Source organism: Bos javanicus, chromosome 9 (genome assembly GCF_032452875.1).
Source record: "Bos javanicus breed banteng chromosome 9, ARS-OSU_banteng_1.0, whole genome shotgun sequence".
NCBI classification, from domain to species: Eukaryota; Metazoa; Chordata; class Mammalia; order Artiodactyla; family Bovidae; genus Bos; species Bos javanicus.
Genome location: NC_083876.1, coordinates 2239950 through 2312038, shown reverse-complemented (window position 1 = coordinate 2312038; position 72089 = coordinate 2239950).

Genomic DNA, 72089 nt, shown 5'->3' with positions numbered 1-72089 from the left:
TGGAGATATAACTCAATTAGTTTATGTATTGCTTTCTAATAAGTCATTCTAAATATACCTTGCTGTTGAGCTAAGTGGGATATATGGCATTTCCATATCACTCCCCTTGGAATCCTGCATTTACATTCCATAAAAATAGCTACAGTATCTGCCCCAAATCTAAGTGCTCTTGGTTATCCTTATGGAGTTCCCATTTTCAGAAAAAGTAGAACAAATATCAGAATGGTATTCATTTATAAAAACATATTTTTAAATCTATCACTTGGATAAATGTAAAAGATCACCATCTCAATTCCAAATATGACCTGAGTTTTATATTAAAGTTCACAGTCGATTTCTTATTGAAAATGGCACCAATTAAACTCTCTGATGATTTTGACAAACTTTTAATTTTTCCATTTGACACATAATGTGAATACAACAGTTCCCACATTAGCCTTGTCAGTTTGAGTTTTTATATTAACACTTGATAAAAGTCAGTAAATGTTTGCAAGTGTGCGTGGCAACTAGTGACAGCTCTAGAAAAAAGAATATTGCTTTTCAGGATAAAATGTTAAAAAGCCATCTCATGCTTATATAGGCAATTATCTTTGAAGATGTAATAACTAGACTTGGCCATGGACAATAAGGCTTACCAGATAGATCAGTTGGTAAAGAATCCACCTGTAATGCAGGAGACCCTGGATTCCTGGGTTGGGCAGATCCCCCAGTGAAGGGAAAGGCTACCCACTCCAGTATTCTTGCCTGGAGAATTATATGAACTGTATAGTCCATGGGGTCGTGAAGAGTTGGACAGGATTGAGACTCTCACTTTCACATGGAAGATAAAGGCACTTTATATATAAGGGCAAGGACTGCAATATGAGTTCCGGGTGATACCTAGCCTTTGGTCTTGCTATGCATTGGGAAGGTAACTGTTGTTACAGATACTGCTGTTGCAAGGGTCAGTGTTACTCTCCAAGGGACTACAACAGAAGATGATTTGTATGTAGACTGTGAGGACAGAGACCCTAGAGGGGTGGAGTGTGGAAAGAGAGCAAATTAGCCAGATGGTGTGCTCAGGTTCTCTGGAGCCACATTTTGTAAATAATGACTATGTAACAATGGAGATTATTTATAGCACTGTGCATGCACATCATGGAGTACCACTTGCTCATGAGCTACTTTGTTCTGTAGGGATATGTGAGCTCCACCTAGAAAGCGGTGACATTACTGTGGCATCATGACTGTGTCTGCTGAGTTAGTGAGGACACAGAGGAGAGGAGAGGAGAGAATATAGCGGGTCTGCTGGTACGGCTGCCCTGACAGCCAACAGAGAATAATCCTGTCTGCAGTTCCTACAGCTCCTGGAGTCTCCTTGCAGCCTCTTAGTTTACGCCTTGCCTACCCTGCGTTCAGCAAACAGTTTGCACAACAAGCAATTGGCACTGTTAACAGGATCAGTGACACAGTAGGAATCTTTTTAAAATGTATATCAAATCATCCATTTACACTGTAAATATATTATAGGTATTTTGTCAAGTATACCTCAGTAAAGCTGAAAAAATATATATGCACATTCATTCTGATAAAAAAGACTGAGTGGAATAAAAACTCAAATATGTCAATAGATGCTTTTTAGAAGAAAATAAAGCAATTGCCTATTCTATGTGTGTGATCAAACCCAAGAGTCCTTTGAGACTTAATAAAACACAGCTAATCATTACCCTAAAACAGCAGAGTTAAACTGAGACTGTTCAGGCAAGTGGAGATACATGGTTGATACTAAGGGTCAGTGAATTCCTGATATTGTATACATAGTACATAATTTAATAAAATCTAATAAAGTTTCTTTTTTCTGAACAATCAACAATGAAACATTTGACAAGTATTTCTAGTGATAAAAGTTAAAAATCATTTATTACTAGAAATTTGTATTTTAGAGCAAGTGAATATCAGATAAGCTTGAATATTTGATTCTTAAGCATGTTTAACTAAAATGTAATTTTAATACAATTTCTAGTCTTAACACTAATAATCAAATTTGATTCTCTGTTTTGTGATTTAGGACTGCATATCCAACCTTTGTATGAATGAAGGTTTCTGCAGGAAGGCAGTACATGGCTTTACTTTCATCCTCCTAAATGGTACATCAGTTCAGTTCAGTCGCTCAGTCGTGTCCAACTCTTTGCAACCCCATGAATCGCAGCACACCAGGCCTCCCTGTCCATCACCAACTCCTGGAATTGTGAAGTAAACATTAGCAGTTGTGCTGAGCCTGAACTGAGTGTGGCCCTCTGCCTTAATGGAACTATTCGTGCTGAAGGACCTGGACACACTCTTTGCTGCAGGTCAGAATATATTTATCCACAAATAATTACATATGAAATTATGAAACTTTATAAAACATCTCACTAGTTATACACTCTGAAATGCAGAAACTAAGATTTTAAGTAAGTTTTCATATTTAGAAATATAATTCCAAGTTTGAAATCAACAATTCTATAAAAAGCATTGCTTATATGTTTTACCGTGAATTCATATCAACCCCAGTTGGACTCCCAAAATTAGTCCTCCTTCATTTTATAACTGTTTCATATATCTGTGCTTTCCCAGAATTTTGTTCTTATTCTTTTTCTTAAATATTTCACCACATGAATGATTTAAAATACTTCAATTTTTTTGTAACCTTCTTAATGGAGTTTCATTTAACTGCTAGTATCTTAACAATGATAAAAAAAAGTTTTATTTAATATTTATAAAAAAAAATTGGAAAATCACTTGGCCTCCAGTTTAACCGATCAGGGTAATAATAAGTATGGCAGTCAATACTCACAGAACATACGCTGTATTTTTAAACTAATTATTAATTAAGGTATCTTTTTAAAATTTTAGGAGATTAATTCTCATTATCTTTTGTTATTTATGATGATATAATATATACATAATTTGTTGGTCATATATATAAAGGAATTGGTAATCCACTCCAATATTCTTGCCTGGGAAATTCTATGGACAGAGGAAAGTAATGGGTTTTAGTCCATGGAGTTGCAAAAGAGTTGGATATGACTCAGTTACTAAACAATAACATATAGGCATATGAAAGTGAAACCACAGAGTCTTAACTACTGGACCACCAGTGAGGTCCTGGGCCATATTTCTAATAAGGCATACATATATGTTAATTTCCAAATTTGTGGGCATATCGAGTGCAGCACTTTAACAGTATCATCTTTTAGGATTTGAAATAGCTCAGGTGGAATTCCATCACCTCCACAAGCTTTGTTTGTAGTGATACTTTCCAAGGCCTGCTTAACATCACAGTCCAAGATGTCTGGCTCTAGGTGACTGATCACACTATTTTGGTTAACAAGATGTTTAGGTGAAATCACATAAACCTAAGACATATGTCAAATCTTTCATTTGACATATGCAGGTAGTATTTATTTCTATGATACAGATTGTTTTTGTTACATATTTCCTAATGGGTGATTTTCATTAGTAATTGTATTTGTGTGTGTGTTGCCTCACATTTTGTATTTTTGAACATGGATTTTGCTTATTTCACTCTAGATGTTTATAAATGTAGACAGTAAACATATTTCTAACATCAACACTAATTTTATATAATAAAATTATAGAAATGATCACTTGGCCACAGGAGAACACTGTAGGTTATAATCTAATATGTAGCTGGAATAAGTTAGTAACAATTGGTTGAACACTTATTTTCAATGGATATGCTGTTACAAATCAAAGTTCCTTTCATGGAAACCCTTTATGTTAAATCAAAAAACTGGAAATACCTGAACCTAAAACTAAAACGTATGTTTGTACAATCTACATTTGTATATTATTTGTTAAATCAAGCTCTATAAATGCTGTGCTATCATTGTTCCTTTGGGGGGATGTTATATGTGGCTGGTTAGGCTGGCCTTTCTTAAAGTGTAAAGTTGACAGAATTCAGAATGAAGACACTTGCTTCTTCTCCTGTGTATCTCCCAAGGGCAAGTGTTCAGTTCAGTTCAGTTCATTCGTGCAGTTGTGTCTGACTCTTTGTGACCCCATGGACACTAGACCTCCCTGTCAATAATCAACTCCTGGAGTTTACTCAAACTCATGTCCATCAAGTCGGTGATGCCATTCAAACATCTCATTCTCTGCCATCCCCTTTTCCTCCTGCCTTCAATCTTTCCCAGCATCAGGGTCTTTTCCAATGAGTCAACTCTTCTCATCAGGTGGCCAAAGTACTGAAGTTTCAGCTTTAGCATCAGTCCTTCCAATGAATATTCAGGACAAATTTCCTTAAAGATTGACTGGTTTGATCTCTTTGTAGTCCAAGGGACTCTCAAGAGTCTTCTTCAACACCACAGTTCAAAAGCATCAATTCTTCGGTGCTCAGCTTTCTTTAGAGTCCAACTCTCACATCCCTGCATGACTACTGGAAAAAAAACCATAGCTTTGACTAGACTGACCTTTGTTGAGAAAATAATGTCTCTGCTTTTTAATATGCTGTCTAGGTTTGGACATAGCTTTTCTTCCCAGGAGCAAGTGTGTGTGTGTGTGTTTTTTTTTTTTAATTTCATAGCTACAGTCACAAGCTGCAGTGATTTTGGAGCACCCCCCCCCCATAAATAAATAAATAAATTCTCTCACTGTTTCCATTGTTTCTGCATCTATTTGCCATCAAGTGATGGGAACAGATGCCGTGATCTTAGTTTTCTGAATGTTGAGCTTTAAGCCAACTTTTTCATTGTCCTCTTTCACTTTTATATCTTTAGTTCTTCTTTACTTTCTACCACAAAGGTGGTGTCATCTGCATAACTGAAGTCATTAATATTTCTACCAGCAATCTTTATTCCAGCTTTTTCTTCACTTCACACGATGTAAGTTAAATAAACAGGATGACAATATACAGCCTTAACTTAATCCTTTACTGACTTGGAACCAGTCTGTTGTTCCATGTCCAGTTCTAACTGTTGTTTCTTGACCTGAACACAGACTTCCCAGGAGGCAGATCAGGTGCTATGGTATTCCCAACTCTTAAAGAATTTTCTACAGTTTGCTCTTATCTACACACCCAAAGACTTGGCATAGTTAATAAAGCAAGTGTCAGATCAGTTCAGTCGCTCAGTCGTGTCTGACTCTTTGCCACCCCATGAATCAAAGCACGCCAGGCCTCCCTGTCCATCACCAACTCCTGGAGTTCACTGAGACTCACGTCCATCGAGTCAGCGATGCCATCCAGCCATCTCATCCTCTGTCATCCCCTTCTCCTCTTGCCCCCAATCCCTACCAGCATCAGAGTCTTTTCCAATGAGTCAACTCTTCGCATGAGGTGGCCAAAGTACCCGAGTTTCAGCTTTAGCGTCATTCCTTCCAAAGAAATGCCAGGGCTGATCTCCTTCAGAATGGACTGGATGGATCTCCTTGCAGTCCAAGGGATTCTCAAGAGTCTTCTCCAACACCACAGTTCAAAAGCATCAATTCTTCGGCGCTCAGGCTTCTTCACAGTCCAACCCTCACATCCATACACGACCACAGGAAAAACCATAGCCTTGACTAGATGAACCTTTGTTGGCTAAGTAATGTCTCTGCTTTTGAATATGCTGTCTAGGTTTGTCATAACTTTCCTTCCAAGGAGTAAGCGTCTTTTAATTTCATGGCTGCACTCACCATCTGCAGTGATTTTGGAGCCCAGAAAAATAAAGTCTGACACTATTCCCACTGTTTCCCCATCTATTTCCCATGAAGTGGTGGGAACTGGTGCATGGTTATTCAAATATATTTAAATGGGAGTCATTGTTTTCAAAATTTTCATTGCTGATTCATGCTCCCCCAAAGCCCCTGAAAGTCTAAATGATAAAATCTGTGCAGGTGCAGATTCTGAGGGACTTGCTCAATTTCTCAGAGAAACAACCAGAATTGTTTCCAGATTAGCATAGTCCTCACAGTCTATTGAAATTCATATGGGAAGGAAAGTTTTGCGTGTTAACTCATCAGATTTGTATGTTGGTTACAGATTAGCCTATTACATAATCATAATAATTAAATATGTTATATATCACTCATTATTGAAGAAAAACAAATCACACTGGTCAGAATGGCCATTATCAAAATGTCTACAAGCAATAAATGATGGAGAGGGTGTGTAAAAAAGGGAACTCTCTCATACTGATCACGGGAATGAAAGCTGGTACTGCCACTATGGAGAGCAATGTAGATATTTCTTTTAAAAAACTGGGAATAAAACTGCCATATGACCAAGAAATCCCACTCCTGGGCATACATCAGAAGAAACCAGTATTGAAAGAGACACATGTACCCCAATATTCATTGCAGCACTATTTAAAATAGCTAGAACATGGATGCAACCAGATGTCCACTGACAGATGAATGGATAAGGAAGTTGTGACTTATAAACACAGTAGAAAAATACTCAACTATAAAAAGGAACAGGTTTGAGTCAGCTAATGAGGTGGATGAACCTGCAGCTTATTATACATAGCACAGTAAGTCAGAAAGAGAAAGATAAATATTGTGTATTAACACATACATGGAATTTAGAAAGACAGTACTGATAATCCTACATGAAGGCAGCAAGAAGATCCATATATAAAGAACAGACTTTCGGACTTAGTGGGAAAAGGCAAGGATAGGCTGATTTGAAAGAATAGCATTGAAATATGTACATTACCACATGTAAAATAGATGGCCAGTGCAAATTCAATGCAGAAGCAGGGCACAGAAAGCCGGGGCTCTGGGACAACCCAGAGGAATAGGGGGGGAAGAAGGTGAAATAGGGTTTCAGAATTGGGGAGGACACATGTATACTTGTGGCCGATTCATGTTGATGTATGGCAAAACCATCACAATATTGTAAAGTAAGTATCCTGCAATTAAAACAAATTTACAAAAGTTATATGCCAATTAAAAAAAAACTTGAAAAAGATAATAAAATAATGACTTTAATTAAAAATAAATAAAGCTTATTTTTGATCCTTATTTGGTATTCTTCAAATTTAATTTGAAAATCTTATTCTTAAAAGAATGAACAACTTTTTTTCTTGTCTTCTTTATGCTCATTTTCCTTCAACATTTATATAAATCAGTTAATGTCTTTGTTCTCATTGCTGGTTTGTTAATCAGCTTCAAAATTGCATTTGACTTTAACTGGGAAAATAATTATCCAAACCTATAAATTTCTGCCTTAAGAATATTTGTCCTCAAGTCTTACTTTGAATGTAAACTTCCATATTAAAATATTTTAACCCTCAATGATTTGTAGAATATTCTATACTATTGGTTCCCTAATGATTTTAGAGAAGTAATTTTCTTCCAATTGAAAACTTATGCTGCAATCACATTTGCAAAAAAGAAATAGAGATAGAGTACATTACTGTTTCAAATTTCCTGGAAAAACTGGAATTGTCAACCTAAAATATTTTGTTGTTTTTTGACTTCACATATGAATCAGAACTTATCAAAGTTCATAGTTCTTAGATCTTATGTTCATTGAGGATTACACACTTGATACTATAATTTGGCTTTCATCTCCATCATTGCAGAAAATACAGCAGAGAATGCCCTGCTTTTATGAACACTATTTTTCATGAATTCGGTTGATTCACTTCCTTCATGGAAGTTGACATAATTTTTAATTTCTTTAATTAAAAAAGGTGTATGCAATATTTATTGCAATGACTGGTATGTTGAGAACTTAGTTTCTTTCCCTTTTATCTTCAAAGTTCAAGCATTCAATCAGGGTACATGATGTTATATATTTCTCTTATTTATTTCTTCATGCCTTGAAAGTTTTCTTGTATTATTCTTTTACATTCTTTTGTGAATAAATATCGGTTCATTAATGCTTCTTTGGGTCCTAATATTGCTTACATATTTTATATCACAAATTGAACTGTGGTGTTGGAGAAGACTCTTGAGAGTCCCTTGGACTGCAAGGAGATCCAACCAGTCCATTCTAAAGGAGATCAGCCCTAGGTGTTCTTTGGAAGGAATTGATGCACGTGAGTTTGAGTGAACTCCAGGAGATGGTGATGGTCAGGGAGTCATGGCGTGCTGCGATTCATGGGGTCGCAAACAGTCGGACATGACTGAGTGACTGAACTGAACTGAACTGATGAACAAATAACATAGTTGATAGTGCTTTGAATACATTATAAGCTAACCATTTGATTCAAAATAAGTTAATACCAGATTGAGATAAATAGTTACCAGGCTGTTAAGTGCACAGTAACATAAAACATTCAAAATATTTTCTATAATTATACTTCAGATCATGTCTGGGGAAGTGAAAGGGCTTCAAACATCTAAACTTATTTTTACTAATCTACATGTTAGGCATTTCAGACTCTTATTTTTAATTTTTAAAATTTTTAATTTGTTTTTATTGAAGTAGAGTTGCTTTACAATGTCATGTTAGTTTCTGCTGTACAAGGAAGTAAGTCAGCTATATCTTTACACATATCCACTAGCACTTTGTCCTGTCTCCAACAGTACCCCCAATTCTACCCTTTCGGTCACTACAGAGCACTGAGTTCAACTCCTTATACTATAAAACAGGTTCCTGTTATTTCTTTTTTTTACACATGTCAGTGTATATATGTCAATCACAATCCCCCAGTTCATCTCACTCCCCTTTCTCCCCCACCCCATGTCCACATCCCTCTTCTTTACGTTTTTTTTTTTTTTTTATGTTCCTGCCCTGCAAATAGACTCCTAAGTAAGAAAAATTTACATTGTCAAAAGAAGAAATCAAATTAACATGAATGTTTAAAATACAGGGAAAAAAAAAAAAAACGTGATTAACAACTGATAAGAGTTTTCAAAATTTTTGCCATTCACACACTATATTTATTATCTAAAATAAATAAAATATATTTTGCTCAGAAAATATAATATTTCATTATTACATTTCAAGCCTTAAATGTAAATGGATGTTTCTTATTGGTTCAATGATTTTTAGGGCTGAAGAAAATTATAATTACTTCTGGTAATCTAGTTATTGCATAGATAAATATGCAAAGTCCTGAGGAGGTTTATATTTTGTCCACTGCCTACAAATTCAGGATCACTCAGCAAATCAATACTAGAATCCAATGTATTGTTCCTTTCTTTTTATTCAGTTCATTTCAGTCGCTCAGTCGTGTCTGACTCTTTGCGACCCCATGAATTGCAGCACGCCAGGCCTCCCTGTCCATCACCAACTCCCGGAGTTCACTCAAACTCATGTCCATCGAGTCGATGATGCCATCCAGCCATCTCATCCTCTGCCGTCCCCTTCTCCTCCTGCCTCCAATCCCTCCCAGCATCAGAGTATTTTCCAATGAGTCAACTCTTCGCATGAGGTGGCCAAAGTATCATAGTTTCAGCTTTAGTATCAGTCGTTCTGAAGAACACCCAGGACTGATCTTTAAAATGGACTCGTTGGATCTCCTTGCAGGCCAAGGGACTCTCAAGAGTATTTTTATTAGAGTATGTTTTATTTAAATTGCAAAATATAAAATACATAGTAAAAATACATGGTTAAAAAAGGAAAAAATATATATATAGTTGCATATTAAGACTATTATCTAGATGCAGTAAACATCTGTTTTATATTCTATATCTTGGTGCAAAATTTAAAACATTAATGACTTTGTTCAGTTTAATAATAGCAGCTTTCAGAAGTCCATAAGTATTATTAACCATGTGTAACAGTTTAATAGCAGTTTATTATGTTTAAACGTATGTTGAAATTGCACTAAAATCCAAATTAGAATCACTTAACATAGGACTAGAGAAAGAAGTGAAAACATCACACATAACTTTTTTCCATGTGTGTTGTAAACAGCACTGCAAATAATTTATAAAACAAAAGCACTGAGACACAAAAATACTTGGTTTTATTTTTAATATCTGAAATCCTATTGCAGACAGTTTTCTCCTTTGAGTTCTCTGCCTCTGGTTTTTCAGGTTTCCCTCCATCCCCCAAATTCAGGAAGGAGTTCATCAAGCTGTATATTGTCACCCTTCTTAATTACCTTATATGCAGAATGCATCATGTAAAATGCCAGACTGAATGAAGCACAAGCTGGAATCAAGATTTCTGGGAGAAATAGCAATAACCTCAGATATGCAGATGACACCAACCTTATGGCAGAAAATGAAGAACTGAAGAGCCTCTGATGAAAGTGAAAGAGGGGAGTGAAAATGGTGGCTTAAAACTGAACATTCAAAAAACGAAGATCATGGCATCCAGTCCCATCACTTCATGGCAAACAGATGGGGAATCAATGGAAACTGTGACAGACTTTATTTTCTTTGTCTGCAAAGTCACTGCAGATGGTGCAGCCATGAAATTAAAAGATGCTTGCTGCTTTGAAGAAAAGATATGACCCAACCTAGATAGCATATTAAAAAGCAGAGACATTACTTTGCCGATTAATGTCCATCTTGTCAAAACTGGTTTTCAGTAGTCATGTATGGATATGGGAGTTGAACCATAAAAAAAGCTGAGCACTGAAAAACTAATGCTTTTGAACTGTGGTGTTAAAGACTCTTGAGTGTCCCTTGGACTGCAAAGAGATCAAACCAGTCAATCTTTAAGTAAATTTGTCCTGAATATTCACAGGATGGACTGATGCTAAAGCTGAAACTCCAATACTTTGGCCATTTGATGTGAAGAGTTGACTCATTGGAAAAGATCCTGAGGCTGGGAAAGATTGAAGACAGGAGGAGAAGGGTATGACAAAGGATGAAATGGTTGGATGGCATCATTGGTTCGATCGATATGAGTTTGAGTAAGCTCCAATAGTTGGTGATGGGCTGGGAAGCCTGGCGTGCTGAAGTCCATGGGGTCACAAACAGTCAGACATGTCTGAGCAAGTGAAGTGAACTGAACTACTTCCTCCTTGACTTCCTACACTCCAGCTGCAAGTGTTCCTAACTCTGATGCTTTCTTCCAAATCCAGCTCTCCCTGATCACTACCTCCACATTCTTGAAGTGTTTCACATTCTGGCCCTTCTCATTCACCTAAACTTCATTTCATTTTCTGCCACGAACTGAGCATATTCAGTTCATACTACTGACTGTAGTAACGTTAAAGGCAAGCATTGTTATGTTTCATTTCTCACATTAGAATCTCTCCTTTAACCAAAATAAAATGAAATAAAATCACTAAAAGCTAATGAAATGTTTGTTATAAGATTTCAGCAACCATAACATACTGTTAAATGAAACATCTGAAATAAGCAGGCCCTCCTGAATGATTTTGTATCATTCTTAAGGAAGAATGGATGCAATGTCTTTATATGCTGGGATAGAAAATTCAGAAATGCAGGCTCAGAGATGGTAGACAACTTATGAAAGTTATTGGGTAAGTGTATTGATGGGTATATAGATATATACCTGGTATAATGGACATATAATAACCCATTTTTAATAATCATCAATCACTTTTTTGTTGCAAGTTAATGGAACTTATAACTTAGAATAAAATATCTGTATTTTAACAGTTAAAGTTGGTGACTTTCCATTATATAGCTCTTATGTTTTCAAAAATATTAAATGGGGCATGAAAGTGAAAAAATGAAAGTGCTAATCACTTAGTTGTATGTGACTCTTTGTGACCCCATGGACAGATGATCACCAGGTTCCTTGTCCCTGGAATTCTCCAGGCAAGAATACTGGCGTGGTTAGCCACTCCCTTCTTCAATGAATCTTTCCAATCCAGTGATTGAACCCAGGTCTCTTGCATTGCCAGCAATATTTTTACCATCTGAGCCATGTAATACTTAAAATTTAAACTTATTTTAGTCTCAAAAAAAAAAAATTTACTCAAGAATCAAAAACTGAATTAATAACAGGAAAAATCCATTTATGAGAAAAATAAACTGCATTTTTGCATTTTTCAAAATGTCCCAAGGGATAGCATAATAAGCTGAACCCACATTTATTAATATTAATAGAACTTTATATTCTATAATAGGACCTACATTCCTTAATGGACATTATATTTCCTATTTTAGCACACAACTTCAGAATATGAAGAAACAATTTTTAAAATATAATTCATTTGATTGTTATAGATAAGGTGTTTTAATAATTACAATTTTACTTTAAAATATATATTTTATTTATAAAATTAGTAAATCCTTTGTTGTATTGAAATGTAAGCTATAGTTTTTCAACATTTATATTCAATTTTATTTAATGAAATAAATTTGATTCCTTTTGATGACCCTATGAACCATCACACAACACTTATAGCAATCACGAAATATTTTTCTATGAACGTGCTTTGATGACAGTCACTGGCTTTTCGAATTTCTTTGGAGTGATTGGTAAATTATACATTCACAATTTTTCTCCAAATGAAACGAGCCACTGTTCTTTAACAACTGATTATAGATTTTTCAAAACAGTATAAATAAATAGCTCTAAAATAAATATTTACTAAAAAAAATTACAAAACATTAAAGCAAAATTATATTAAAATATGCACAACCTCTGTAATTGAAATTAAACATAATGTGTTGCATTTTCTTCTCAGTTTAGTGTTGTTATAATATATATTTTTCTTTGTCATTCCACAACCAAATAAGTAAATAGGTAAATAATTAAAAATCTGTTATGAACAGCGAGCATTTTTATTGTAGTTTACCTTTCAAAATTCTTGACAGTAATTCATGACCAAATCATTACTTTTTTAATAATAAACATAGATTATTTTAAACACAAAGCAATGTCAAATTAACCAAATGTGGTAAAAATCCAAAGAAAAATGAAATGTATTTGTTAAACAGAAAATTTAAATTAGTGATGGAGAAAGCCTATTTATTCAATATGATATATATGATTCTAAAAAACACATGAAGAGTTTGTCCTGTTTCACCAACTTAAAATTTAAATACATGAATTTTTATTTCACTTGGGGACACAATTATTGCCACTTTACTAACACATGTAGAAAATGAAATAAGGTCACTCTTATTTAATCTACTAAGTATTAAAGAACACTTATATGCTATTCTCAGAATTATGAAATTTAGTGATTGCTACAATTTTCAGGAAAATATTCAGTCAATTAAAATAGAATTATCTAAAGCATGAATTTCATTATAAAATCTAATTATTATATAATTTAATTCAATATTTCCTTGAAAATCATTGTGTATAAAAAAAAATTCAAGTTAGAATGTTCAAGTTTAAAAGTCAAAGTCTTATTTATATTTCCTTACAGAAATTAGTGTAAACTATAAAGATTTTAGCAGAAGCTAATATCAATGTGATACATTTTTGGAGGATTACTGAGCCATTTCAAAATGGAAAATTAGTTTTAATATAGAATCAAATATGTTTGATTTCTTTGCTTATTTTGATATATCTTTGAGGATGTACAACAGAATTAATAAACACAGAATATAAGCAAATCTCCTTAAGTTGAAGTATAGATAGTCCTAAATTGGTTAATACATGTAGGTATACATATATATGAAGAAGGAAATGGCAACCCACTCCAGTGTCCTTGCCGGGAGAATCCCATGGACAGAGGATCCTGGTGGCCCATGGGGTTGCAAAGTGTTGGAAATGACTGAGTGATGAAGTACATACATACAAACACAAATATATATTTGGCATGACTATCAAGTTCAAAAGAATTGGAGAGTATATTTGATCAGAACAGATGTGAGACCCCATCCCATGTCCAAGGAGCAGTGGCTGCATGGGTGCAGGAGGGCAGAGAGGAGCTAATTCAAGTTCAAGGTCAGGAGGGGCGGCCAGTGAGGAGATACCCCTTGATCAAGGTAAGGAGCAGCAGCTGCATTATGCTGGAGCAGCCATGAAGAGATACTCCACATCCAAGTTGAGAGAAACCCAAGTAAGGTGGTAGGTGCTGTGGGAGGGAATCAGAGGGCAGACACAATGAAACCATAATCACAGAAAACTAGTCAATCTAATCACACTAGGACCACAGCCTTCTCTAACTCAATGAAACTAAGACATGCCATGTGGGGCCACCCAAGATGTGCAGGTCATGGTGGAGAGTTCAGACCAAATGTGGTCCACTGGAGAAGGGAATGGCAAACCACTTCAGTATTCTTGCTTTGAGAACCCCATGAATAGTATGAAAAGGCAAAATGATAGGATACTGGAAGAGGAACTCCCCAGGTCAGTAGGTGCTCAATATGCTACTGCAGATCAGTGGAGAAATAACTCCAGAAAGAATGAAGGGATGGAGCCAAAGCAAAAAGAATACCCAGCTGTGGATGTGACTGGTGATAGAAGCAAGGTCTGATGCTGTAAAGAGCAATATTGAATAGGAACCTGAAATGTTAGGTCCATGAATCAAGGCAAATTGGAAGTGGTCAAATAGGAGATGGCAAGGGTGAATGTCAACATTCTAGCAATCAGTGAACTAAAATGGACTGGAATGGGTGAATTTAACTCAGATGACCATTATATACTACTGTGGGCAGGAATCGCTTAGAAGAAATGGAGTAGCCATCATGGTCAACAAAAGAGTTCGAAATGCAGTACTTGGATGCAATCTCAAAAATGACAGAATGATCTCTGTTTGCTTCCAAGGCAAACCATTCAATATCACAGTAATCCAAGTCTATGCCCCAACCAGTAACGCTGAAGAAGCTGAAGTTGAACGGTTCTATGAAGACATACAAGACCATTTAGAACTAACATCCCCCAAAATATGTCCTTTTCAGTATAGGAGACTGAAATGCAAAAATAGGAAGTCAAGAAACACCTGGGGTAACAGGCAAATTTAGCCTTGGAATACAGAATGAAGCAGGGCAAAGGCTAATAGAGTTTTGCCAAGAGAACGCACTGGTCATAGCAAACACTCTCTTCCAACAACACAAGCAAAGACTACACATGGACATCACCAGATGGTCAACACCGAAATCAGATTGATTCTATTCTTCGCAGCCACAGATGGAGAAGGTCTATGCTGTCAGCAAAAGCAAGACAGGGAGCTGAATATGACTCAGATCATGAGCTCCTTATTGTCAAATTCAGACTTAAATTGAAGAAAGTAGGGAAAACCACTAGACCATTCAGTTACGACGTAAATCAAATTCCTTATGATTATACAGTAGAAGTGAGAAATAGATATGAGACTAAATCTGATAGAGTGCCTGATGAACTATGGACGGAGGTTCATGAAATTGTACAGGAGACAGGGATTAAGAACATCCCAGTGGAAAATAAATGCAAAAAACAAAATGGCTGTCTGGAGAGGCCTTACAAATAACTATGAAAGGAAAAGAAGTGAAAAGCAAAGGAGAAAAGAAAAGATATTAGCATCTGAATGCAGAGTTCCAAAAAATAGCAAGGAGAAATAAGAAAGCCTTCCTCAGGGATCAATGCAAAGAAATAGAGGAAAACAACAGAATGGGAAAGACTAGAGATCTCTTCAAAAAAATTAGAGATACCAAGGGAACATATCATGCAAAGATGGGCTCAATAAAGGGCATAAATGGGATGGACCTAGCAGGAGCAGAAGATATTAAGAAGAGGTGTCAAGAATACACAGAAAAACTGTACAAAAAAGATCTTCACGACCAAGACAATCACAACGGTGTGATCACTCACCTAGAGCCAGACATCCTGGAATGTGAAGTCAAGTGGACCTTAGAAAGCATCACTACGAACAAAGCTAGTGGAGGTGATGACATTCCAGTGGAGCTATTTCAAATCCTGAAAGATGATGCTATGAAAGTGCTGCACTCAATATGCCAGCAAATTTGGAAAACTCAGCAGTGGCCACAGGACTGGAAAAGGCCAGCTTTCATTTCAATCCCAAAGAAAAGGCAATGCCAGAAGAATGTTCAAACTACCACACAATTGCACTCATCTCACACACTAGTAAAGTAATGCTCAAAATTCTCCAAGCCAGGCTTCAGCAATACATGAACCGTGAACTTCCAGGTGTTCAAGCTGGTTTTAGAAAAGGCAGAGAAACCAGAGATCAAATTGCCAACCTCTGCTAGATCATCAAAAAAGCAAGAGAGTTCCAGAAAAACATCTATTTCTGCTTTATTGACTATGCTAAAGCCTTTGACTGTGTGGAGCACAAAAAACTGTGGAAAATTCTAAAACAGATGGGAATATCAGACCACTTGACCTGCCTCTTGAGAAACTTATATGCAGGTCAGGAAACAATAGTCGGAACTGAACATGGAACAACAGACTGGTTCCAAAGAGGAAAAGGAGTATGTTAAGGTTGCATATTGTCACCCTTCTTATTTAACTTATTTGCAGAGTACTTCATGAGGAATGCTGGGCTGGAAGAAGCACAAGCTGGAATCAAGATTGCCGGGAGAAATATCAATAATCTCAGATATGCAGATGACACCACCCTTATGGCACAAAGTGAAGAGGAACTAAAAAAACTCTTGATGAAAATGAAAGAGGAGAGTGAAAAAGTTGGCTTAAAGCTCAACATTCAGAAAACAAAGATCATGGCATCTGGTCCCATCTATTTCATGGGAAATAGATAGGGAAACAGTGGAAACAGTGTCAGGCTTTATTTTGGGGGGCTCCAAAATCATCACTGTAGATGGTGACCGCAGCCATGAAATTAAAAGATGCTCACTGCTTCGAAGGAAGTTTATGACCAACCTAGACAGCATATTAAAAAGCAGAGACATTATTTTGCCAACAAAGATCTGTCTAGGCAAGGCTATGGTTTTTTCACTGGTCATGGATGGATGTGATAGTTGCACTGTGAAGAAAGCTGAGCACTGAAAAATTGGTGCTTTTGAACTTTGGTGTTGGAGAAGACTCTTGAGAATCCCCTATACTGCCAGGAGATCTAACCTGTCCATTCTAAGCCAAATCAGTCCTAGGTGTTCTTTGGAAGGACTGATGCTAAAGCTGAAACTCCAGTACTTTGGCCACCTCATGTGAAGAGTTGACTCTTTGGAAAAGACTCTGATGCTTGGAGGGATTGGGGACAGAAGAAAGGGACAACAGAGGATGAGATGGCTGGATGGCATCACCGACTTGATGGACATGAGTTTGAGTGAATTCCGGGAATTGGTGATGTACAGGTTGGCCTGGCATGCTGCAATTCATGTTGTCGCAAAGAGTCGGACATGACTGAGCAACTGAACTAAACTGAAGATGTGAGAAATAGTGAAAAGAAAAGTTCACTATGAAAAATTTGACACAAGGGGCGTGGTCCTAAGATGGCGTAGGAATAGGATGGGGAGACCACTTTCTCCTCTACTAATTCATCAAAAAAACATTTAAAGGCTGAGTAAATTCCACGAAACAACTTCTGAATTCTGGTGGAGGACATCAAACACCCAGAAAAGCAGCCCATTGTCTTTGAAAGGAGGTAGGAAAAAATATAAAAGACAAAAAAAGAGGCAAAAGAGGTAGGAATGGAGCTCCGTCCCAGGAAGGCAGTCTTAAAAAAAGAGAAGTTTCCAAACACCAGGAAACACTTCCACTGCTGAGTCTGTGGTGAGCCTTGGAAGCACAGAGGGCAACATAAAATGGAGGAATAGTAAATAAATAATTAAAACCCACAGATTATGAGCCCAATGGTAACTCCCCTAGCACAGAAGCAGCACAGACTCCTGCATCCACCACTAGCAAGCGGGGGCTGGGCAGGGAGGCACGGGCTGCATTACCTAGAGTAAGGACTGAGCCTGAATGCCCAGAGGATAATCTGAGCGAATTAACTTGGGCTAGGAAACCAGACTGTGGGATAGCTACCATGAGAAAAGCCCTAACCTAAGACACCTCTGGTGACAGGCAGCCAGAGCCAGAAAGGGGCAATTGCAGCCCCAGAGAGACTTTATCTACCAAACTGCAAGCAGGCTTCTTTGCTAACTAAGATTTCTTGGGGTTCTGGACAGTCAATATCCGCCTGAGAAGGTTCGCTGGTTGTAAACCCAGAAAACTGAGTGGCAGGGATGGGAGAGGTGATAAGTTGCAGCGACCACGCTCACCAAACACCTCATCACATGAGCTGCTCGGACCTGGGAAGGGCACAACATATAGGCCCAACGGAGTCTGCACCTCTGAGGACTACCTGAGTGCCTGAACCTGAGTGGCTTAGACCTGGGGGGTGCATGCAGCCCAGGGCCGGCCTCGGACGGTTCCCAGTGGAGCATCCTAGAGCCTGAGCTTGTGTGGGTAGGGAGGGCACATGCACCGTGAGCAGGGGGCAGGCCCAGTGTGGCTGAGACACTGCAAGCACACACCAGTGTTATTTGTTTGCAGCGTCCCTCACTCCCCACAGCGTGACTGAACAAGTGAGCCTAAAAAAAGTGTCCACCACTGCCCACCTTGTGTCAGGGCAGAAATCTCTCCACTGAAGAGACCAGAAAACAGAAGAAGCTAAAACAGAGGGAACTGCCTTGGAAGTGACAGGTGCAATAGATTAAAACCCTGTAGTTAGTACCGACTACATAGGAAGGGTCCTATAGACCTTGAGAAATATAAACCGGACCAAGGAACTATCCGAAAATGAATTGACCCCACACCACCAGAGAAAATCCTAGATATATTTTTACTCTTTTTACGATCATTCTTTTTTTTTTTTTTAACTTTTTATAAGTTTTAAGTCCTCTATTACTCCTTTAATTTTCATTTTTATAACCTACTATTACTTTTCACAAAAAAAAGACCCTATTTTTAAAGCAAACTTCATATATATATACATATATATATATATCTTTTAATAATTTTTGTGACTTTTTTTTCGTCTTCTTTTTTTTTTTTTCTTTAACATTGTATTTTTGAAAATTCAACCTTTACTCTAGATTTCTAATCTTTGCTTTTTGGTATTTGTTAACAATTTTGTACATTTAAGAACCCAATCTTCAGTACCCATTTTTACTTGTGAGCGAGATTACTGGCTTGACTGCTCTCTCCCCCTTTGGACTCTCCTTTTTCTCCACCAAGTCACCTCTGTCTCCTCCCTTCCCCTTTTCTTCTCTACCCAACTCTGTAAATCTCTGTGTGTTCCAGATGGTGGAGAACACTTAAGGAACAGATTTCTGGCTGGATCTGTCTCTCTCCTTTTCATTCCCCCTTTTATCCTCCTGGCCATGTCTGTCTCCTTCCTCCCTCTTCTCTTCTCTGTATAACTCCGTAAACATCTCTGAACGGTCCAGACTGTGGAGTGCACGTAAGAATGTGATTACTGGCTAGCTTGCCCTCTCCTCTTTTGATTCCACGTCACCTCATTTGGGTCACCTCTAACTCCCTCCTCCCTCTGCTCCTCTCCATGTAACTCTGTGAACCTCTCTGGGTGTCCCTCACTGTGGAGAAACTTTTCATCTTTAACCTAGGTGTTTTATCAACGGTGCTGTATAGAAGGGGAAGTCTTGAGACTACTGTAAAAACAAGACTGAAAACCAGAAGCAGGAGGCTTAAGTCCAAATCCTGAGAACACCAGAGAATTCCTGACTCCAGGGAACATTAATCAATAGGAGCTCATCAAACGCCTCCATACCTACACTGAAACCAAGCACCAGCCAAGGGTCAACAAGTTCCAGAGAAAGACATACCACACAAATTCTCCAGCAACACAGGAACACAACCCTGAGCTTCAATATACAGGCTGCCCAAAGTTACTCCAAAACCATTGACATCTCATAACTTGTTACTGGACACTTCATTGCACTTCAAAGAGAAGAAATCCAGCTCCACCCACCAGAACACCAACACAAGCTTAGCTAACCAAGAAACCTTGACAAGCCAACGATACAACCCCACCCACAGTGGGGAAACTTCACAATAAAGAGAACTCCACAAACTGACAGAATACAGAAAGGCTACCCCAAACTCAGCAATATAAACAAGATGAAGAGACAGAGGAATACCCAGCAGGTAAAGGAACAGGATAAATACACACCAAACCAAACAAAAGAGGAAGAGATAGGGAATCTACCTGATAAAGTATTCCAAATAATGATAGTGAAAATGATCCAAAATCTTGAAATAAAAATGGAATCAAAGATAAATAGCCAGGAGACAAGGATTGAGACGATGCAAGAAAGGTTTAACAAAGACCTGCTGCTGCTGCTAAGTCACTTCAGTTGTGTCCAACTCTGTGTGACCCCATAGACAGCAGCCCACCAGGTTCCCATGTCCCTGGGATTCTCCAGGCAAGAACACTGGAGTGGGTTGTCATTTCCTTCTCCAATGCATGAAAGTGAAAAGTGAAAGTGAAGTAGCTCAGTCGTGTCCAACTCTTCACGACCCCATGGACTGCAGCCAAGAGGCTCCTCCACCCATGCGATTTTCCAGGCAAGAGTACTGGAGTGGGGTGTCAATGCCTATTACTAACAAGGACATAGAAGAAATAAAAAAAAAAAAGAGTCAATCTATAATGAATAATGCAATAAATGACATCAAAAACACTCTAGAGGCAACAAATAGTAGAATAACAGAGGCAGAAGATAGGATTAATGAAGTAGAAGATAGAATGGTAGAAATAAATAAAACAGAGAAGATAAAAGAAAAATGGATTAAAAGAAATGAGGACAATCTCAGAGACCTCCAGGACAATATTAAATGCTCCAACATTAGAATCATAGAAGTCCCAGAAGAATAAGACAAAAAGAAAGACCATGAGAAAATACTTGAGGAGATAATAGTTGAAAACTTCCCTAAAATGGCGAAGGAAATAATCACCCAAGTCCAAGAAACCCAGAGAGTCTCAAACAGGATAAACCCAAAGTGAAACACCCCAAGACACATATTAATCAAATTAACAAAGATCAACCACAAAAAAACAAATATTAAAAGCAGCAAGGGAAAAACAACAAATATCACACAAGGGGATTCCCATAAGGATAACAGCTGATCTATCAACAGAAACTCTTCAGGCCAGGAGGGAATGGCAAGACATACTTAAAATGATGAAAGAAAACAACCTACAGCCCAGATTACTGTACCCAACAAGGATCTCATTCAAATATGAAGGAGAAATCAAAAAGCTTTACAGACAAGCAAAATTTGAGAGAATTCAGCACCACCAAACCAGCTCTCCAACAAATGCTAAAGGATCTTCTCTAGACAAGAGACAAAAAGATGGTGTATAAACTAGAACCCAAAACAATAAAGTAAATTGCAATAGGATCATAGTTATCAATAATTAGCTTAAACATAAATGCGTTGAATGCCCCAACCAAAAGACAAAGACTAGCTGAATGGATACAAAAACAGACCCCTATATATGTTGTCTACAAGAGACCCACCTCAAAACAAGGGACACATACAGACTGAAAGTGAAGGGCTGGAAAAATATATTCCATGCTAATAGAGACAAAAAGGAAGCAGGAGTAGCAAAACTCATATCAGATGAAATAGGCTTTAAAACAGAGGCTGTGAAAAGAGACAAAAAAGGTCACTACATAATGATCAAAGGATCAATCCAAGAAGAAGATATAACAATTATAAATATATATGCATGCAATATAGGAGCACTGCAATATGTAAGACAAATACTAACAAGTATGAAAGGGGAAATTAACAATAACAATAGTGGGAGACTTTAATACCCCACTCACACCAATGGATAGATCAGCTAAACAGAAAATTAACAAAGAAACACAAACTTTAAATGATACAATAGACCAGTTAGACCGAATTGATATCTATAGGACATTTCACCCCAAAACAATGAGTTTTACCTTTTTCTCAAGCGCCCACAGAACGTTCTCCAGGATAGATCATATCCTGGGCCATAAATCTAGCCTTGGTAAATTAAAAAAAAAAATTGAAATCATTCAAAGCATTTTTTCTGACCATAATGCAAAAAGATTATATCTAAATTACAGGAGAAAAAACTATTAAAAATTCCACCATAAGGAGGCTGAACAACACGCTGCTGAATAACCAACAAATCATGGAAGAAATTAAAAAAAAGAAATCCAAATATGCATAGAAATGAATGAAAATGAAAACACAACAACTCAAAACCTGTGGGACACTGTAAAAGCAGTGCTAAGGGGAAAGTTCATAGCAATACAGGCATACCTCAAGAAACAAGTCAAATAAATAACCTAATCTACACCTAAAGCAACTAGAAAAGGAAGAACCTTCTACTACCAGGGTTAGTAGAAGGAAAGAAATCTTAAAAATTAGGGCAGAAATAAATGCAAAAGAATCAAAAGAGACTATAACAAAAGTCAACAAAGCCAAAAGCTGGTTCTTTGATAGGATGAATATAATTGACAAACCATTAGCCAGACTCATCATGAAACAAAGGGAGAAAAATTAAATCAATAAAATCAGACATGAAAATGGAGAGATCATAACAGAAAACACAGAAATACAAAGGATCATAAGAGACAACTATCAGCAATTATATGCCAATAAAATGGACAACGGGGAAGAAATGGACAAGTTTTTAGAAAAGTACAACTATCCAAAACTGGACCAGGAAGAAATAAAAAATCTAACAGACCCATTACAAACATGGAAATTGAAACTGTAATCAGAAATTTTCCAGCAAACAAAAGGCCAGGTCCAGACGGCTTCACACCTGAATTCTACCAAAAATTTAGAGAAGAGCTAACACCTATGCTACTCAAACTCTTCCAAAAAAATTGCAGAGGAAGGTAAACTTCCAAACTCATTCTATAAGGCCACCATCACCCTAATACCAAAATCTGACAAAGATGCCACAAAAAAAGAAAAATACAGGCCAATTGCATGGATGAACATAGATGCAAAAATCCTTAACAAAATTCTAGCAATCAGAATCCAACAACACATTAAAAGGGTCACACACCATGACCAAGTGGGCTTTATCCCAGGGATGCAAGAATTCTTCAATATCCACAAATCAATCAATGTAATACACCATATTGACAAATAGAAAATTAAAGGCCATATGATTATTTCAATAGATGCAGAGAAAGCCTTTGACAAAATTCCACATCTATTTTTCATAAAAACTCTCCAGAATGCAGGAATATAAGGAGCATACTTCAACATAATAAAAGCTATATATGACAAACTCACAGCAAACATTATCCTCAATGGTGAAAAATTGAAAGCATATCCACTAAAGTCAGGAGGAAGAGAAGGGTGTCCATCACTACTATTCAACATAGTTTTGAAAGTTTTGGCCATAGCAATCAGAGCAGTAAAAGAAATAAAGTAATTTAAATTGGAAAAGAAGTAAAATTCTCACTGTTTGCAGATGATATGATTCTCTACATAAAAAAACCTAAAGACTCCACCAGAAAATTACTAGAGCTAATCAATGAATATAGTAAAGTGCAGGATATAAAATCATTACACAGAAATCCCTTGCATTCCTATACAATATTAATGAGAAAATAGAAAGATAAATTAAGGAAACAATCCCATTCACCATTGCAACGAAAAGAACAAAATACTTAGGAATATATCTACCTAAAGAAACTAAAGACCTATATATAGAAAACTATGAAACACTGGTGAGAGAAATCAAAGAGAACATTAATAGATGGAGAAATACACCATGTTCTTGCATTGGAAGAATCAATATAGTGGAAATGAGTATACTACTCAAAGCAATCTATCAGATCAGATCAGTCACTCAGTCATGTCCGACTCTTTGTGACCCCATGAATAGCAGCATGCCAGGCCTCCCTGTCCAATACCAACTCCCAGAGTTCACTGAGACTCACATCCATCGAGTCAGTGATACCATCCAGCCATCTCATCCTCTGTCGTCCCATTCTCCTCTTGCCCCCAATCCCTCCCAGCATCAGAGTATTTTCCAAAGAGTCAAATATTTGCATGAGGTGGCCAAAGTACTGGAGTTTCAGCTTTAGCATCATTCCTTCCAAAAAATCCCAGGGGTGATCTCCTTCAGAATGGACTGGTTGTATCTCCTTGCAGTCCAAGGGACTCTCAAGAGTCTTCTCCAACACCACAGTTCAAAAGCATCAATACTTCGGCGCTCAGCTTTTCTTCACAGTCCAACTCTCACATCCATACATGACCACAGGAAAAACCATAGTCTTGACTAGACGAACCTTTGTTGGCTAAGTAATGTCTCTGCTTTTGAATATGCTGTCTAGGTTTGTCATAACTTTCCTTCCAAGGAGTAAGCGTCTCTTAATTTCATGGCTGCAGTCAACACCTGTAGTGATATTGGAGCCCAGAAAAATAAAGTCTGGCACTGTTTCCACTGTTTCCCCATCTATTTCCCATGAAGTGATGGGACCAGATGCCATGATCTTCGTTTTCTGAATGTTGAACTTTAAGTCAACTTTTTCACTCTCCACAGTCACTTTAATCAAGAGGCTTTTTAGTTCCTCTTCACTTTCTGCCATAAGGGTGGTGTCATCTGCTTATCTGAGGTTATCGATATTTCTCCTGGCAATCTTGATTGCAGCTTGTGTTTCTTCCAGTCAACCATTTCTCATGATGTACTCTGCATATAAGTTAAATAAACAGGGTGACAATATACAGCCTTGACGTACTCCTGTTCCTATTTGGAACCTGTCTGTTGTTCCATGTCCAGTTCTAACTGTTTCTTCCTGTCCTGCATACAGATTTTTCAAGAGGCAGGTCAGGTGGTCTGGTTTTCCCATCTCTTGAAGAATTTTCCACAGTTTATTGTGATCCACACAGTCAAAGTCTTTGGCATAGTCAATAAAGCAGCAATAGATGGTTTTCTGGAACTCTCTTGCTTTTTCCATGATCCAGCAGATGCTGGCAATTTGATCTCTGGTTCCTCTGTCTTTTCTAAAACCAGCTTGAACATCAGGGAGTTCACAGTTCACATATTGCTGAAGCCTGGCTTGGAGAATTTTGAGCATTACTTTGCTAGCGTGTGAGATGAGTGCAATTGTGGGGTAGTTTGAGCATTCTTTGACATTGCCTTTCTTTGGGATTGGAATGAAAACTGACCTTCTCGATTCAATGAAATCCCTATCAAGCGTACCAATAGTACTTTTCACAGAGCAAGAACAAATAATTTCACAATTTATATGGAAATACAAAAAACCTCGAATACCCAAAGCAATCTTGAGAAAGAAGAATGAAACTGGAGGAATTAACCTGCCTTATTTCAGGCTCTACTGCAAAGCCACAGTCATCAAGACAGTATGGTACTGGCACAAAGACAGAAATATAGTTCAACGGAACAAAATAGAAAGCCCAGAGATATACCCAGGCACCCATGGACACCTTATCTTTGGCAAAGGCAGCAAGAATATACAATGGGTTAAAGACAATCTCTTTAACAAGTGGTGCTGGGAAACTGGTCAACCACTTGTAAAAGAATGAAACTAGAACACTTTCTAACACCACACACAAAAATAAACTCAAAATGGATTAAAGACCTAAACGTAAGACCAGAAACTTTAAAACTCTTAGAGAAGTGCATCGGCAAAACACTCTCTGACATACATCACAGCAGGATCCTCTATGACTCACCTTGCAGAATATTGAAAATAAAAGCAATAATAAATAAATGGGACCTAATTAAAATTAAAAGCTTCTGCACAACAAAGGAAACTATAAGCAAGATGAAAAGACAGCCTTCAGAATGGGAGAAAATAATAGCAAGTGAAGCAACTGACAAACAACTAATCTCAAAAATATACAAGCAACTCTTGTATCTCAATTCCAGAAAAATAAATGACCCAATCAAAATAGGCCAAAGAAATAAATAGACATTTCTCCAAAGAAGACATACAGGTGGCTAACAAAGATATGAAAAGTTGCTCAATGTCATTCAATATCAGAGAAATGCACATCAAAACCACAGTAAGGTATCATTTCACGCCAGTCAGAATGGCAGAAATCCAAAAGTCTACAAGCAATAAATGCTGGAGAGGGTGTGGAGAAAAGGGAACCCTCTTACACGGTTGGTGGGAATACAAACTAGTACAGCCACTATGGAGAACAGTGTGCAGATTCCTTAAAAGACTGGAAATAGAACTTCCATACGACCCAGCAATCCCACTGCTGGCAATACACACTGAGGAAACCAGAAGGGAAAGAGACACCTTTACCCCAATGTTCATCTCAGCATTATTTATAATAGCCAGGACATGGAAGCAACCTAGATGTCCGTCAGCAGATGAATGGATAAGAAAGCTTTGGTACATATACACAATGGAGTATTACTCAGCCATTAAAAAGAATACATTTGAATCAGTTCTAATGAGGTGGATGAAACTGGAGTCTATTATACAGAGTGAAGTAAGCCAGAAAGAAAAACACCAATACAATATACTAACGCATATATATGTAATTTAGAAAGATGCTAATGATAACCCTTCGTGTGAGACAGCAAAAGAGACACAGATGTTATAGAACAGTCTTTTGGACTCTGTGGGAAAGGGAGAGGTTGGGATGATTAGGGAGAATGGTATTGAAGCATGTATAATATCATGTAAGAAATGAATAGCCAGTCCAGGTTTGATGCAGGATACAGGATGCTTGGGTCTCTTGCACTGGGATGACTCAGAGGGATGGTATGGGGAAGGAGGTGGGAGGGGGTTCAGGATTTGGAACATGTGTACACCCGTGTTGGATTCATGTTGATATATGACAAAACCAGTACAATATTGTAAAGTAATTAGCCTTCAATTAAAATAAATAAATTTAAATTAAAAATAAATCAATAAAAATTTGCCACAAGTAAAAAGGAATCGTCATAACTCAATTTACTTAACAAATAAAGAATGAAAGTAAGTAAATGTTGACAATCGCCTCTACTAGCTTTGAGTTTATTCTGTAGTTTTTGAGTGTGATCGTCCAGACTTACTCTTTTTTTCTGAAGATTGCTTTTGCAATTTGTGGTTATTTAAATCACGATGGTTGATCACTCATATAGAGACAGACATCCTGGAATGTGAAGTCAAGTGGGCCTTAGAAACCATCACTACAAAAAAAACCAGTGGAGATGATGGAATTCCAGTTGAGTTATTTCAAATCCTGAAAGATGATGCTGTGAAATTGCTGCACTCAATATACCAGCAAATTTGGAAAACTCAGCAGTGGCCACAGGACTGGAAAAGGTCAGTTTTCATTCCAATCCCAAAGAAAGTCAATTCCAAAGAATGCTCAAACTACCACACAATTGCACTTATCTCACATGTTAGTAAAGAATGCTCAAAATTCTCCAAGCCAGGCTTCAGCAATTCATGAATCGTGAACTTCCTGGTGTTCAAGCTGGTTTTAGAAAAGGCAGAGGAACCAGAGATCAAATTGCCAACATCTGTTAGATCATGGAAAAAGAAAGAGAGTTCCAGAAAAATATCTATTTCTGCTTTATTGACTATGCCAAAGCCTTTGACTGTGTAGACCACAAGAAACTGTGGAAAATTCTGAAAGAGATGGGAATACCAGGCCCTTGACCTTCCTCTTGAGAAATCTGTTTGCAGGTCAGGAAACAACAATTAGAACTGGACATGGAACAACAGACTGGTTCCAAATAGGAAAAGGAGGACATCAAGGCTGTATATTGTCACCCTGCTTATTTAACTTATATGCAGAGTACATCATGAGAAACGCTGGACTGGAAGAAGCACAAGCTGGAATCAAGATTGCTGGGAGAAATATCAATAACCTCAGATATGGAGATGGCACCACCCTTATGGCAGAAAGTGAAGAGGAACTAAAAAGCCCCCTTGATGAAAGTGAAAATGTAGAGTGAAAAAGTTGGCTTAAAGCTCAACATTCAGAAAACGAAGATCATGGCTTCCGGCCCCATCACTTCATGGGAAATAGATGGGGAAACAGTGGAAAAAGTGTCAGACTTTATTTTTTGGGCTCCAAAATCACTGCAGATGGTGACTGCAATCATAAAATTAAAAGACGCTTACTCCTTGGAAGAAACGTTTTGATCAATCTAGATAGCATATTCAAAAGCAGAGACATTACGTTGCCAACAAAGGTCCACCTCGTCAAGGCTATGGTTTTTCCTGTGTATGGATGTTAGAGTTGGACTGTGAAGACAGCTGAGCACCAAAGAATTGATGCTTTTAAACTGTGGTGTTGGAGAAGACTCTTGAGAGTCCCTTGGACTGCAAGGAGATCCAACCATTCCATTCTGAAGGAGATCAGCCCTGGGATTTCTTTGGAAGGAATGATGCTAAAGCTGAAACTCCAGTACTTTTGCCACCTCATGCGAAGAGTTGACTCATTGGAAAAGACTTTGATGCTGCGAGGAATTGGGGGCAGGCAGAGAAGGGGATGATAGAGGATGAGATGGCCGAATGGCATCACTGACTCGATGGACATAAGTCTGAGTGAACTCCAAGTGCTGGTGACGGACTGGAAGGCCTTGCGTGCTGCGATTCAAGGGGCCGCAAAGAGTCGGACATGACTGAGCCACTGAACTGAACTGAACTGAAGGTTGTTTATTGTAGTTCTGTGAAAAATGTCATAGATATTTTGATAAGCATTGCATTAAATTTGTGCACTGCTTGGGATAGAAAGGCCTTTTAACAATTTTAATCCTCCAAATCTTAGAGCATGGGATATCTTTTCATTTCTTTTGTGTCATCTTCAGTTTCCTTCATCAATGAAGAACTATTTTTTTTTTTTAACTGAACTGCAAGCGAGACATTTTCTTTTTGTTGTTGCTTTGTTTTCATTTAAAAAGCATGTCTTTATAAGGAGCAACCCTATACAACCTGCACATTCCCAACTGGTTTGTTGAGAGAGCTAAATTTGACATGAGCAAAAGCCATATCTTTCTCCAAACTGTGCTGGCTGATATCAGCTAGATAGGGTGTAGGACTGGAGTCTGAGCAGCTAGAGCCAGAGACAAGGTGAACAAGGGTTCTCCAAAATTCAGAGGCCTTCACTACTCTATCATTTAGTCATGGAGTTGGGTCCCATGGTGCTGGAGCAGACACTGGAGATTTGGGTTCCAGTTTGCTCAGTTCCCTTTAACTGAAGGCCCAGCAACTTCGGCCTCAGAGAGAAGTGCTGGAGCAATTCAGGCTGGCATGGGTATTCTGTGAGGGTCAGGGCACAGGTTGTGGCCATCTGGCTACCGTGAGACATCCAGTCTGGTCTGCATCTGAAGTTCCACCTGTGGAAACTGCCAGCAATGCTGCCCCAGCCTGCTCAGACAGTACTTAAGGTTTGGGCCACCACAGCACCTCACACACAGGAATTTTCCTCTGTCATGGCTGCCCTCACTCTGATATCGAGCTGTGACTAGAGGCAAATGGTGCCAGGGTACTGGAACATTTATTTGGCTCAGGATGGGGCTCATAAGGTGGTCACTGAAATGAGTCAGCCAGCATCTGCTTTCTATCTCCTTCAGAAGCAAGTGTTTGTGCTCCTTATGAAAGGAGTCTGGGCTTTCCACAGGCCTCTTATTAGTCTCAGGGGTTCTTCAATCAGTTAAGGGAGCTTGTCTTCCTTGAGTCAGACCTCAGGGCTGGGACACCGAATATGTGGCTTGAATCACTCCCTCCCCAGGGAGGGTCTCTACCCGTGTAATTTTCTTACTCCTCTGAGTCTGTCCCAGGGATATAGATTCCAACCTGGTTCCTAGGCTTCCCTTACTAGCAGATTTATGTGTGTTTTTTTTTTTTTTTTTGAACCTTGATTGTATAGGAGTTCTCCCAGTTTCCAATGAGAATTGTTCCACATGTAGAAGTATTCTGATATGTTTGTAGAGGGGGATGAGTTCACCATCCTCTTGTACCACCATCTTGATCAAGTGGAACTAATTCTTATAAAGTTAATCTTTAATAATGTGTGTGCATGGTAAGTCTCTTCAATCCTATCCAACTCTTTGTGACCCTATGGACTGTAGCCTGCCAGGCACCTCTGCCCATGGGATTCTCCAAGCAAGAATACTGGAGTGGGTTGCCATGCTCTCCTCCAGGGGATCTTCCTGACCCATAATACTGAACAAGTTATTCCAAGTAGATTTTTTTTTTCTAGAGGAAGAATTTAAAATAGTTTAGTTGAAAAAAAATTAGTTTAGTTGACAGATATCAAATGGCTGTTTCTATGAAAAATACCACAATTACACAATGATTTTCATAAATAACAAATGATGTATACCTCAGAAATTCAGCCAAATAATCTTGGTGAGTCTGTCTAGTCTCAGCATTTTTTTCATAGCTAACTAGATATACACATACAGAAATGTAGAAAACTGGCACATAAGCGATGTTAAAAAGTAATTTAGCTGCATGTTTCAATAGTTAAGATCACACAGTAATTGAAAATGATAAAGTGTGAATGAATAAGTAGGAATTAATATGAATTTTATAAATTGGGATAATATAAAATCAAGTTTCTTGTCTTGTTTTTCTCATCATGGCAAGTAGTGAGCCATCTTCCAGGACTTAGAAGGACCTGCTTCATCTGATAAGAAAGCATTACCTAAGGCAAGAGCAAGGCCTATGAGGTCAAAGTATTACTCTAGGAGCCTGTAGTCAATGAATGCTTACATAACTTAGAACAAGTCAGTAAACCTCATTGAAGCTTAGCTTCTTCATTTATTAAATATTTAGAAAATTAAACCTAATCAGACTGTGGCAAGGACTTCATGGGATAAAAATAATTTATACTGAAAACTTCTATTCAATGATTAGTTAAAGGAAGTAGGATATGTTTCTTTCTACTCCTACTATTTCATAAAACTCCCTTTTCCAATGTGTGCTGTAAAATAATTAGAAAATGTGTAGTAAAATAATTAGAATAAAAAAATAATGCATCACACTCACTCTTACATATAGCCATTTCAAACTTTGGTGTTAGATATTAGTCATGACATTTTAAACAAAAATAATTTGTGTGTATATATATATAATTAAAACAAAGAATGACTATGGCTAAATTGCTAAAAAATATTTAATTAATCCACAAAGGAAGAAATTTGAAGTCAGTTGTAACCCAAACATACAGCCATTTCAGCAGCTCTTTCTTTTTAAAGTTTAATACATACAAAAAATATTAAAATGCATGAAAGCCACATAGACTTGAGGCAGTTCACTCCTCCCATGATTGGGAAAGAATATCCTTGAATAAGAAATGCATTTTTAGTGCATGTAATTTAGCAGTTCCTCATGGTTTTAATTTGTTTGGGTTATCAGCAGAGAGAATAACTGTTTAATGAATCTTTTTCTTCAAAAGTATAATTTTGCTAAATTGCTTGTAATTCTCAATGCTTTGCTTGTGTAAAATATAACTCTGTGAAATATGCAATTATTCAATCCTTTCTATTAATTACTGGTCCTAAAATCATTATGTTTATATATATTTTAATGTTTTCTGAAAGTAATACCCTTCTAAAAGTATGGATTCATTTTCCAGAGCTTTAAAGTTATAACAATCACATTAAATGTGTTTAATAGTTCAGTCAGTTTGACAGAGAATCACAGAAATAGTTATTTTGAACAGTGCTAACCTCGCTGCTCCTCCATGTTAAAACAGACTAACCTGACTTTTGCAGTTGCTGAAATTAAGTGTTTTAATTCTATATATTTTCTTTTTTGTTTGTAAAAATATAACACATTTTGCAGTTAGGTTTTCAAATTTGATCTCTACTTCATTGTTGGATTCTGCTGAATTTAAAGGAAAAAACATTCTATGAACATTATTTAAGTGAAAAAGATAAAACTTTTAAAATTCTAATGTTCTAATACCAATTATTTGATATTAATTTTTTTCCCAATTAATACACCAGTTTTTAACCCAGTTATATAACAGTGAAGTGAAAGTTGCTCAGTTGTCTGGCTCTTTGTGACCTCATGTACTGTACAGCCATGGAATTCTCCAGACCAGAATACTGGAGTGGTTAGCCTTTCCCTTCTCCAGAGGATTTTCCCAATCCAGGGACTGAACCCAGGTCTCCTGCATTGCAGGCAGATTCTTTACCAGTTGAACCACCAAGGGAAGCCCAAGGACACTGGAATGGGTAGCCTATCCCTTCTCCAGCGGATCTTCCCAACCCAGGAATATAACCGGGGTCTCCTGCTTTACAGGCAGATTCTTTACCAACTGAGCTATCAGGGACTATATAACAGTACTAATGCAAAAAAATGATAACTGGCCAGGAACCTAAAGGATTAAAAAGGGGGAAAGGTTAAACTTCAAAATAAATAAAACGCTTGCTCTGAAAATGCAGAATAAACTGTTCAATTACACTTAATAGTATACTTATACATATACTTGATTAATGAAATAAAATTAAAGCTGGGAATGTTTCTTTTTGGCTCTGATAACATTTTCACGTCCTACAGTGGTTTATAAGAATTTTCAGAAAGTTCCAATTCTTTTACCAAAAAACAAACAAACAGAAAATTAAAGGTCATAATTTTGATCTCTGCCCACCTGGTTGGATAGTTAATGCTATACTCTGCAGTCCAGGTCGATAGTACTTTTCCATCACAGACACTGGGCAGTGAGAAGAGAAGGAAGAGATCATACTTCTTATTGTCAGTGGAATTACTATATCTGCACAGGTCAGGGAACCAGCACCTTATTGCTTACTTTAGTTCCTTAATACCTTTTGTACATCAGTTTATACAGCTGAACACTCTTCTTGCCTTCCAATTTTAAAAACATGATTTTGATTTTTCTTTATACTTAAATTTTTCCAAAATTCTTCCAAATGTGTTGTCTTTGTAAATATAAATTTGAAATCGAAAATTTTAAGATAATCTTGAAAATAGTTTAAACTGAAGTATCAGTGTGTGTATGTTTTTGTGTGTGTATGTGTGTGTTTGAGACGAATAGGATGACAATGAGAAGGTTATTAGTATCTTCCAGTTCTTCAAAAATAAAAGACATTAATGTTGTTTATATGTATGTGTGTGTGTGTGTGTACACACATACTTAAGAGAATATATATATATATATATATATATATATATAATGCAACAGATATGTATTGCATTATACATGACCTACTCACGCTACATAAACATGTTTTTAAAATTGATTAACTTGTCTATACTGCAAGCATTCATTGACTATCTGGCATATAGTAAAGTCAGACAAAGTAGATACATATCTTAAACAAATGAACTTGCAATTTATTAAGGAAAGCTGTAGGATATTGATGAAATGCAATTGATATTTCATACTTAAATTATTCTTTTCCCATTTGGACCTCTTTTCTTCCCTTAATGTGTGTCGTGCATCTATGTAAAACCAGACCTCCTTCAGAGATAACATTCATTTTAATCATATCAAGAGTCAAAACTCCTTAGGAGATAAATTCCCTTGTTAATTTTGTAAGGGACTATGATGACCTGTGACCCAGTTATTACTCATTTTCTATGTGTAGAATTGAAATGTGTAAACTATCAATATGTCACTTAATGTATAGCCTTTCATTTAAAAAACAAAAAAACAAAACAAAAAAAAACTTGCATAACTGTGCTTTGACCTCTAATGGGCTGAACAGGCCTCAGAACTTTCTAAGAAGCTGTGCCTGGGTTATAAAGTTCAGTTTAACTGGAATAACATTTTCTATTTCTTTCTTCAATGGACTGATTAATATTATCATCAACAAATGTAACAACAAAATGTAACAGTGTGTAACAGCTACATGCTGCAAATATACAAAGCTTCAGTGGAGGAAGAATATAGAAAGTAACCTACTCTGTTGTGAGGGTTCCTATGATGCTTCAAAAAGAAATGTCCTTTGATTTCAGTCTTAAAGAATGAGTTCATGACCCTGATATATTTGATAGCAAAGGCAGAAGAAAAATGTGAAGGCAGGAAAGGTGAGACTAAGGAACCAGTCCTTCAAGAGACTTGTAAAAAATGTTTCCTGGATTTTCTACTTAATCCTGTAAATTATGAGAGCAGGTTTCTTAGGGCTTGTAAGAAGAAGAGTCAAATAAATGAATTTACATTGAATAATAATTACTGGGGCAATTTTTCTGGTAAAGGAAGCATTATATGAAATACTGAGATGAATTTCATGGGGAGATGGAAGGTGAATCCAGCAGAAACAGTAAAAATGGAGATGATGGGTAGAGTTTAGGAAGATTTGGAAGGTAAACATTGCAAATTTCAACAGTGACTGAATGTGGGAGCAGAGTGAGAGCCAGAATGGTGCTCCATTTAGGCTTTGGTGAGGATGGACTCAAATGTAAAAAATATCCTGACTGTGTATTCAATGATCACTGTATCCAATCCAAGGAATAACCAGTTGCAGGTCTCCAAACTTTATGTAGTTCTATGATTCAGTCAGAATGAACTGTTAAGCCCAAAGTCTTTTAACTTAAAAGGTGCTGAAGAGCCAGTCAGAGTGAATCTTCCCTCCAGTCCTAATGACCCAGGGACATAATAAATTTTAGAGTTAGGATGCACTGAATTATATAGATAAGATAGCTTCACTCACACACACATTCTTCTTCTATTTAATTAGAATAATCTAATCACTATTCAAGAAAAATGAAAAATAATGTAACAAAAACAGGTGGTAAATTTTTTCTTTGGTTTTTCAAGACGTTATTAAATCTCTATGGATTGAAAGTTCTCATTGTGCCCTTAATTATGTCTTAACATCTCTGTGAACAAAAACATAAGGATGCTTACAAATCCTTAGAGATATCTAAAGTTCATAAATTCAGAATTCTTAAAATTGATGAAGCAATGGATGAGTTAAAGTATTTTGTCCTCAGTTCAGTTCAGTTCAGTCACTCAGTTGTGTCCGACTCTTTGTGACCACATATCCTACTCAATATGCCAGCAAATTTGGAAAACTCGACAGTGGCCACAGAACTGGAAAAGGTGAGTTTTCATTCCAATCCCAAAGAAAGGCAATGCCAAAGAATGCTCAAACTACAGCACAATTGCACTCATCTCACACGCTAATAAAGTAATGCTCAAAATTCTCCAAGTTTAGGCTATGCATTAATTGAGGCTTTCTTTTCACCATACTTTGTAATGTCTAGTATACAGTATTCCTACTTCCCGCATCTTTGCTCTGCACAGTCAGCTTGCCCTTCCTCCCACCGCCTCAGAAGATAAGATGATCAGACTAACAGGTGAAGTCTACAAGGTGTCTGTGTGTTTTGTGTAGCTTCAGAGTTAGATCGAAATTGCCAGGCACAGATTTAGTCTTGTCATTTTGTTTACACATTGGGGAAAAAGAATTCAGTTTATTAAACGTTTCATGTAACTGCACCCAAGTTTTGCCAAGCTGGGAACTTGGACCTTTTCTGTGTAGTGACTTTTTAATTCTAGTTTTCATAACCTGGAGATCAGACTGTTGCTTTCACATGATGTATGTAGTGTCTCATGACTGGAGTTTGCTTTGTGTTATAGTATCTGTGCTCCTTGTATTTTTCAAGAGCTATTTTGTAAACAGATGATGTATTTCTCCATTGAAAACACAATAAAAAAAAAAAAAAACAGCACATACACACAAAAATTCTCCAAGTCAGGCATCAACAATATGCAAACCGTGAAATTCCAGATGTTCAAGCTGGTTTTAGAAAAGACAGAGGAACCAGAGACCAAATTGCCAACATCGGTTAGATCATGGAAAAAGCAAGAGAGTTCCAGGAAAACATCTATTTCTGCTTTATTGACTATGCCAAAGACTTTGACTGTGTGGATCACAATCAACTGTGGAAAATTCTGAAAGAGATGGAAATACCAGACCACCTGACCTGCCTCTTGAGAAACCTATATGCAGGTCAGGCAGAAAGTTAGAACTGGACATGGAACAACAGACTCGTTCCAAATAGGAAAAGGAGTACATCAAGGCTGTATACTGTCACCCTGCTTATTTAATTTATATGCAGAGTACATCATGAGACACGGTGGGCTGGAAGAAACACAAGCTGGAATTAAGATTTCTGGGAGAAATATCAATAACCTCATATATGCAGATGATACCACCCTTATGACAGAAAGTGAAGAGGAACTAAAAAGCCTCTTGATGAAAGTGAAAGAGGCGAGTGAAAAGGTTGGCTTAAAGCTCAACATTCAGAAAATGAAGATCATGACATCTGTCCCATCACTTCACGGAAAATAGATGGGGAAACAGTGGAAACAGTGTCAGACTTTATTTTTCTGGGCTCCAATCTCTGCAGATGGTGACTGCAGCCATCAAATTAAAAGATGCTTACTCCTTGGAGAAGGAAATGGCAGCCGACTCCAGTATTCTTGCCTGGAAAATTCCATGGACGGCAAAGCCTGGTAGGCTACCATCCATGTGGTCGTGAAGAGTCGGACACAACTGAGTGACTTCACTTCACTTCACTCCATGGAAGGAAACTATGACTAACCTAGATAGCATGTTGAAAAGCAGAGACATTACTTTGCCAACAAAGGTTCATCTAGTCAAGGCTGTGGTTTTTCCTGTGGTCATGTATGGATGTGAGAGTTAGACTGTGAAGAAAGCTGAATGCCGAAGAATTGATGCATTTGAACTGTGTTGTTGGAGAAGACTCTTGAGAATCCCTTGGACTGCAAGGAGATCTAACCAGTCCATTCTGAAGGAGATTAGCCCTGGGATTTCTTTGGAAGGAATGATGCTAAAGCTGAAACTCGGGTACTTTGGCCACCTCATGCGAAGAGTTGACTCATTGGAAAAGTCTCTGATGCTGGGAGGGATTGGGGGGCAGAGGAGAAGGGGATGACAGAGGATGAGATGGCTGGATGACATCACTGACTCGATGGACATAAGTTTGAGTGAACTCTGGGAGTTGGTGATGGACAGGGGGGCCTGTCGTGCTGCAATTCATGGGGTCACAAAGAGTCAGACACGACTGAGCGACTGAACTAAACTGAACTGAACTGATCCTACTTCAAGTTAAAGACTCATTGTACATCATCAAGCAGGCATATGTTCTGTGGCAAGATTGTTTTGTCCCTTTTAGGAAATTAATATAAAGAAATGATCTACTTCTTAATTTGGGAATTTTGGAATGTTTATTGCATATTACAACATATTAGAATTACAAAGAATGAAATAAAAATCTCAATTACATGAATATGTGTATCATTTATTTTTTTAAATAATTTTTATAAAAGATATTAAGCCCACTCTTTATTTAGTCTTTCTTTTGGGTGTCTACTAATCTAGATAGGCAGATGTTTTATGAGTACTGGAAAAGTTCTGTCTTTCTTTTTATTTGAGCCCCATCTGGCTTGTTGGCAACATTAATAAACAGTTTGTGTAAGTTTAGAGATCTCATGGGTCTGTTGCTTGTTTAAGTTTTACAGGAAGATTTAAGAAGTACAAGCACTTAAATCCAGTCACCGTACTCAAAACTCATTCAAAATAATGTTTTCAGAATAGTTGGTAGAAAGTAAATACATATTTCATAATTTATATTTTGTGATTTGTAAGATTCACATTACTTTTTAACATAAGTCTATGATCAGAAACAATGCAAGTGATTATGTCTTACAACTGATCAACCAGGTAAGATGTTAATATTAATATATAATATGTTAAATATACCATTTTCAACACTTTTTTTTTTTTACTTACTATTAGAGGTGTAATATTAGTGTACTTTGGTAAAACAGCAATACCAATAGATGTCACTGACAATTGTATTTTCTTTTCCTTTTCCAGTCATATTTTTTTCTGAAAAATCACCCATTTAATCTCAAACTTTTAAGATCATGAACATATATTTAGATAAACTGTGGGAGCATGAAGCATCTTTCAACATTAAGATCTTTGAACTAGAAGCCATCAACATAATTTATTTGGTCCATTCCGATTATAACTTCAGTGTTCCACCCCTTAATGTAATTAGTCCTACTATCCTGAACCTTTAAAGAATAAAGCTGTTCTTACCATCATGTTCACTTTGCATTCTATTCTTGCATCTGATCCTTGTGTTCTGTTTTTTAACCAATTATTTGCTTCCAGAACTTTCACACTATGTATTACAACATTTGGTATTTGGATGCTACAACTGGTTGATATTGACTGACCTAATAATAATTTGCTAGGTAGGAAAGGAAATCCATAAGATTTGTCTCCTTCTTTGAAATTCTACAATGCTTTGGAGAAGCAGTTATGTTTGTGACTCTCATGAAAAGCATTGACAATACAATTGTGAATGGTATGAAATTTCCTTCACTGTACCCCAGGACAAGAAATGCTATTTAATCTCTATATCAAAACCAATGACCACCAAGCTCCGAGTTACAAGAATGGTGTAAGATTGAATTTCATTTATACATTTTGGCATCTCTAGAATAACCATGGGTCACACACACACACACAAAAAATATGTCTTGGAATTAAATGGTATCTAGGATATGCAGGTAATGGAATCTTCTTTTTAGTACAAATACTCAAAGTCAAGTCTATATCATTAAGTTGAAAAGAGGCAATTCTCTTTCTGACTCAGCTGGATTGTGCAGAACTTCGCCAGACCTGGAAGCTTGGGTAGTTTGGAACACAGCCTCTCTCTGTGGCAGGATATTTGTCTCCACAGTATGTCATTTCTCGAGGGAACTTGGAGGAGGTATGAGTTGGTCCTTATTATTTTCAGAACCTAAACTCAATTTTGTATCCAATTACTAGAGTGTGCTCAGTCACTTCAGTCATTTTCGATTCTTTGCAGCTCCGTGGACACCAGGATCCTCTGTCCATCAGATTCTCCAGGCAAGAATACTGGAGTGGGTTGCCATTTCATCCTCCAGGGGATCTTCCTGACTCAGTGATAGAATGTGATCGCCCTGCATCTCCCTCATTGTAAGCAGATTCGTTACCCACTGAGGTACCTGGGAAGCCCCAATAACTTGAGGGTCAAACTAAATCTCTTTTTAAGTGGTTGATCGTCCTATCATATCTCTAAATTCTACCTCTACTGGACCGTTTCAGTCTATCTGCCTTCAATGGTGTTTTAGAAACAGGCTGCTTGTCTGTCCTTCCTGAGAGTAATGGAGGGCAAGTAACCAGTCAGATGATTCTTTCCTCACTATTTATTCTATAATCCCTTCCACAAGTAAGCCTATGTGTCCTTAATGAAAGTTCCATCCCAGTACCCTTGCATACATTTGAGGCATTAAATGAATTCCTGGGATAATTGCTTCAACATAAAAAGCACTATCTTCCATTATGGAGTCAAATATTAATAACCAATTATATGACTTGAATACAGAATGGATTTTCAGAAGCATATTTTAGTCTTCTTTATTTAGTACTGATTGTCTACCATCTAGATGTGTGTATGTGTTTGCTTTTTGTTTATTATGTAATCAGTTTTCAAACCAACCTTCAGCATAAACTAGTGTGCTGAAACTGTACATGAGTGCTAAACTGCTTCAGTGGTGTCCAACCGTTTGCCACCCCATAGACTTGCCCACCAGACTCCTCTGTCCATGGAATTTTCCAAGTAAGAATACTGGAGTGGGTAGTCACTCCCTTCTCAAGGATATCTTCCTGACCCAGGGATCAAACCCAGGTATCCTGCATTGCAGGCAGATTCTTTATTGTCTGAGCCACCAGAAATCCATTTACTAGGGATATATTCAAAATTAGCAGTTATTCCTAAGAGTGAAGGATCAACCCCATGTCCCAGTTCTGCACCTGGGTCTAACTCTTGTCTGAAAATAATTTGCTTCATTTCTATAGATTGCTATCATTTTGTAGTACACAGATTGAAGTTTCTTCCAGCACTCCTGGAAGAAATGTTCACATATAGCACATCTAGATGTGTGTGTCTTTGTGAGAAATGACACAGCCTCTATTTCTCTTTGAATCAAATCAACTGTACTCCAGGGACTTTGCTGGTGCTCCAGTGGTTAAGACTGCCTTCCAAAGCAGGTAGTATGGGTTTGAACCTTGATCATGGAGATAAGAGCTTCCCTTGTGGCTCTGCTGGTAAAGAATCTGCCTCCAATGTGGGAGACCTGGGTTTGATCCCTGTGTTGGGAAGATCCCTGGAGAAAGGAAAGGCTACCCCCTCCAGTATTCCAGTCTGGAGAATCCCATTGTCTGTATTGTCCATGAGGCCACAAAGAGACAGACAAGACTGAGCAACTTTCACTTTCAGGGAGATAAGGTATCATATGCCTCACTGCCAAAACAAACAAACAATAAAAGCATAAAGCAGAACCAATAATAAATTCAGTGCAAAGTAAAATGATCCACAACAAGAGAAAGATTCTTTAAAAAAAAAAAAAATCTCAACTCTGCTCTAAAACTCTAGCACAGTAGGACAAGGTATCCATGAAAGAACATTTACAGATGTGTTCCCCTACCAAGAGTCATGCTGTTCATAGGGTTGACATTTTCAAACTGTAATGCTGAAGAAGGCTCATGAGAGTCCTTTGGGCAGCAAGAGATCAAACCAGAAATTCCTAAAGGAAATGAACCCTGGATATATTCATTGGAAGAACTGATGCTGAAGCTGTAGCTCCAATACTTTGGCCACCTGATGAGAAGAACTGACTCAAGGGAAAACACTCAGATGCTGGGAAACACTGAGGGCAGGAGAAAGGGATGACAGAGGGTCAGATGGTTGGATGGCATCAGTGACTCGATGGACATGTGTTGGAGTTATCCCCGGGAGTTGATGATAGACAGGGAAGCATGGCATGCTGCAGTCCATGGGATCGAAAAGAGTTGAACACCACTGAGCGGCTGAACTGAACTGAACTATTACTTGTGTGATCTTGTGAGTACTGTATTATTTTTTTCTCTGGTTATATAGTTCTATACAAACTATAAAACACTATGTAAGCATAGTTTTTTATTTGTTTTGTGTAAGCTTATGTTTTATGTTTGTTTCTTTTTTAAATGATGTACTAAAAGCAATTTAGTGCAACGTGGGGGAATGGAATCATAGCATTTTCTTTCTTTCTTTCTTTCTTTTTTTGTCATCTTTAATTTGTTTTTTTTTCTTTCTTTTTTTTTAAATTTTATTTTATTTTTAAACTTTACATAATTGTATTAGTTTTGCCAAATATCAAAATGAATCCACCACAGGTATACATGTGTTCCCCATCCTGAACCCTCCTCCCTCCTCCCTCCCCATAACATCCCTCTGGGTCGTCCCAGTGCACTAGCCCCAAGCATCCAGTATCGTGCATCGAACCTGGACTGGCATCTCGTTTCATACATGATATTTTACATGTTTCAATGCCATTCTCCCAAATCTTCCCACCCTCTCCCTCTCCCACAGAGTCCATAAGACTGTTCTATACATCAGTGTCTCTTTTGCTGTCTCGTACACAGGGTTATTGTTACCATCTTTCTAAATTCCATATATATGCGTTAGTATACTGTATTGGTGTTTTTCCTTCTGACTTACTTCACTCTGTATAATAGGCTCCAGTTTCATCCACCTCATTAGAACTGATTCAAATGTATTCTTTTTAATGGCTGAGTAATACTCCATTGTGTATATGTACCACAGCTTTCTTTATCCATTCATCTGCTAATGGACATCTAGGTTGCTTCCATATCCTGGCTATTATAAACAGTGCTGCGATGAACATTGGGGTACACGTGTCTCTTTCCCTTCTGGTTTCCTCAGTGTGTATGCCCAGCAGTGGGGTTGCTGGATCATAAGGCAGTTCTATTTCCAGTTTTTTAAGGAATCTCCACACTGTTCTCCATAGTGGCTGTACTAGTTTGCATTCCCACCAACCGTGTAAGAGGGTTCCCTTTTCTCCACACCCTCTCCAGCATTTATTATTTGTAGATTTTGGATCGCACCCATTCTGACTGGGGTGAAATGGTACCTATAGTGGTTTTGATTTGCATTTCTCTGATAATGAGTGATGTTGAGCATCTTTTCATGTGTTTTTTAGCCATCTGTATGTCTTCTTTGGAGAAATGTCTATTTAGTTCTTTGGCCCATTTTTTGATTGGGTCATTTATTTTTCTGGAGTTGAGCTGTAGGAGTTGCTTGTATATTTTTGAGATTAGTTGTTTGTCCGTTGCTTCATTTGCTATTATTTTCTCCCATTCTGAAGGCTGTCTTTTCACCTTGCTAATAGTTTCCTTTGATGTGCAGAAGCTTTTAAGGTTAATTAGGTCCCATTTGTTTATTTTTGCTTTTATTTCCAATATTCTGGGAGGTGGGTCATAGAGGATCCTGCCGTGATGTATGTCATGGAGTGTTTTACCTATGTTCTCCTCTAGGAGTCTTATAGTTTCTGGTCTTATGTTTAGATCTTTAATCCATTTTGCATTTATTTTTGTGTATGGTGTTAGAAAGTGTTCTACTTTCATTCTTTTACAAGTGGTTGACCAGATTTCCCAGCACCACTTGTTAAAGAGATTGTCTTTTCTCCCTTGTATGTTCTTGCCTCCTTTGTCAAAGATAAGGTATCCATATGTGCGTGGATTTATCTCTGGGCTTTCTATTTTGTTCCATTGATCTATATTTCTGTCTTTGTGCCAGTACCATACTGTCTTGATGACTGTGGCTTTGTAGTAGAGCCTGAACTCAGGCAGGTTGATTCCTCCAGTTCCATTCTTCTTTCTCAAGGTCGCTTTGGCTATTCGGGGTTTTTTGTATTTGCATACAAACTGTGAAATTATTTGTTCTAGCTCGGTGAAGAATACTATTGGTAGCTTGATAGGGATTGCATTGAATCTATAAATTGCTTTGGGTAGTATACTCATTTTCACTATATTGATTCTTCCAATCCATGAACATGGTATATTTCTCCATCTATTAGTGTCCTCTTTGATTTCTTTCACCAGTGTTTTATAGTTTTCTATATATAGGTCTTTAGTTTCTTTAGGTAGGTATATTCCTAAGTATTTTATTCTTTCCGTTGCAATGGTGAATGGAATTGTTTCCTTAATTTCTCTCTCTGTTTTCTCATTATTAGTGTATAGGAATGCAAGGGATTTCTGTGTGTTGATTTTATATCCTGCAAATTTACTATAGTCATTGATTAGTTCTAGGAATTTTCTGGTGGAGTCTTTAGGGTTTTCTATTTAGAGGATCATGTCATCTGCAAATAGTGAGAGTTTTACTTCTTCTTTTCCAATTTGGATTCCTTTTATTTCTTTTTCTGCTCTGATTGCTGTGGCCAAAACTATCTTGAATAGTAATGGTGAAAGTGGGCACCCTTGTCTTATTCCTGACTTTAGAGGAAATGCTTTCAATTTTTCACCATTGAGGATAATGTTTGCTGTGGGTTTGTCATATATAGCTTTTATTATGTTGAGGTATGTTCCTTCTATTCCTGCTTTCTGGAGAGTTTTTATCATACATGGGTGTTGAATTTTGTCAAAGGCTTTCTCTGCATCTATTGAGATAATCATATGGTTTTTATTTCTCAATTTGTTAATGTGGTGTATTACATTGATTGATTTGCGGATATTGAAGAATCCTTGCATCCCTGGGATAAAGCCCACTTGGTCATGGTGTATGATCTTTTTAATGTGTTGTTGGATTCTGATTGCTAGAATTTTGTTAAGGATTTTTGCATCTATGTTCATCAGTGATATTGGCCTGTAGTTTTCTTTTTTTGTGGGATCTTTGACAGGTTTTGGTATTAGGATGATGTTGGCCTCATAGAATGAGTTTGGAAGTTTACCTTCCTCTGCAATTTTCTGGAAGAGTTTGAGCAGGATAGGTGTTAGCTCTTCTCTAAATTTTTGGTAGAATTCAGCTGTGAAGCCGTCTGGACCGGGGCTTTTGTTTGCTGGAAGATTTTTGATTACAGTTTCAATTTCCGTGCTTGTGATGGGTCTGTTAAGATTTTCTATTTCTTCCTGGTCGAGTTTTGGAAAGTTGTACTTTTCTAAGAATTTGTCCATTTCTTCCTCGTCCATTTTATTGGCATATAATTGTTGATAGTAGTCTCTTATGATCCTTTGTATTTCTGTGTTGTCTGTTGTGGTCTCTCCATTTTCGTTTCTAATTTTATTGATTTGATTTTTCTCCCCTTGTTTCTTGATGAGTCTGGCTAATGGTTTATCAATTTTATTTATCCTTTCAAAGAACCAGCTTTTGGCTTTGTTGATTTTTGCTATGGTCTCTTTTGTTTCTTTTGCATTTATTTCTGCTCTAATTTTTAAGTTTTCTTTCCTTCTACTAACCCTGGGGTTCTTCATTTCTTCCTTTTCTAGTTGCTTTAGGTGTAGAGTTAGGTTATTTATTTGACTTTTTTCTTATTTCTTGAGGTGTGCCTCTATTGCTATGAACTTTCCCCTTAGGACTGCTTTTACCGTGTCCCATAGGTTTTGGGTTGTTGTGTTTTCATTTTCATACGTTTCTATGCAAATTTTGATTTCTTTTTTGATTTCTTCTGTGATTTGTTGGTTATTCAGCAGCGTGTTGTTCAGCCTCCATATGTTGGAATTTTTAATAGTTTTTCTCCTGTAATTGAGATCTAATCTTACTGCATTGTGGTCAGAAAAGATGCTTGGAATGATTTCTATTTTTTTGAATTTACCAAGACTAGCTTTATGGCCCAGGATATGATCTATCCTGGAGAAGGTTCCATGTGTGCTTGAGAAAAAGGTGAAATTCATTGTTTTGGGATGAAATGTCCTATAGATATCAGTTAGGCCTAACTGGTCTATTGTATCATTTAAAGTTTGTGTTTCCTTGTTAATTTTCTGTTTAGTTGATCTATCCATAGGTGTGAGTGGGGTATTAAACTCTTCCACTATTATTGTGTTATTGTTAATTTCTCCTTTCATACTTGTTAGCATTTGTCTTACATACTGCGGTTGTCCCGTGTTGAGTGCATATATATTTATAACTGTTATATATTCTTGGATTGATCCTTTGATCATTATGTAGTGACCTTCTTTGTCTCTTTTCACAGCCTTTGTTTTAAAGTCTATTTTATCTGATATGAGTATTGCTACTCTTGCTTTCTTTTGGTCCCTATTTGCATGGAAAATCTTTTTCCAGCCCTTCACTTTCAGTCTGTATGTGTCCCCTGTTTTGAGGTGGGTCTCTTGTAGACAACATATGTAGGGGTCTTGTTTTTGTATCCATTCAGCCAGTCTTTGTCTTTTGGTTGGGGCATTCAACCCATTTACGTTTAAGGTAATTAGTGATAAGTATGATCCCGTTGCCATTTACTTTATTGTTTTGGGTTCGAATTTATACACCGTTTTTGTGTTTCCTGTCTAGAGAATATCCTTTAGTATTTGTTGGAGAGCTGGTTTGGTGGTGCAGAATTCTCTCAGCTTTTGCTTGTCTGAAAAGCTTTTGATTTCTCCTTCATACTTGAATGAAATCCTTGCTGGGTACAATAATCTTGGCTGTAGGTTATTTTCTTTCATCACTTTAAGTATGTCTTGCCTTTCCCTCCTGGCTTGAAGACTTTCTATTGAAAGATCAGCTGTTATCCTTATGGGAATTCCCTTGTGTGTTATTTGTTGTTTTTCCCTTGCTGCTTTTCATATTTGTTCTTTGTGTTTGATCTTTGTTAATTTGATTAATATGTGTCTTGGGGTGTTACGCCTTGGGTTTACCCTGTTTGGGACTCTCTGGGTTTCTTAGACTTGGGTGATTATTTCCTTCCCCATTTTAGGAAAGTTTTCAACTATTATCTCCTCAAGTATTTTCTCATGGTCTTTCTTTTTGTCTTCTTCTTCTGGAACCCCTATGATTCGAATGTTGTAGCATTTAATATTGTCCTGGAGGTCTCTGAGATTGTCCTCATTTCTTTTAATTCGTTTTTCTTTTATCCTCTCTAATTCATTTATTTCTACCATTCTGTCTTCTAATTCACTAATCCTATCTTCTGCCTCTGTTATTCTACTATTTGTTGCCTCCAGAGTGTTTTTAATTTCATTTATTGCATTATTCATTATATATTGACTCTTTTTTATTTCTTCTAGGTCCTTGTTAAACCTTTCTTGCATCTTCTCAATCCTTGTCTCCAGGCTATGTATCTGTGATTTCATTTTAATTTTAAGATTTTGGATCAATTTCACTATCATTATTCGGAATTCTTTATCAGGTAGATCCCCTATCTCTTCCTCTTTTGTTTGGTTTGGTGGGCATTTATCCTGTTCCTTTATCTGCTGGGTATTCCTCTGTCTCTTCATCTTGTTTAAATTGCTGAGTTTGGGGTATCCTTTCTGTATTCTGGCAGTTTGTGGAGCTCTCTTTATTGTGGCTTTTCCTCGCTGTGTGTGAGTTTGTACAGGTGGCTTGTCAAGGTTTCCTGGTTAGGGAAGCTTGTGTCGGTGTTCTGGTGGGTGGAGCTGGATTTCTTCTCTCTGGAGTGCAATGAAATGTCCAGTAATGAGTTATGAGATGTCTATGCTTTTGGGGTGACTTTGGGCAGCTTGTATCTTGAAGCTCAGGGCTGTGTTCCTTTGTTGCTGGAGAATTTGCTTGGTATGTCTTGCCCTGGAACTCGTTGGCCCTTGTGTGGTGCTTGGTTTCAGTGTCAGTATGGAGGCGTTTGATGAGCTCCTGTCAATTAATGTTCCTTGGAGTCAGGAGTTCCCTGGAGTCAGGGTTTGGACTTAAGCCTCCTGCTTCCAGTTATCAGTCTTATTTTTACAGTGGTTTCAAAACTTCTCCTTCTATACAGCACCATTGATAAAACATCTGTGTTAAAGATGAAAAGTTCCTCTACTGTGAGGGTCACTCAGAGAGGTTCACAGCGTTACATGGAGAAGGAGGAAGGAGACAGAGGTGGCCAGAAGGATAAAAGGGGGAATGAAAAGGAGGGAGACAGATCCAGCCAGTAATCAGTTACCTAAATGTTCTCCACCGTCTGGAACACACAAAAATTCACAGAGTTGGGTAGAGTAGAGAGGGGTTAGGGAGGAGACACAGGCGACCTGGTGGGGAAAAAGGAGAGTCCAAAGGGAGAGAAAGCAGTCAAGCCAGTAATCTCGCTCCCTAGTGAAAAATGGGTCCTGAAGATTGGGTTCTTAAAGGTACAAAATTGGTAACAAATACATAAAAGCAAAAATTAAAAATCTAGAGTAGAGTTTGGAATTTCAAAAATATGATGTTAAAGAAAAGAAGAAGGAAAAGAAAGAGAGAAAAAATGAACAAAGAAAAACAAACAAGGTTGCGAAAATTATAAAGAAAATACAGGTACAAAATTGATATCAAATACCAAAAAGCATAAATTAAAAATCTAGAGTAGAGTTTGGAATTTCAGATATACAATGTTATATAAAAGAAAAAGAGAAAGAAACAGAAAAAAAAAAAGTCACAGAAATTATAAAAAAAAACTATAGGTACAAAATTGATAACATATACCAAAAAGTTAAAATTAAAAAACTAGAGTAGAGTTTGGAATTTCAAAAATACAATGTTAAAGAAAAGAAAAAAAAAAAAAACAAGGTCAAAAAATTATACAATATATATATATGAAGATTGCTGAAGAAAAAAAAATAGGGTCTTTTTTTTTTTTTTGCAAAGTAATAGGTTATAAAAGTGAAAATTAAAGGAACAATAGAGGACTTAAAAATTAAAAAAAAAAAAGAAAGAAAGAAAGAATGATTGTAAAAATAGTAAAAATATATCTAGGACTTTTTCTGGTTTTGTTGTGAGTATTGTGGGTTCAGTTCATTTTTGGCTAGTTCCTTGGTCTGACTTATATTTCTCAAGATCTATAGGCCCCTTCCTATGTAGTCCGTAGTAACCACAGGGTTTTCGTCTATTGCCTGTAGCTTCCAAGGCGTTTCCCTCTGTTATAGCTTCTTCTGTTTGCTGGTCTCTTCAGTGTCTGGTTTCCGCCCTGACACAAAGGGGACAGTGGAGGAAACTTTTTTTTTTTTTTAGGCTCACTTGTTCAGTCGCACTGTGGGGAGGGAGGGAGGGATGCTGCAAACAAATAACACTGGCGTGTGCTCGCAGTACCTCAGCCACACTGGGTCTGCCCCCGCTCATGGCGCGTGTAGCCTCCCTGCCCACACTGCTCGGGCTCTAGGTTGTTCCGCTGAGACCAATCAGAGGCTGGCCCTGGGCTGCATGTACCTCCCAGGTCCAAGCCGCTCAGATTCAGGCTCTTGGGTAGTCCCCAAAGGCGCAGACTCAGTTGGGCCTGCATTTTGTGCTCTTCCCAGGTCTGAGCAGCTCAGGTGATGAGGTGTTTGGCGAGCACCAATGCTGCAACTTATCGCTTCCCTGCCACTGGGTTATCTGGGTGTAAAACCAGTGCACCTTCTCAGGGAGATGTTGACCGTCCAGACTCCCAAGAAGTTTTAGTTAGCAAAGAAGCCTGCTTACAGTTTTATAGATAATGTCTCTCTGGAGCTGCGATTGCCCCCTCCCGGCTCTGGCTGCCTGTCACCAGAGGGGGAAGGTCTGCAGCCGGCTATCTCTGTTCAGTCCTTTGCTCTGTGCACGGGCCTGGCGGTGTCTTAGGTTGGGGCTGGCTTTTCGCGTGGCAGATATCCCACAGTCTGGTTTGCTAGCCCAAATTATTTCACTCAGATAGCGCTCAGTGTCTTCAGGCCAGATTCTTACTCTGAGCGATGCAGCCCGCGCCGTGCCTCCCTGCCCAGCCCCTGCTTGCTAATGGCATGTGCAGGCGTCTGCGCTGCTTCTCTGCTGGGGGAGTTACCATAGGGCTTGCAATCTGCGAGTTTTAATTATTTATTTTTTCTCCCTGTTATGTTGCCCTCTCTGCTTCCAAAGCTCGGCACAGATTTGGCAGTGAGAAGGTTTCCTGGTGTTTGGAAACTTCTCTCTTTTTAAGACTCCCTTCCCGGGACGGAACTCCATCCCTCTCTCTTTTGTCTCTTTTTTTGTCTTTTATATTTTTTCCTACCTCCTTTCAAAGAGTTGGGTTGCTTTTCTGGGTGCCTGATGTTCTCTGCCGGCATTCAGAAGTTGTTTTGTGGAATTTACTCGACGTTTAAATGCTCTTTTGATGAATTTGTGGGGGAGAAAATGTTCTCCCCATCCTACTCCTCTGCCATCTTGGGCATTTTCTTTAAAATAGGCCCTAAGCTTGACAACCTTTCACTTTAGTGTTTTCATCAACTAATGTAGTTGCTAATTTACACTACTATACAGATTTAAGACAATTAACACAAAAGAAGATGAAATGGTGTTACAGTTATGGGTAACAATGGATCCATCACTATTTCAAAGTTGCAGATTTTCTTTTTTGAAGATTTTTCTTTGCTTACACATCCAACTAACCGCTAATTTTAAATCATTCATTGAAATATTGCTTCATTTCTACCATTCCTTTTCTGTCATAAAGTTTTTAAATTTACTTTCTACAATTAACAAGAAGTAGGAAAACTTTATATCTCTCTGTCTGATTCTTTGTGACCCTGTGGACTGAAACACTCCCAGGCTTCCCTGTCCTTAACCATCTTCTAGAGTTTGTTCAAACTCATGTGCATTGTGTAGATGATGCCATCCAACCAACTCATCCTCTGTCTCCCCCTTATCCTCTTGCCCTCAATCATTCCCAGCATCAAGTTCTTTTAAAAGTCGGTGCTTTGCATCAGATGGCCAGAGTATTGGAACTTCAATATCAGTCCTTCCAGTGAATATTCAGAGCTGATTTCCTTTAGGATTGTCTGATTTGATCTCCTTGCTGCCCAAGAGATTCTCAAGAGTTTTCTTTAGCATCGTGATTTCAAAATTGTCAATTCTTTGCAATCAGCCTTCTTTATGCACCAACACTCACATTCCATACATGACTACTGGAAAAAACATAGCTTTGAGTATATAGACCTTTCTTGGCACAGTGATGTCTCTGCTTTCTAATACACTGTCTAGATTTGTCATAGCTTTCCTTCCAAGGAGCAAGCATCTTTTAATTCCATGGCTGCAATCACTATTTGTAGTGGTTTTGGACTCCAAGGAAATACACTTTGTCACTGTTTCCACATTTTCCCTATTTCCTATGAAGTTATGGGATTGGATACCGTGATCTTTGTTTTTTGAATGTTGAGTTTTAAGCCAGCCTTTTCACTTTCAGCTTTTATATGTTATATAGTGCTTGGCATTCATTCTGTAGGAGTCACAAAGTACATGGACAGGGAAATTTAGGTCCTAATGAATGCATGCCTAATGTGGGGATTTTATTATTTCAATAACATTTATTTAACAACTTAAAAACCATCGAACAGGTTACTTTTCTCCCAGAGAGACCTTTCAGGTGGTTTTTACAGGGCATGTATAGTTTATATACTTCTTATAGTTTGAAGTGGATTTCTCTAGTCTGACATGAATAGGCTATAAATTATGTTCCTTCTGTGCACCTTAAGCAGAAACAAACTATAATGAAGGGTGACTTTGATCATAGCAATTCCCTTGCATTTCACAAAGACACCAGCAGTCGTATCTTTGAAATGATGCCTTTTTATTTTAAGTACTTACACTGTGGTAAGAAGCAGTTGAGAAAGAATGGAATCATGTTCTTTTACCTACATTTTGCTGTAGTGATACTGAAGTAGGAAAAAATTACTTTGTTATTAAAAATCTTCAATGAAGGATATATTGCAATTTTTCTTGATTTCAGTTCCATAAACCTTTATTAAAAAATTTCTCTAAATATATTCCTTTTGGGCACTCTTATTTGACATGAAAAATAGTCATGAGAAATACGTATTATCGGCTTTCTAGTAACTTATCAGGATATTGTTAATTAGGTGTACCCATATATTTCCTCTTCATGTCTTTTGATCAAACTTACTGTGAATTTATAATTCACATTTAATTGAGGTCACCTTTTAGATGATAAGGGATTCCCTGGTGGCTCAGACTGTAAGGAGTCTGCCTGCAATGTGGGAGACCCATATATGATTGGGAAGATCCCCTGGAGAAAGAAATGACAACTCACTTCAGTATTCTTGCCTGGAAAATCCCAAGGACAGTGAAGTCTGGCAGTCTACAGTCCATAGGGTCACAAAAAGTCAAACATGACTATGCGACTTCACTTTCAATTTCACTTTTTTAGATGATGTAAATAGTTACTATACTTTCATATTCTTGCAGTTGAAATATGTTTAAAGGTCTTATTCTACTATCGTCTATATTTTTTAGTCATTTTTGTGGCTATAAACATAAACCTTGTTCTTTTCTTTATTTGCTTTTACGTGCAAAATGCTTACAATGAAAATACCCCTTTTATTCTCATTCAGAAGATAAAATTTTTCTTAAAAAAAATCTGATGAGAAAATCAGTGTAATGGTAAATGATTCATTGATTGTTTTGTATCAAGATTTAGCTGTAGCTCTTAAAAACAAACAAACAAACAAAAAAAACACAAATAACAAATCAAATAACAAACTGCTTATCCAAAAACATACAAAGATTATTCATATTCTCCTAGTTTTTTGGCCTTTAGAGTAGTCTCTAAGTATTTGTTTATCGAAGTACTCAGTGAACATGTGCCAAGTGGTGTGGCAGGAATTAAAATTGAATCCCAGAAAATATACAAGTGACCTTAAAGAGCTTATTCTCTTGGGAGTAAAGTTTAGCCAGTGGTAGGAAGGGAAATCAGAAAATAGAGAAATCATTGCAATGTGGTAAATGACACTGTTCTAATTAAGGACATATGTCTTCTCATGAGGGCATATCTGTAATACAGAATCAGGAAAAATATCTAAGCCACAATATAAATAAAATGAAAAAGATGCAATTTTGATAGAGGAATTGGAAGTAATTAGTCCAGTGTGAAATAAATTTTGGGAGTACGTGTACACCCATGGCGGATTCATGTTGATGTATGGCAAAACCAATAGAATATTGTAAAGTAAAGAAATAATAATAAAATAAATGACACATTGCATATAAAAAAAAGAGAGATTAAAAAAAGAAATTTAGGAACACTTAGAGAACTGAAAATAGCTCATTATTTATGGATGGTGTGTGTGTGGGGGGGGGTGGTTGGGTGTGTGTGTGTTGTGTGCACCCCTATGTTTATAATCTTCAAGATGGGAAAGAGATAGAGGTAGTTTTTGAGTGGAATCCAAGTGCAGAGCACGGCTGACTCAGTTGTTACATGTTTTGTATAAATAACTAAGAACTTTAGGGGTTATTCTTAGGAATTAAACTGTTGAAAAGCTTTTCAGAAGCAGTATGATGTAGTCATGCTTGTATTTTAGAGAGAAAAGTATATCTGTTGCAGTTGAAAAATGGCATTGTTTAGGGCAAGACTAGAAATGTACCTCTCATCAATTATTATGTTTTTAAATTATATAGTAACACAGGGACTGGAAATGAGTGGGAGATACATTCCTGTGCTTTAATTGAAGCTGCTAAATAACTGATTGAGAATTGAATGTGAGATTGACACCTGCTGTCATTTTTTGAGATGATTTATGGACTTTACCACAGCAAATTTCAAAAACACTACTAAAATACCTATATAAATGATTTTTTAAAAGATATGATCTCATAAAGCTGAGACATAACGACAGGACATCACAAGAGAAAATATATTAATTGATTAATGAAAACTTCCAATTCATTGTTAACTTTGCAGAAAAGACTATAGAGGGAAAAACTAAGAAGCAGTGAAATGCTTAAAAAGACGAAGAGTTGGAGGCTTTGCTTCCTGTGAAAGTCATGTTTGAAGATGGCTGAAGAATGAAGGTTCTAAAACATCACCATTGAAAGCATTCAGTCCCTTGGATACACTCCCCTTTCCAATCCTCTGTCATTCTTAGGAACCCTGTCTACACTACATGTAGACATACATATGAACACCAAGAAAAATATTGAAAATGTACTCTCTAGAGAGTATAAAATTGAAGGAATTTGGAATTATGAACAATAAACTCTATTAAAGCTCAGAGCATCATGTTTAAACTGGTTGTGGAATTCAACACACTGAATGCTAAGAGTCTGAACCCCACTGAACTTTCAGGTATCATACACTGGGACTACAGATAGCATCCATTGTCTTTCCTGGATGGAAGTACAAGTAGATGGTGACTTCTGGGGATACTAATGAACTAGCCATATTTCTCCTTGGTAATTGTCACCTATATTTGACACTTAAAATTCTGCAAGTGCACAACAGATATCCAGTCTGCTATTTAGGGTCTCATTCTTAAATAGCACCAGATAGATAGAGACACTAGACATCTATAAAAATCTAACATAAAATGGATCAGACAAAGAGACTTTGAGAAGGAACACAAGGGGATAGGAGTCAGTGATGAAGTAAGGGTAATTCAATAATATAATGAATACCCTCAGAGAGACAATAAATATATTTAAAATATTTTAAATAACCACACCAAAATAGCATGATATAAAGAATAAAAACAAAGAACATAATTAGAGATTTTGGAAAATAAAGAATGAGAGAATAAATTTAAAAAATGAGAAAATTTTAATGAAAAAAATAGTGAAAATTTCAGGAAAGCAGACCCCCTGCAAAAATCATATATATATATATATATATATATATATATATATATATATATATGTTTTATATATGTGTGTGTGTATATATATACAAATATATATATGTATAAATATATTTATTTATGGGTAGATAGCTATAGATAAAAAATGAAAGCATAAGAAGAGAAAATAAACAAACAAATAAAACGAGATGATCCAACTCAGATGATTCTTAGTATCTTCGAAAGATATAACATGGAAGAAGAAATTAACAAAGAAAAAATTTTAAAATGGTTTCTCAGTACTGAAGTTTATGTGTTTATAGATTAGAAATCTGTATGCAGGTCAAGAAGCAACAGTTAGAACAGGACATGGGACAACAGACCAATTCCAAATCAGAAAAGGAGTAGGTCAAGGCTGTATATTGTCACCTTGCTTACTTAACTTATATGCAGAGTACATCATGGAAAATGCTGGACTGGATAAAGCACAGGCTGGAATCAAGATTGCTGGGGGAAGTATCAATAACCTCAGATATGCAGATGACACCACCCTTATGGCAGTAAGTGAATAACTAAAGAACATCTTGATGAAAGTGAAAGAGGAGAGTGAAAAAGTTGGCTTAAAATTCAACATTCAGAAAACTAAGATCATGGCATCTGGTCCCATCACTTCATGGCAAATAGATGGGGAAACAGTGGAAACAGTGGCAGACTATTTTTGGGGGCTCCTAAATCACTGCCTGTGGGAACTGCAGCCATGAAATTAAAAGATGCTTGCTATTGGAAGAAAAGTTATTACTAATCTAGACAAAATATTACAAAGCAGAGACATTACTTTGCCAACAAAGGTTCACTTCGTCACACCTATGGTTTTTCCAGTAGTCTTGTATGGATGTGACAGTTGGACTATAAAGAAAGCTGAGTGCTGAAGAACTGATGTTTTAAACTGTGGTGTTGGAGAACACTCTTGAGATTACCTTGGACAGCTAGGATATCCAACCAGTCTATCCTAAAGGAGATCAGTCCTGAATATTCATTGGAAGGACTGATGCTGAAGCTGAAACTCCAATAGTTTGACCATCTGATGTGAAGAGCTGACTCATTGCAAAAGACCCTGATGCTGGGAAAGATGAAGGTGGGAGGAGAATGAGATGCTTGGATGGCATCACCAACTCAATGGACATGAGTTTGAGTAAACTCTGGGAGTTGGTGATGGGCAGGGAGGCCTGGTGTGCTGCAGTCCATGGGATTGCAAAGAGTAGGACACGACTGAGCAACTGAACTTAACTGAACTGAATGAAGACCTGGAATAATTAACTTCAACATAAGACCCTCTTGAATTTCTAAGACTGGTTGCTTGGGGCTGGTGGACTGGGAGGACCCAGAGGGATGGTACAGGGAGGGAGGGGGGTTAGGGATGGGAAACAGATGTATACCTGTGGCGGATTCATGTTGATGTATGGCAAAACCAATACAATATTGTAAAGTAATTAACCTCCAATTAAAATAAACATATTAAAAATAAAATAAAAATTAGAGTAATATTATTATTAAGGAAATTTCCTTTTCAACACAAATAAGAGGTGGGAAAAATAAAAACACAACAAAGAAACAAAAAACAACTCTGATAAATTGAAACACCAGTCTGTACAAAAAGACTATAATATGACATATTTATAGAAACACAAGAAGAGAAATAAATAATGTAAAAATTGACCTAAGGCAGCTGAAACCTCTAGAACCCAAATCATTTATTCAACAAGTAATTAGAGACGTTTATTGTGTGCCAAACTCTCTTCTGACTCAGGGATTATGAAAATCAACAGAGCAGACAAACTGTCTTCCTATAAGGGATTTATGTTCTAGTGACACAGAAAGACAATCAGCATGACAAGCAGATGAACCAGACTACAGTTTTCACTGCAGAACAACATTAGAGTCTGTGACTGAAAAAAAGGAAGCTAACATATATGCACATATATTATACATATATTAATATTTATAGAGAGATAAAATGGAATTTTTATTATTTAATATACACATTGGAAAACACAAAGTACATACTAGAAATTAATCTTTAATTCAAAAACGAGGGGGGGAAATAGCTTTAAAGAGACTGTAAGGAAGCAAATACAAATAATAAACATTAGAGTGGAAATCAATCATAAATAAAGAATTGAAAGAAATTGCAATAGGCCAAAGTTGGAAACTGCTTGATTAAGAAGCTATCACAAATAACTTTAAAAATGTTAAGAGCAACCTCAGTATTGTAATTAATATTAAATACAAATTTAAAAGGTCTTCCCAGGTGGCAATAGTGGTATAGAACCCGTTGGCCTATGCAGGAGACACAAGAGGCAGGGCTTAAATCCCTGGGCTGGGAAAATCCCGTGGAGAAGGGCATGGCAACCCTCTCCAGTATTCTTGCCTAGAGAATCCAATGGAAAGAGGAGCCTGGTGGACTATGGTCCATGGGGTCACAAAGAGTTGGACACGACTGAAGTGACTGAGCATGCACACACACATTTAAAAATCAACAAATTAAACCAAACTTCATGTAATAATAAAATTATGCACCTGAATTCAATAATATAATGAGCATATCATCCTGCAGGAAATATTTTTTTAATGATGTGTTTAAATTTCTGTCAAAAAAAATCTGTTTATTCAAATAATAGTTTTTGATGTTATTGTTTGAATTTTGTTTTTATTTTTTAATAAATATTTATTTATTTTAATTGGAGGCTAATTACAATATTGTATTGGTTTTGCCATACATTGATATGAATCCACCACGGGTGTACATGTGCTCCCCATACTGATCCCGCCTCCCACCTCCCTCCCCATTCCATCCCTCTGGGTCATCCCAGTGCACTAGCCTCGAGCATCCTGTATTGTGCATCGAACCTGGACTGATGATTCATTTCACATATGATAATATACATGTTTCAATGCCATTCTTCCAAATATCCCACCCTCGCCCTCTCCCACAGAGTCCAAAAGACTGTTCTATACACCTGTGTCTCTTTTGCTGTCTTGCATACAGGGTTATCATTACCATCTCTCTAAATTCCATATATATGCACTATTATACTAGATTGGTGTTTTTCTTTCTGGCTTACTTCACTCTGTATAATAGGCTCCAGTTTCATCCACCTCGTTAGAACAGACCCAATGTATTCTTTTTAATAGCTGGTAATACTCCATTATAGCATTATACTTAGATAGCATATCGAAAAGCAGAGACATTACTTTGCCAACAAAGGTCCGTCTAGTCAAGGCTATGGTTTTTCCTGTGGTCATGTATGGATGTGAGAGTTGGACTGTGAAGAAAGCTGAGCGCCAAAGAATTGATGCTTTTGAACTGTGGTGTTGGAGAAGACTCTTGAAAGTCCCTTGGACTACAAGGAGATCCAACCAGTCCATTCTGAAGGAGATTAGCCCTGGGATTTCTTTGGAAGGAATGATGCTAAACCTGAAACTCCAGTACTTTGGCCACCTCATGCAAAGAGTTGACTCATCGGAAAAGACTCTGATGCTGGGAGGGATTGGGGGCAGGAGGAGAAGGGGCATAAAGAGGATGAGATGGCTGGATGGCATTACTGACTCGATGGACGGGAGTCTGAGTGAACTCCAGGAGTTGGTGATGGACAGGGAGGCCTGGTGTGCTGCTATTCATGGGGTCCCAAAGAGTTGGACATGACTGAATGACTGAACTGAACTGACTGAATACTCCATTGTGTATATGTACCAAAGCTTCCTTACCCATTCATCTGCTAATGGAGATCTAGGATGCTTCCATGTCCTGGCTATTATAAACAGTGCTGCGATGAACACTTGAGTGATGAACATTGGAGACACATACACGTGTCTCTTTCAATTCGATTTCCTTAGTGTGTATGCCCAGCAGCGGGATTGCTGGGTTGTATGGCAGTTCTATTCCCAGTTTTTTTAAGGAATCACCACTCTGTTCTCCATAGTGGCTGTACTAGTTTTCATTCCCAAGAACAGTGTAAGAGGGTTCCCTTTTCTCGACAGCCTCTCCAGCATTTACTGCTTGGAGACTTTTGGATAGCAGTCATTCTGACTGGCATGAAATGGTACTTCATTGTGGTTTTGATTTGCATTTCTCTGATAATGAATGATGATGAGCATCTTTTCATGTGTTTGTTAGCCATCTGTATGTCTTTTTTTGAGAAATGTCTGTTTAATTCTTTGGCCACTTTTTTGATTGAGTCGTTTATTTTTCTGGAATTGAGATACAGGAGTGCTTGTATATTTTTGAGATTAGTTGTTTGTCAGTTGCTTCACTTGCTATTATTTTCTCCCATTCTGAAGGCTGTCTTTTCATCTTGCTAATAGTTACCTTTGTTGTGCAGAGCTTTTAATTTTAATTAGGTCCCATTTATTTATTTTTGCTTTTATTTCCAATATTCTGGGAGATGGGTCATAGAAGATCCTGCTGTGAATTACGTCAGAGAGTGTTTTGCCTATGTTCGCCTCTAGGAGTTTTACAGTTTCTGATCTTGCATTTAGATCTTTAATCCATTTTGAGTTTACTGTTTAGTATGGTGTTAGAAAGTGTTCTAGTTTCATTCTTCTACAAGTGGTGACCAGTTTTCCCAGAACCACTTGTTAAAGAGATTGTCTTTTCTCCATTGTATATTCTTGCCACCTTTGTCAAAGATAAGGTGCCCATAGATGTGTGGATTTATCTCTGGGCTTTCTATTTTGTTCCATTGATCTATATTTCTGGCTTTGTGCCAGTACCATACTGTCTTGATGACTGTGGCTTTGTACTAGAGCCTGGAGTCAGGCAGGTTGATTCCTCCAGTTCCAATCTTCTTTCTCAAGATTACTTTGGCTATTCGAGGTTTTTTGTATTTCCATGTAAATTGTGAAATTATTTGTTCTAGCTCTGTGAAAAATACTGTTGGTAGCTTGATAGGGCTTACTTTGAATCTATAGATTGCTGTGGGTAGTATACTCATTTTCACTATATTGATTCCTCTGATCCATTAACATGGTATATTTCTCCATCTATTGGTGTTCTCTTTGATTTCTTTCACCAGTGTTTTTTAGTTTTCTATATATAGGTCTTTTGTTTCTTTAGGTAGATATATTCCTAAGTATTTTATTCTTTTTGTTGCAATGGTCAATGAAATTGTTTCCTTAATTTCTCTTTCTATTTTCTCATTATTTGTGTGTAGGAATGCAAAGGATTTCTGTGTGACTATTTTAGATCCTGCAACTTTACTATGTTGTTTGATTAACTCTAGCACTGCAATATGTAAGACAAATGCTAACAAGTATGAAAGGGGAAATTAACAATAACACAATATTAGTGGGAGACTTTAATACCCCACTCACACCTATGGATAGATCAACTAAACAGAAAATTAACAAGGAAACACAAACTTTAAATGATACAATAGACCAGTTAGACCTAATTGATATCTATAGGACATTTCACCCCAAAACAATACATTTCACATTTTTCTCAAGTGCACACGGAACCTTCTCCAGGATAGATCATGTCTTGGGCCATAAATCTAGCCTTGATAAATTCAAAAAAATTGAAATCATTCCAAGCATCTTTTCTGATCACAATGCCGAAAGATTAGATCTCAATTATAGGAGAAAAAATGCTAAAAATGCCACCATATGGAAGCTGAACAACACGCTGCTGAATAACCAACAAATCACAGAAGAAATCAAAAAAGAAATCAAAATATGCATAGAAACGAATGAAAATGAAAACACACAACCCACAACCTGCAGGACACTGTAAAAAGCAGTGCTAAGGGGAAGGTTCATAGCAATACAGGCATACATAAAGAAACAAGAAAAATCCAAATAAATAACCTAACTCTACACCTAAAGCAACTAGCAAAGGAAGAAATGAAGAACCCAGGGTTAGTAGAAGGAAATAAATCTTAAAAAGTTGGTCAGAAATAACTGCAAAAGAAACAAAAGAGACCATACCAAGAATCAACAAAGCCAAAAGCTTGTTCTTTGAGATGATAAATATAATTGACAAACCATTAGCCAGACTCATCAAGAAACAAAGGGAGAAAAATCAAATCAATAAAATTAGAAGTGAAAATGGAGAGATCACAACAGACAACACAGAAATACAAAGGATCTTAAGAGACTACTTTCAGGAACTATATGCCAATAAAATGGACAACTTGGAAGACATGGACAATTTCTTAGAAAAGTACATCTTTCCAAAACTGAACCAGGAAGAAATAGAAAATCTTAACCTACCCATCACAAGCACAGAAATTGAAACTGTAATCAGAAATCTTCCAACAAACAAAAGCCCAGGACCAGACTGCTTCACAGCTGAATTCAACCAAAAATTTAGAGAAGAGCTAACACCTATGCTACTCAAACTCTTTCAGAAAATTGCAGAGGAATGTAAACTTTCAAACTCATTCTATGAGGCCACCACCACCCTAATACCAAAAGTTGGCAAAGATGCCACAAAAAAGAGAAAACTACAGGCCAATATCACTGATGAATATAGATTCAAAAATCCTTAACAAAATTCTAGCAATTAGAATCCAACAACACATTAAAAAGATCATATATCATGACCAAGTGGGATTTATCCCAGGGATGCAAGAATTCTTCAGTATCCACAAACCAATCAATGTAATACACCACATTAACAAATTGAAAAATAAAAGCCATATGATTATCTCAGTAGATGTAGAGAAGGCCTTTGACAAAATTCAACATCCATTTATGATAAAAACCCTCCAGAAAACAGGAATAGAAGGAACATACCTCAGCATAATAAAAGCTATATACGACAAACCCACAGCAAACATTATCCTCAATGGTGAAAAACTGAAAGCATTTCCCCTAAAGTGAGGAACAAGACAAGGGTGCTCAGTCTTACCACTACTATTAAACCTAGTTTTGATCACAGAAATCAGAGCAGAAAAAGAAATAAAAGGAATCCAGATTGGAAAAGAAGTAAAGCTTTCACTGTTTGCAGATGATATGATCCTCTACATAGAAAACCCTAAAGAATACACTACAAAATTACTAGAGCAAATCAATGAATATAATAGAGTTGCAGGATGTATTTTGTTTTTAACACAGTTGTCATTTGGGGAAATACTGGCTGAACTTTGGTTCTTAAAATAGAGAAGATATAGAAAGTTCAAATCTATCGTTGGAACATTTAAGAGATTGGAGTGAATTAAAAGTTAAAAACTTTTAATTCTTTTTTTTTTTTTTTTAATTTCCTCTTCCTCCCCTTTATTTTTTTTTTTTTCTTCCAATTTTATTTTATTTTTAAACTTTACATAATTGTATTAGTTTTGCCAAATATCAAAATGAATCCGCCACAGGTATACATGTGTTCCCCATCCCGAACCCTCCTCCCTCCTCCCTCCCCATACCATCCCTCTGGGCCGTCCCAGTGCACCAGCCCCAAGCATCCAGCATCATGCATCGAACCTGGACTGGCAACTCGTTTCCTACATGATATTTTACATGTTTCATTGCCATTCTCCCACATCTTCCCACCCTCTCCCTCTCCCACAGAGTCCATAAGACTGTTCTATACATCAGTGTCTCTTTTGCTGTCTCGTACACCGGGTTATTGTTACCATCTTTCTAAATTCCATATATATGCGTTAGTATACTGTATTTATGTTTTTCCTTCTGGCTTACTTCACTCTGTATAATAGGCTCCAGTTTCATCCACCTCATTAGAACTGATTCAAATGTATTCTTTTTAATGGCTGAGTAATACTCCATTGTGTATATGTACCACAGCTTTCTTATCCATTCATCTGCTGATGGACATCTAGGTTGCTTCCACGTCTTGGGTATTATAAACAGTGCTGCGATGAACATTGGAGTACACGTGTCTCTTTCCCTTCTGGTTTCCTCAGTGTGTATGCCCAGCAGTGGGATTGCTGGATCATAAGGCAGTTCTATTTCCAGTTTTTTAAGGAATCTCCACACTGTTCTCCATAGTGGCTGTAAATTTAAAATTGCTGGCAGCCTTTGATGGCCCTAATGTAACATAAAGACCTTGGCCAGATGGAAAATTTTTGTATTTATATTTCTGCTGTAGGCCTTGATTATATACATGTTCTAAGTGGCAGAGCCTTAAAATGACGCTGAATTCTGACCTCCTTCATGGACATAGGACACATTTCACAATGTGTTTGTGTATCAGCACAATGTGTTTAAAAACTTTAGATAAACCATGGGCACATAAGAGTACATGAATATAGCTTTGCATAAGTTTTTAAATATTGATTTTTTAGTGCATAGTGAAGAGATAAACTGAATAGTGTACTTGAGTCATAAATACTAAAAATACTAGTGGGCTGTAATGAATTATTAGTTACTTATATTTTTGAATGATGAGCATGTAACTTAAAATTGAGAACTGTCCCATTCTCATCTTTTACTCCTCTCAACTACTCTCTTATATATAATGTTTAATGACATATTTATTTTATCTTGAGAACTAATAAATTTAGATACATTTGATAAAGTATATTCTTAAACTATGAGACAAACCAAAAAAATTTAAGTTGAGGACAATAATCATCCATCACTGTCTTTGGTAGTAATGTTAAAAAGGGGGAAAAAACAAATGGACATATCCCAGACTGGGGATAGAGGGAAAAATAATGCTTATTAGTCTATTAAATTTAAAAGAAATACTTCATTTTTGCCACTTAAGAAAGCAGTGTTAGTACTTGAAATCCACTTCTGTGTCCATTGGGCAAGATAAATCTTAATTAAAATTCATGAAAGTTTTGTTGTTTCTACTTCATAATTCTAAATAGGCCATTGGTTATTTTGCAGGTGAGCTGAAAGCAAGACACATTTTTTTTTCTCTAAAACTGAATTTCAATTTTCTGAAAGGTTCATAGGATTACTATCAAGGTAGACTTCAAATTTGTCATCTACACTTAATATCTAATACCTCTCCCAGATAACAAGTATGGAGCATTAATATCTATTATACTGCATTTTATCTCCTCATCATTTTACTTAAAAGACATGCCTGTTATAAAACAGTCTGGAGATATTAATCATCTAATAACTTGCGTATGCCAATCTTAGTTTTTCCACAAGACAACTTAAAAACTAAGCCTTATATATTTTTATAATTTGACAGTCATCAAGTCATACTGTCAATTTTATCAATGAGGTAACTGTGACTCAAAGAAGTTAATGCCATACTTAGGAAGCACATGACTGGATTTTCTGATGTCATCAATTTCCTATCTGCTGTACCATTTTTAGCATCCTCAACCATCTCATATGTTTTGAGATGAAACATAATACCCATTGTACTGGTAATTGAATTCTTCACACATTGGTTAGACAGTTTTATAAAAGACATTATTTTTATTTCTGTACCTATTCCCTGATGACCTTGAACATGAGGAAATGAACTGAGTGGGGAGACTTGTGCTTATTCTCCAATGTAGGAAAAAAGGAGCCCGAGTGGAAATCAAGGTCAGGTTGAAAACTTGATGTTAACCCTCAACCAACAGAGAGCATCATGACTCACAGAATGCACAAGGGCTCAGGTTAATCTGCTCCTGGATTTGCTGTGTTGCTGTGGCTGTCATTGTATATATCTGATAGGTGATTTCACTAATAAATAACTGCTAATCACAGTGATTCTCAAACTTGACTTCATATTAAATCACTGAGGAAATTTTAAACCAGAGGCCTTAGTCCCTTTCTTCATTAGTTGTGATTTAACAGATTTGGGTTAGGGCTGGAATATTAATATGAAAAGTTCAGGCCTATATGACTACAATTTATCAATTATTTACTAGAAATCCGAATTTAACTTGACATCTGGTACTTTTATTTGCTAAATCTTGTACTTTTGAAGCACTTCCATCCTTTGTGAGAATTTGTCATTATGTTACAAGCATTTCAACACCTTGTGGCTTTAGCACCACTTTCATCTGAGAATCCACAAGTTAGATTAATGAAACATAGATTGATTTTACAGATCAACTATGGCTTAAAAAATGCAGAGTGAAAAATATTTTATTCCCTTGTTTTCTTTCTTTCTTAATTTCTCAAATTAAACTGTTATTTGAGAAGGAAACATATGCTTATTTCTTTGTCCAGAAATTCGTCCTTGGATGGTAACTCCAGAACTTTGGTGAAAGAATAACGAAAAACTTTAATTCCCCTCCGTAATTTGTTTTAAAGAGAATTTTTGATCAGAATGTTTTATAATATATTTAATAGTTTTCATCTGAGTGTTATAATTCCATATATCCCTTTATCTTTTATAGTAAAAAATAGGAAAAATATAAAATTTTGCTTTAAGTTTCATGTTAGTTGTAAAAAATGAATTATGAGCTTTCCATATCATGAACTTCAGTTCAGTTCAGTTCAGTTCAGTCTCTCAGTCGTGTCTGACTCTTTGCAACCCCACAGACTGCAGCATGCCAGGCTTCCCTGTCCATCACCAACTCCTGAAGCTTGTTCAAACTCATGTACCTCAAGTTAGTGATGGCATCCAACCATCTCATCCACTGGCATCCCCTTCTCCTCCCTCCTTCAATCCTTTCCAGGATCAGGGTTTTTTTCCAGTAAGTTAGTACTTTGCATCAGGTGACCAAAGTATTGGAATTTCAGCATCAGCATCAGTCCTTCTAATGAATATTCAAGACTAATTCATTTAGGATTAACTGGATTGATCTCCTTGAGAGTCCAAAGGACTCTCGAGTCTTCTCCAACACCACAGTTGGAAAGAATCAATTATTTTGTGCTCAGCTTTCTTTATAGTCCAACTCTCACATCCAAACATGACTGCTGGAAAAGCCATAGCTTTGACTAGATGGACCTTTGGTGGCAAAGCAATGTCTCTGCTTTTTAATATGCTGCCAAGATTGGTCATAGCTTTTCTTCCAAGGAGCAATGTCTTTTACTTTAATTGCTGCAGTCACCACCTTCAGTGAGTTTGAAACCCACTAAAACAAATTCTGTCACTTTTTCTATTGTTTCCTCATCTATTTGCCATGAAGTGATGGGACTGGATGCCATGATCTTCATTTTCTGAATGTTGATTTTTAAGCCGGATTTTTCACTCTCCTCTTTCACTTTCATCAAGAGGCTCTTTAGTTCTTCTTCAGCTTTCTTCCATAAGGGTGGTGTCATCTGCATATTGGAGTTTGTTGACATTTCACCTGGAAATCTTGATTCCAGCTTGTGCTTCATCCATCCTGGCATTTTACATGATACACTCTGCATATAAGTTAAAAAAGCAGGGTGACAATATGCAACCTTGATGAGCTCCTCTCCCTATTTGGAACCAGTCTGTTGTTCCATGTACAGTTCTAACTGTTGCTTCTTGACCTGCATACAGATTTCTCAAGAGGCAGGTAAGTGGTCTGGTATTCTCATCTCTTTAAGAATTTTTCACAGTTTCTTGTAATCGACACAGTCAAATACTTTGGAATAATCAAAAAAGCAGAAGTATATGCTTTTCTGGAATTCTCTTGCTTTTTATATGATCCAACAGATGTTGAAAATTTGATCTCTGGTTCCTTCTTCCTTTTCTAAGTTCAGTTTGAACATATGGAAGTTCATGATTTATGTACTGTTGAAGCCTGGTTTGGAGAATTTTGAGTATTATTTTGCTAGAGTGTGAGATGAGGGCAATTGTGTGGTAATTTGAACATTCTTTTGCATTTCCTTCCTTTGGGATTGAAACTAAAACTAACCTTTTCCAGTCCATGGCCACTGCTCTATTTTCCAAATTTGCTGGCATACTCAGTGCAACACTTTAACAGCATCATCTTTTATGATTTGAAATAGCTCAACTGGACTTCCATTACCTCCACTAGTTTTGTTCATAATGATGCTTCCTAAGTTTCACTTGATTTTGCATTCCAGGATGTCTGGCTCTAGGTGAATGGTCACACCATTATGGTTTTCTGGGTCATGAAGATCTTTTTTGTATAGTTCTTCTGTGTATTCTTGCCACCTCTTCTTAATATCTTCTGCTTCTGCTAGGTCCGTACCATTTCTGTCCTTTATTGTGCCCATTTTTGCATGAAATATTATCTTGATATTACTAATTGTCTGTAAGAGATATCTAGTCTTTTCCATTTTATTGTTTTTCTCTAGTTCATTGAATTGATCTCTGAGGAAGGTTTTTGTATGTCTCCATGCCATTCTTTGGAACTCTGAATTCAAATAGGTATATCTTTCCTTTTCTCCCTTTCCTTTCACTTCTCCTCTTTTCTCAGCTATTTGTAAGACATCCTCAGACAAGCATTTTGTCTTTCTGCATTTTTTTTCCCTTGGATATGGTCTTGACCACTGCCTCCTGTACAATGTCATGAACCTCTGTCCATAATTTCCAGGCACTCTGTCTATCAGATATAGTCCCTTAAATCTGTTTGTCACTTCCACTATATAATCATAAGAGATTTGATTTGGTCATACCTGAATGTTCTAGTGGTTTTCCATAATTTCTTCAATTTGAGTCTGAGTTTGACAATAAGTAGTTCATGATCTGAGCCACACGCAGCTCCCAGTCTTTTTTTTTTTTTTTCTGATTGTACAGATTGTCTCCATGTTTGGCTGCAAAGAATAAAATCAATCTGATTTTGGTATTGACTATTTGGTGTGTCCATGTGTAGAGTCTTCTCTTGTGTTGTTGTAAGAGGGTGTTTGCTGTGACCAGTGCATTCTCTTGGAAAAACTCTATTATCCTGTGCCCTGCTTCATTTTGTACTCCAGATATCTCTGTTCCAACAGCTACCCTCCCTGTTTCAACAGGGTACCCAGTTGTTCTATAGAAGTTCTAAACCCTATGACCAAATTGAAGGCAGCAAGCAAGAATCTGTTAATTTCTTAAAACTGAAAGTGTTCCATACCTAAAATGGCTGTATAGAGTATCTTTCCCCATTTTTGGGTTAAGACTTCTTTTTTTTTTTTTTGGACTGGTATCTTGTTTCATACATGACATTTCACATGTTTCAATGCCATTCTCCCAAATCTTCCCACCCTCTCCCTCTCCCACAGAGTCCATAAGACTGTTCTTCTGTAAAACCATTGTACGCCTTTTAGAATACATGGAAGTTTACAGAAACAGTCTCAAAAGAATACTTGTATGGGGGCTAATTCCTCAGAAATTTGTTATAATGTTAACTTTTTATCAATAAAATTCTATAAGTTGATGTCAGTCTGTTCAGAATGTAAACTCTATAGAAAGTAAGAGTTCTTGAAATGGCAACTCTGCTTTTGGAAATCAGCTGTGGAAAATTATTGTCGACAAATGTGTGTTCTGAAAATTTTACGGAATAATAATTAATTATTTATATTGGTTGTTTTTCTCTAATAATAATAGCTATGCTTTTAAATTGAAACACACATGTATGTCTTTCTATTAATTAAAAAAAAGACATTTTGAAACTGAGTATAAGCATATAAAACATATAAGGGTTCAAGCTACTTAAATTTAGCAAAAGCTGATTTAAAATGTTAAAGGGAGTCACAAGATTTATTCTTGTCAACTGATTTAAGTTTGTTTTGACCATATTCAGATCATGTTATTTAGCCAAATCTGCATTTCATTTATTTGAATTATGTAGTTCTTGATTTACCCTCTAGTCTCTAAGATTTTTTTAAGAAAATTAATTAAAAAATGATAATCCATATTGGTTTTAGTATATGTTTGGAATAAAATATTGTTGCCACTGATTGACTTTATACTCAGTTAAGGTATTGAAGTGATGAGGAAAAAAAAAAATCTAAATGTATACACTTTTGAATTGTTTCAAAAGTTCGTACATGTGCCCATGTATGAATCCCATTAATTTCTCCTTCCATAACTATATTGTGTGATTTAGACTTTAGTAACATAAAAAATATATATACCATTGTATGCTCTGAAAACTTCTCTGAGATACCTTCTAGAAGAAAAATATTTTTCACTAAAGATCAGCTTCTAGCCTAAGTAATATAAAGAATAAACCTGGAACCTACATGAGAGAAGGGATGTTGTGAGACAATCAAGAGACATGTCAAAATGATCAAAAGTCAAAAGTTTCTCTCAGTCTATTGCATAAATGTCATAAGTTGCTGAAACATGATTTTTACTATTGTTTGTTTTGATAATAACATATTACATTAATGTAGCATCTTAACTGGTGCAAAGAGTAAGCTCTAGATTTATCCGGACCTTATAGCCCTAAACTAGACTACTGAGAATTACTTACAGTGAATCTGAGCAGTAAAACTAATTGTAACTCGCATGTGTAGTCAATTGCTCAATTGTGTTTCTTTGTGGCCCAATGGAATGTAGTGTGCAGGCTCTTCTGTCCACGGGATTCTCCAGGCAAGAATACTGGAATGCATTGCCATTTCCTCCTCTAGTGGCTCTTCCTGATCCAGGAATTGAACGTACATCTTTTGGGTTCTTTATGAATCAGCCACCTGGGAATTCCAACTGTACTTTAATTTGAACCAAATTAATTTCTGCAAAGTACTTAATTATATGTCCCCTCACCATTATCCTCCAATAATTCCCCTTTATGTTGAATACAAGTTGATCTATATATGCAGGTAAGATTTAAGTCAAATTTAACTTTCATTTTTGGAGATAAACTAAAAATTATTTGGTTTTCAAACCATGACACCCTTTCTGCAAAATTTCTGGAAAACTCAACTTTGCAAAGATACTGTTTCTAGCCTAGATCAATTAATTGGTATGAATGCTAAATATCTTTACTAGAGCTACTGACAGAGAAACTCTTAAATATCATAGGTCCCCCTACCAGGCATTATATTGCATTGAAAGGATAGTTTAATGTAACCTGCTCTGTAAAATAAGAGCTAGCAGTGAATATAAATGGAAAGCTGAGGATAATAATGTTAATAAAATGCATTGGAAAGGTCAAACATGATCTATTTTAATTTGTTGATAATTTATAATTTAGGTGGCTAGTGGGGAAAAAAATTATGACTTATTCTGGTCTAGAGAATGCATTGCTGTTTTTCTGATTTTGTTTAAAAATAAAAAAAAAATGAAGAAACTAATTAAGCATTAAAAGATGCTCCAGGAGTTGGTGATGGACAGGAAAGCCTGGCGTGCTACAGTCCACGGGGTTTCAAAGAGTCAGACATGACTGAGAGACTGAAATGAACTGAAAAGAAGCTCTTATTTTTGATAGCAGAATCTGCTGACTGAACACTGCGAGAAAGCAAAAAGGTCTTTGGGAAGATCTAATAGTTCTTCAAGTGCTATATTACTATTGTACCCATATACTTGTTTAACAGTAGTGGAAAGTTTTCTTAATGATTTTTATCATTTTTTTCTGGAAAGAATGGTTTACTAAAGTAATTCACACCTAATACTGGGAATTGAATCTAGTCTTTATTTACAAAAAAAAAAAAAAAAAGACTGAATTTTCAAACTATTGTGTGAGCCATAAAATTATTTTATGAACTGTAAATAATCCTTATTATTCATCACCTTTGTAAATAACATGTTTGAATGTTGATAAGAAAGTAAATAACATTTATTTTCCTAAAAATTTTATAAATTATCTTTTCTCTACTGGACTATTTCTAATTTCTTTAGACATAATTGCTTATTTCACTATTATGAATTTAGTATTATGTACTGACATCATATTTTGCTGTACTACTAATTGTACTGTATATCCTGAAAAATGCAAACCTATTTTATCATCATACAAAATATGATCTTATAATGTAATACAATACTATATGATCTTGACATCTAAAAGATCTTTGAAGTAATATAATCATGTTTTTAGATGAATATCACCAATATTATTTATATATCATTTAAATAGCTTTTACACATTCACACAAAACAACAGAACACAAACAACACATAGAATTCCTTGCTCACACACAGCAGCAGCCATGCTAGTGAATACATACATATATATATATATATATATATATATATATATAATGTATATATCTTGGAAACAGGCACAGTATAGACAGAACCATCACATTCCTCAGGATGAACTTCTTTCTTCATTCAAAACAATTTTGGTGTTTAAAAATCCTTTTTACCATGTTATTGTCTTCAACTACTGTATTTTTCATATGCCAGAAAACCAACCTTAAGTGAGATCTTATTTCTGCCTCTTATTACTTATAGTCTCCCTTATATATTTAAGGCTATGTAATTCACATTTTTAATCCTTCTGATTTAAAAGTCTGCTTCTTTTAGCATATGTTGATTTCCTTTTACAGTGGTTATATGCTTCGGTTACCTACTTATTTGGCCAGTGTTCACCTGGGAATATCAACACCTGACATTTATGTTCAGAAAGACCTGGGTACCAGGACCTGCATGCTCAGTCATTCAATCATGTCCAAATCTTTGCAACCCTGTGAATTGTAGCTAGCCAGACGCCTCTATCCATGGGATTCTCCAGGCAAGAACGCTAGAGTGGGTTGCCATTTCCTCCTCCAGGGAATCTTCCCGATCCGGGAATCGAACCCATGTCTCCTGCATCTCCTGCATTGGCAGGCAGATTCTTTACCACTAAGTCACCTGAAAAGTTCCACAGCAGGGCTGGGGTGGTGCTTATTCTTAAGTTAAGAGAATAAGAAGGTTTGGATGAGGCAGATAACTTGTAGGTTGACCCATGAACTGAGACAGTCATCCACACAAAGAATCACACAGTGTCTGTGGAGACAGTACAGTTCTTAACCAGTCCTGGTCACTCTCATTTGTAATTAATACATTAAATATATATATATATATATATATATTTTTTAAACTTTACAATATTGTATTGGTTTTGCCATATATCAAAATGAATCCACCACAGGTATACATGTGTCCCCCATTCTGAACCCTCCTCCCTCCCCATACCATCCCTCTGGGTCGTCCCAGTGCACCAGCCCCAAGCATCCAGTATCATGCATCAAACCCGGACTGGCGACTCATTTCATATATAGTAGTATACATGTTTCAATGCCATTCTCCCAAATCATCCCACCCTCTCCCTCTCCCACAGAGACCAAAAGAGTGGTCTATACATCAGTGTCTCTTTTGTTGTCTCGTATACAGGGTTATTGTTACCATCTTTCTAAATTCCATATATATGAATTAGTATACTGTATTGGTGTTTTTCTTTCTGGCTTACTACACTCTGTATAATAGGCTCCAGTTTCATCCACCTCATTAGAACTGATTCAAATGCATTCTTTTAATGGCTGAGTAATACTCCATTGTGTATATGTACCACTGCTTTCTTATCTATTCATCTGCTGATGGACATCTAGGTTGCTTCATGTCCTGGCTATTATAAACAGTGCTGCAATGAACATTGGGGTACATGTGTCTCTTTCCCTTCTGGTTTCCTCAGTGTGTATGCCCAGCAGTGGGATTGCTGGATCATAAGGCAGTTCTATTTCCAGTTTTTTAAGGAATCTCCACACTGTTCTCCATAGTGGCTGTACTAGTTTGCATTCCCACCAACAGTGTAAGAGGGTTCCTTTTTCTCCACACCCTCTCCAGCATTTATTGCTTGTAGACTTTTGGATTGCACCCATTCTGACTGGTGTGAAATGGTACCTCATTGTGGTTTTGATTTAGATTTCTCTGATAATGAGTGATGTTGAACATCTTTTCACATGTTTGTTAGCCATCTTTATGTCTTCTTTGGAGAAGTGTCTATTTAGTTCTTTTTCCCATTTTTTGATTGGGTCATTTATTTTTCTGGAATTGAGCTGTAGGAGTTGCTTGTATATTTTTGAGATTAGCTGTTTGTTGGTTTCTTCACTTGCTATTATTTTCTCCCATTCTGAAGGCTGTCTTTTCACCTTGCTTATAGTTTCCTTTGTTGTGCAGAAGCTTTTAAATTTAATTAGGTCCCATTTGTTTATTTTTGCTTTAATTTCCAATATTCTGGGAGGTGGGTTATAGAGGATCCTGCTGTGATGTATTTCGGAGAATGTTGTGCCTATGTTCTCCTCTAGGAGTTTTATAGTTTCTGGTCTTACCTTTAGATCTTTAATCCATTTTGAGTTTATTTTTGTGTATGGTGTTAGAAAGTGTTCTAGTTTCATTCTCTTACAAGTGGTTGACCAATTTTCCCAGCTCCACATGTTAAAGAAATTGTCCTTTCTCCAAAAATAAAGTCTGACACTGTTTCCACTGTTTCTCCATCTATTTCCCATGACGTGATGGGGCCGGAGGCCATGATCTTCGTTTTCTGAATGTTGAGCTTTAAGTCAACTTTTCCACTCTCCACTTTCACTTTGATCAAGAGGCTTCTTAGTTCCTCTTTACTTTCTGCCATAAGGGTGGTGTCATCTGCGTATTTGAGGTTATTGATATTTCTCCAGGCAATCTTGATTCCAGCTTGTGCTTCTTCCAGTCCAGTGTTTCTCATGATGTACTCTGCATATAAGTTAAATAAGCAGCGTGACAATGTACAGCCTTGACGTACTCCTTTTCCTATTTGGAACCAGTCTGTTGTTCCATGTCCTATTCTAACTGTTGCTTCCTGACCTGCAAACAAATTTCTCAAGAGGCAGATCAGGTGGTCTGGTATTCCCATCTCTTTCAGAATTTTTCAGTTTATTGTGATCCACACAGTCAAAGTCTTTGGCATAGTCAATAAAGCAGAAATAGATGTTTTTTTCTGGAACTCTCTTGCTTTTTCCATGATCTAGCGGATGTTGGAAATTTGCTCTCTGGTTTTATTTATTTATTTTTTTTTTGGGGGGGGGGTCCAAAATCACTGTAGATGGTGACTGCAGCCATGAAATTAAAAGACGCTTACTCCTTGGAAGGAAAGTTATGACCACCCTAGATAGCATATTCAAAAGCAGAGATGTTACTTTGCCAACAAGTGTTCGTCTAGTCAAGGCTATGGTTTTTCCTGT